Source organism: Eubalaena glacialis, chromosome X, assembly GCF_028564815.1.
Source record: "Eubalaena glacialis isolate mEubGla1 chromosome X, mEubGla1.1.hap2.+ XY, whole genome shotgun sequence".
NCBI classification, from domain to species: Eukaryota; Metazoa; Chordata; class Mammalia; order Artiodactyla; family Balaenidae; genus Eubalaena; species Eubalaena glacialis.
The window spans coordinates 86,883,049-86,955,137 of record NC_083736.1 but is presented as its reverse complement, the minus strand read 5'-3'; the positions used below and the strand labels follow the sequence as shown (position 1 = coordinate 86,955,137).

The window sequence follows — 72,089 nt, the reverse complement described above, 5'->3', positions numbered from 1 at the left end:
TACAAACCAAATGCAGAGACTCTCAAACCACCCAGGTTTTTCTTCTTGTGTGGAGAATAACCTGGATTTTACAAGATCATATTTTAACCATTCATTCTTAGATAGTATTATTGCTAAAAACATTTGATCAAGACTTTTTTGAAAAATAAAGTTCATACAAATATTTGATGATAATATAACCATTTAAAGTGATACAAATGGTTATTTTAATGGTTAATAAGTTAGTTTCTATTTATATTTCATTAGTTTCCATAGAGCTATAGCATTTTGAGTTCTCAGTAAGATAGCAAAATGGGTGATCATTTTTCAGCATATAAAATAATTCTATAAACTTTATTTCAGCTTAAATTCAAGGAAAAAATAAAAGGTTTATTTTCTCCACGTGGGAAACAAGATGTTAAAAATAACTAGCAATAAGATGATTTATCATGGCAATATTATTAATTTTTGTAAACAGCTTCTGAGAAAAGACATCTGAAAATACCATATATAGAGTTCTGAATTATACCAGTCATAGTAGCTTATTGGAGGGAATATTAGCATATCCAAGCTATCCTTAAAACAGTTCTGCTCTTGGCAAGTTTCTGAGCACAAAATCATACTTGTGTTGTGTTAATATTATCAGCCTCCATCATAAAAATTGATCCAATTTCTTCTTATGAATACTTATTTGAACATTTTTACATCTGGAAAATACAATCCCTCAAGTAGCTTGCTGTATAATCAGGATTTTAAAGAAGTGCAAATCAGCACTATTCACAATAGCCAAGACATGGAAACAACCTAAATGTCCATCGACAGAAGAATGGATAAAGATGTGGTACATATATACATGGAATATTGCTCAGCCATAAAAAAAGAATGAAATAATGCCATTTGCAGCAACATGGATGGACCTGGAGATTATCACACCAAGTGAAGTAAGTCAGAAAGAGAAAGGCACATATCATATGATATCACTTATATGTGGAATCTAAAATATGATACAAACGAACCCATCTATGAAACAGAAACAGAATCACAGACATAGAGAACAGACTTGTGGTTGCCAAGGGGGAGGGGGCTGGGGGAGAGATGGAATGGGAGGTTGGAGTTAGCAGATGTAAGCTTTTATATAAAGAATGGATAAACAACAAGGTCCTACTTGATAGCACAGAGAACTATATTCAATATCCTATGATAAGCCATAATGGAAAAGAATAAAAAAAGCAAAAAATAAAGAAGTGCAGGTCAGATTAATGATGCCCAGCATATCTATGTATGGAAAGTGGCGTTTCTTCTGGTTCTAGCAGAAATTTGGTAAGATGCACTAGATTTTCTTTCATTTTATCTTGGTATAAATGTCCTTGATACATATTACAAAACACATGAACCTTGAAAGTATTATGCTAAGTTAAAGAAGTCGGCCACAAAAGACCACATATTGTATAATTCCGTTTATATAAAATCTATAGAGACAGAAAGTATGTGGAGGCTGGGGGGTGGTGGGGAGGATAAGATATGGAATTTCTTTTTTGAGGTGATTAAAATGTCCTAACATTGATTGTGGTTACACTTGCATATATCTGTGAGTATACTAAAAAAAACGAACCACATATTTTTAAAATGTGAATTGTATGGCATGTGAATTATATCTCAATAAACTGTTTTAAAAGTGAGTCAGGGAGCTTATACATAGCATTGGTACATTGGATTTATTCAGATTCTCCTTTTTCCAAGGGCCTGACCAACTAATTCAATTTAATGAAAATCACAAGGCACCTATCATGTGCAAAATGCTGTGTACCATCATTGCAAGAGATAAAAGATGAAACCGCCTTTACCTTTCAAGAGGTTACAGTGCAGAAAGGGAAATGATGATATAATAATAATGGTGATGATGATGATGATGATGATAGGAAGAGGAGGGAAAAGAAGAGATAGCATTCACTGAGTATTTGCTATGTTCCAAGAACTGTGTTAAATGCTTTAAATGTTATTTTGTTTTATTCTCATAGCAACCATAGAGATAGATACTGTTATTTTTCTGATTTTTATCTGAGGAAACAGACACATAAAAGGTGAATTAACTTACATAGGGTCACACATCAAGAAATGGCAGGGTGAGAATTTTAACGTAGTGCTTAGCCAAGAGCCAGCGGTCTTAACAACTTGAGTCCATAGATACACAAAATACATAATACAAGGTAGATTGAGGTGTGTAACGAAAGAGTCAAATAAAAGTGATAGAGTCACCTGAAGAAAGAACACGTCTTATTTGCGGCTCAGGAAGGACTAGAAATAACACATCTTATTTGCAGCTCTAAAGTACATGGGTATGTTTGAATATTTGACTACAATTTTCACGAGTCATGAAGTAGCTTCGAACCTACATCACAAATTAAATACTTCTTTTTTTGGTAAAATAAATATGGTCAAACAGAAAATGACTACAGAATCACAATGTCAAAGGTGAAACTTTCTCAAAATAAATTTATAATAGACAAAGAAACTATCACGATATAAAACCAGAACCCCCAATTCTATTCATTCTCCTTATCTCCAATCTAATCCTTTATTTTCAGCCTGAGATCTTTCAAACTCTTCTTTTTGTGCTTGCAATTACATTCCTAATCTAGATTGTACTGATTTTCCCCCTCTCCTGTCTACTTTCTTATTGACTTTCCCACTGCTTCCCTTCCCACAGTTAGTTGAATATTATGGCTAAAGCTATTCTTATGAATCACATAAAGCACATCACTAATAAGAACTTTAGTGCTTTTCACATAAAGGATAAGTTATTTTGCTTTCAGTCTGGAGGCTACATATTAAATGTTCACCTATATCTACTTAGTCTATTGTCCTTTACATATTTCCATATCACTTTTCTCTACCATCGTCTATACTTACATCTAAAAAATAGCATCCCTGTTCTTTATTGAGTTCCCATGAGTGCTTTTAAAATTGCCTTCCTAAAACCTTTACTGGAAGATTGTTTTGGCCATAATCAGAGGAATAATGAAGTAATTTTACTTCCTAGACAGTCAGCATTGCTGATAAGTATGAAATATGCTAGACCACCCTCTTCTTCAGTCATTACATAAAAACCAATGTTATTTTATTAAATAACATTTACTTCTGCTATGGCATAAATGATCACCTCTGAATCATTCTGCTGACTACACAAAGATGTGATAGAAAATACGTGAATTATTTTATGTAAATAATGAAACAGACATTCTAGAGTTCTATGTTACTATTTAGAGTAGGATAGGTGATTGCTGTGGTAATAAAAAAGACCCCAAATCTCAGTAGCTTAACACATAGCAATTTATTTCTCACACTCAGAACATTCACTGTAAGTCCATCAGCTCTCCAGGGCAGGCCCCTTACAAATAGCAACTTAGAGATACAGGTTGCATCCATCTTGTAGGTACACTACTTGGAGGACACTGCTTTCAGGTCCTCATGGCAGGTAAAGAGAGCTGGAGGGTCACGCAGGACTTTTTACTGCTCCGGTATTGAAACGACACATCACTTCTGTTTACAATCTCTCTGTAATCCCTCTGCTAGAAGTAATAAATGTCATTGCCTAACTACAAGGGGCTGGGAAGTGAATGGGGGCACATAGATATTTGATAGCTGTTAATGTCTTTGCCACATTCTACAAATAATATAAGCTTTTTTTCCATATTTTAATGAAAAACAATTTTTGAAAAACTCTATATGGATAGAAAATATCTCTTAAATACAATAGTTTTTATCAGCATATAGACATATATTTTAGGAAGCAGCTAAAGTTATGAAGCTTCAGTGTGACCTAAAAAGGCATTACATTTATAATGGTCCAAGAATGTTACTGAGAGATTCTGGGGTATGCACTGCAAAAATTTGGGGACCCAATATGTTATTTATCTACCAGATGTTTTCTATCTTTATAATAATTTTACTTGTGATTCAAGGGAGCTGACATGAAATCAGCTATTTAAAAAAATAGCTATTTATTCTCTCCTCATGCTAAAATACTTTGTACATATGACATTACAATTAGCACATCCTCTGTAACAGGTGTTTTTGTTAGACATCAATTTATAATTCATATTACTCTGATATAAAAAATGTAGAGCAAAAATAAATTTCAACTTATTTCAGCATAGTGGTAAACGTGATTCAGCAACAAACACGAGGCAACAAACTCCAAATGTTAGTAAAATGTGAAACAGAAAGATTATAATCTCCTAAATTTAACTCCTATTTTAATTCAATATTAATGCTTAAGACAAGAAATTTTTAAACAGCATACTTGCTAAGGTTTTGGCAGTAGTTTTATGTAACAAGACATACAGCATACTAGAGGTCTGGCACTCAACTTGCTTACAGTAAACCAGCTTCAATATGAAGGCATTAAATATTTTTTAAAAACCTTCTTTTTACATGCTAAATATTTTGGCAAGTGTGCAATTAAACACAGTCATGACATTAATATAGTAAGATTAAGAAATTACAAACTTGAAACTTGTATCCTAAGCATAAATCATATAAAAAAGGATTACTGGTTATATAGAATATCTCTGGATAATCAAAACTTAATAGTATATAGCATGCAAAATATGTCAGAATCTTTAGTAATCAAAAAATACCAGGGTCTATTTAAAATTATTCCCCTCCAAAGGGTATCAAAGTTAATTCAAATCATGTAACACTCTAACACTAAATATTATTCAGTACTGTCAAAATGGAGGTAAATTTCATAAAACTGGGGCCTTACATATACTGTAAATTGCTGTCTTTCTTGTTCCCGTGAAACAGCATACATTACTAAGTAAGAAAAGAATGGCTGCTGCACTGGCAAAAAGAGGATGTGTAAGGATCAAAGGCACACTATTCAGCTCGCCAAAGTGAGAGCAAACTCTTTTTCCCCCACAAACCCTTTCCCCATGTAAACAAAAGTTCATTAAGGAGAAAAGAAAAATAAAATAAACTTTTAATCTTCAAAAGTAAGTATTTTGAGACAATGTTAAGTCCATGCTTCAAAAATGTCAGCTATTGTTGCCTGGATATTTCTGATTATATTTTAAAGATGTAGCCAAATTAGATACTTTTAACATTAGATCCACTGTTTGGTCAAAATTATTTATCATCTGAAACATTTTACTTTAATTCCAAACATTTTAACCACTAGTATGACAACACGGTTTTAGCTCTCAGAAGAATTAGCCAGTGGAGGGAAAAACATACAAAAAACCCCAAAATCCTACATTTAAGCTGCAGGCAACAATTATGGCCCTTTCTGGCACAGTAGCATTTGACTGGCAACTCAAAGTCCAGGAATAATTCTACTAACACAGGGAAACTCATGCATTTTGGTAAATATGCCCTAACATTCACAGTTGAAGTTTCCTTTACACCTTGCTTTTTTCAATAGGGGAATCTTGCTTTTTTTCTTGATATTATCCGGACTTGTGGTTTGAACCTGACTTCTTTTTCTTCTTCTTACTATGTTTTTTGTGCTGTTTCTTCTTCTTCTTCTTTGCTTTTTCTGTTGCTTTTTCTCGCTCTTCACGTCTTCTCTTCTTTTTTGCTTGCACCTCCTCTTCATAATCTGATTCTGTTGAGGACTCCGATGATAAAGGTTTATCCTCAGGACAAGTCTTCTTTCTTTTTTTGCTGAGACTTCTAATATACTTTTCTTTCTCTGTTTCATCCTTTGACTTCTTTTTCTTTTTTACAGATTCTTTGCTCTCTGATTCAGATTCACATGTAGAGCTTTCTGATGATTTGTATGAACGGTTCTTCTTTTTCTTTCTCTTTTTTCCTTGTTTCTTTTCCTCATCCTCAGAATCTGAAGAACTGCTTGAAGAATCAGAGCTTGATGTAGAAGAAGATGAAGACTGACAAGATTTCTTCTTTTTCTTTTTCTTTCTTTCTCTTTTTTTGGATGAGCTCTCATTTCCACTTAATAATTTCTCTCTGCTTTTTTCTAGTTCCTTCTTCCAATTCTCATTCATTTTTTCTTCAAATTCAGCTAATGCCTTGGAGCCTTTCTTTTTATTTTCTAATTGTTTCTTCACTTCTTCCCAGGTGGGCCTTGGTCGATTCAGATAATCTTGTATTGTTGGGCCTGCAGATTGAGATGGGCCCCTCCATCTGGCCATTGCTATAGGATTCATATAGGCCACCCGATTGTCCCGCTTCCCCATGGTGCCTGATGGTTCCCAGAGCCGACTCTCAGTTGCTAAAGAGAATAAAGATAGACATCCTCCTTAAATTCTTCATCTGCTAGTATACCAAGTGGGCTCCATTCTGTGAGAGAAGCAGATGGAATGATTACAAAACACCTTTAATATAAGACAAAGTAAGCACATAAGTTTAATTGGTCACTGTCTATCACATAGTACAGTAGAAAGATTTCCAAAATCTTAGACCTTGAGAAAAAAGAATATACACACAAGATTTTTGCATGTTTTAGACGTTGTGGTATGAATATAATATAAAGTGTTTTTTATATCTCATGTAAGGTTCTGTTATCTAAATTTTTTAAATAACTATTTCCTTTTATATTGTATGATAATTACTTTTTTTCTTTCTTTCTTTCTGCCTTATATGGTATAAAGAGAGAGAGGAATTTCTATAGCTAAATTCTATACCAGGCAGACCTTCTCCATTTTAGTAGAGTGCAGCACAATCCACTCCACTCTTTGACAGAAACCTAGGAGTCAACCTGAAAAATCCTTCTCCCTCAATTCTCACATCCAGTTCATACTAAATCCTGCTGTTTAAACCCCCACAACAATAGGTCTCATGTCCATTCACTTCTCTCCAAATATACTGTCATCGACATATACAGGTACTGTCATTTTTCATTTGGACTATTAATCTCTAGTATCTATTGTTTATTATCTGCCAGGAACCGCTTAGTGTTGTGCAGTGGGTTATCTCATTCAGTCTCCAGACTAACCCTACGAAGTTGATCCTATTATTATCCCTGTTACACAGATGAAGAAACTGAGGCTTAGAGAATTTGAGTAAAGAGTACTTGCATAAAGTAACATAAAAAATGGCAAATTGCAAAGCCAGGATTTAAATCAAGGCAGCCTGACACCAAACCCTGCACCCCTAACACAACATTATATTGCCTCCTTATATCAACCTCTTATTTATTTATTTATTTATTTATTTATTTATTTATTCATTCATTCATTCATTCATGGCTGTGTTGGGTCTTTGTTGCTGTGCGCGGGCTTTCTCTAGTTGCGGCAAGCGAGGGCTACTCTTCGTTGCAGTGTGCGGGCTTCTCATTGCGGTGGCTTCTCTTCTTGCACAGCACAGGCTCTATGTGTGTGGGCTTCAGTAGTTGTTGCTCGCGGGCTCTAGAGCGCAGGCTCAGTAGTTGTGGCGCATGGGCTTAGTTGCTCTGCGGCATGTGGGATCTTCCCGGACCAGGGATCAAACCTGTGTCCCCTGCATTGGCAGGCGGATTCTTAACCACTGAGCCACCAGGGAAGTCCCTCAAACTCTTAATTGACAGCCCTATATTTACTCTTACTCTCTTCCATTCCAATCCCACACTGAAATCAGAAGGATCTTAAAATACTCCAATGGCTTTACATTTTAATGAGAATTAGATCCACACTCCTATAAAGATCCTGTATGATCTGTCCTGCTTATTGCTCTTACATTTCATTGAGTGTTATTCACTCCTTTTCTCAATTCTATCTTTTCCAATCTTCTCTTGGTTTCTGGAACATGTTAAGCTCCAAGCTTAGCCACCATGGCCAGTTCCACCTCGTCTTCATGCCTCAGTTTAGAGGTCAATTCCTCAGAAAGGAAATTATTAGGTGGAACTATATAAAATCACCAATTATACAGAAAAAAAGTCAAATACCAGCAATTTCACATGGCTCAACCTTATATTATGTTGCCTCCGTATCTATCCCTTATAGTCATTATCCTGTATCACAGTTCCTTGTTTCTTTTATTCGTAGCACTTAGAAAATCGAGGATTATTTTTTTTATTTGACTATTTGGATGCGTGTGTTTGTGTGTGTGCATGCGTGCGTGTGTGTGTGTATGCATGTGTGTATTCATTGCTAAATATAAGGCTAAGAAGGGTAAAGGTCATGTTTGATCTGTCTTATCACCATGGTGTTCCCAGTACCTAACATGGCATCTGGCCCACACTAAGTACTCAATAAATATTTGCTCAATAATAAACAAATGAATGAATGGATTGATGCAGGGGTAACTCTGTGAAAAAGGGGCATTCACAGAAGCCTCCTGGAGTTGGTGATGTCAGTACAGGATTTTGAAGGATAAATAGGAGTTCACCCGGGAAATGAGGAAATGACAGACATTCCAGGCAGAAGAAACAATATGTGAAAAAACAGAGAAATCTGAAAGAGCACCATGTATTTAGTGTTGATGGAGCCTAAAGTGAAAGAGGGTAGCAGCAGGAGGTAAGGCTGCATAGGAAGTAAATAGCCTGATCATAGAGGCTTTCTTAGGTCATTTTAACATCTTGGATTTTGTCCTATACTTGTTAGGAAGCTAGCAAAGTCTGAAGAGAAAGATGATCAGACATATCACAGATTTTTCTGTCAGTCTCCATCTTGACTTTGACCCTTTAAGTCACCCTAACATACCTACCCATCATAAGCTCAATGCCACAGATTTTACAGTGACTCTTTGTAATAGTTTCTTGGGTTTGATTTGTTGTGTTATCTTATTCTCCTTCCTCTTCAGTTCTGCCCAGTTCCTCTTAGGTATTTGTGTCATTTTCATTCTTACTGCTACCCTAAAGGTCTGTCAAATATCATTGTTTCCCAGACTTGATCATCAAAAGCCCTTAATGACTTTATTTCATATTCAACTTGCTGGTTTTTTCTGCTACTGTACACTTAGAATAGCATAATCCATTCTAATTACAGTTCCTTGAGACCTAGTCCTGACATCATCTAGAAAGACAGGCAAAGACCAATTCACAAAGGATTTGGATGCAATGCTGAGGTTGGGATTTATTCTATGGGACTTACAGTGAATCTAATGGGGAGGTGTGGACTATTTTAAGCCAGAGACGGATATGGTCACATTTGAGTGCTTAAGAGACAATTTCTTACCAGCTGAAGACAATGAGATTCATTCAAGTATTCATAGATATAAAATGGGTCTGAACTAAAAATAGTGGTATAATGAATGAAAAGAGGGGGAAATACATGAGACATGTTTAGGAGATGCTACTGAAATTAACGATCAGTGAGAGACAAAGGGTGAGGAAGAGAAAGGAATCTAGGGTAAAGTTCTGGCTTGTGAGACTAGATACAAGGCAATGCCAATGACTGGGTAATACAGGAAACGGCATAGACTTTGAGAGAAGGTCTGGGTTCAGTATTGGATACATAAAGTTTGAAACATGTGAGTGAATCCACATGTAGGAAATTGGATGTATAGGTGTTAGCACTATGGAATGTGACCTGAGTTAGAGATATAGGATCGGCAGTCACTGAGTGATGGCTAAAGTCATGAGAAAAAATTAAATTACCTTGGGGAAGATTTCAAATGAAAAAAGGTTTGAGCACTGGATCCAATTTAACAACAACACACAAGGGGCTGGCAGAGAAAGTAAAGCTTCAGAAAATTAGCCAGAGTGGTAAGAGCTAGACCAGTATCAGAAAATAAAGTAAGAGTCACAGAAACACAGTGGGGAGAGTAAAGTTTCAAGGTGAGGGCAATAATTCTCAAAGGTCTATGTTCACGAATTTCATTTGAGCAATTTTTAAACATTAAAATTTGAGGAAAAAACCTAAATGTCCATCAATAACAAACAGGTTATATCAACTATAGTATACATATACAATGGAATACCACATCCACAACATACTGTTGAGTGAAAAGTTCACCAAATGTAAACACTGGTTATCTCTGCATGTGGAGAGGCATTATTTCCTTTTGTAAGTTTTCCTATACTATTTATAGTTTTTACAATGAGCAGGTATTATCTTTAACTTTAAAAAAATCCAGAAAAAAAGGTGTTATGGACAACAATATTAAATGCAGCAGATAGGTCAAGTAAGATAAAATCTGAAAATGTCTATTATATTTGGCTATGAAGAAATCATTAGTAACCTTTGCTAATGCAATTTCAATTAATTAGGGCAGAAGCCAGATGACAGTGGGTTAAAGACTAAATGGGAGGTGAGAAAGTAGGGACATAGGGTACATAGACTCATTTGAGAAGGAAAGTAAAGTGATAAGAGGGTAACTATAATGAGGGATGAAGAATTAAAGAAAATGATTTTTTACTGTTGTTTGTTTTTATCAAGGAAGAAACCTGAACATGTTCAGAGGGTGACAAGGTTAAACAGAAAGACTTTTAAGAAGACAGGAAAGAGGGAGGAGCTTCAAGACGGCGGAAGAGTAAGACACGGAGATCACCTTCCTCCCCACAAATACATCAGAAACATATCCACATGTGGAACAACTCCTACAGAACACCTACTGAACGCTGGCAGAAGACCTCAGACCTCCCAAAAGGCAAGAAACTCCCCATGTACCTGGGTAGGGCAAAAGAAAAAAGAAAAAACGGAGACAAAAGAATAGGGATGGGACCTGCACAAGTGGGAGAAAGCTGTGTAGGAGGAAAGGTTTCCACACACTAGGAAGCCCCTTCACTTGTAGAGACGGGGGGTGGGCGGGGGGAGAAGCTTTGGAGCCATGGAAGAGACCACAGCAACAGAGGTGCAGAGGGCAAAGCAGAGAGATTCCCGCACAGAGGATCGTTGCCGACCAGCACTCACCAGCCCGAGAGGCTTGTCTGCTCACCCGCCGGGGCGGGTGGGGGCTGGGAGCTGAGGCTCAGGCTTCGGAGGTCAGATCCCAGGGAGAGGACTGGGGTTGGCGGCATGAACACAGCCTGAAGGGGGCTAGTGCGCCACAGCTAGCCGGGAGGGAGTCCGGGAAAAAGTCTGGAGCTGCCGAAGAGGCAAGAGACTTTTTCTTGCCACTTGGTTTCCTGGTGCGTGAGGAGGGGGGATTAAGAGCACCGCTTAAAGGAGCTCCAGAGATGGGCGCGAGCCGCGGCTATCAGCACCGACCCCAGAGACGGGCATGAGACGCTAAGGCTGCTGCTGAGCCACCAAGAAGCCTGTGTGCAAGCACAGGTCACTATCCACACCTCCCCTCCCGGGAGCCTGTGCAGCCCGCCACTGCCAGGGTCCCGTTATCCAGGGACAACTTCCCCGGGAGAACGCACGGCGCGCATCAGGCTGGTGCAACATCATACTGGCCTCTGCCACCGCAGGCTCGCCCCACATCCGTACCCCTCCCACCCCCGGCCTGAGTGAGCCAGAGCCCCCAAATCAGCTGCTCCTTTAACCCCGTCCTGTCTGAGTGAAGAACAGACGCCCTCAGGCGACCTACACGCAGAGGCGGGGCCAAATCCAAAGGTGAACCCTGGGAGCTGTGCGAACAAAGAAAAGAAAGGGAAATCTCTCCCAGCAGCATCAGGAGCAGCGGATTAAACGTCCACAATCAACTTGATGTACCCTGCATCTGTGAAATACCTGAATAGACAACATATCATCCCAAAATGAGGAGGTGGATTTTGGGAGCAATGATATAAATATTTTTTTCCTCTTTTTCTCTATTTATGAGTGTGTATGTGTATGCTGCTGTGTGTGATTTTGTCTGTATAGCTTTGCTTTTACCATTTGTCCTAGGGTTCTGTCTGTCCGTTTTTTTTTTATTACTTAAAATTTTTTTTTTCTTAATAATTATTTTTTATCTTTTATTTTAATAACTTTTTAATTTAATTTTATTTTATTTTATCTTCTCCTTTCTTTCTTTCTTTTTTTCTCCCTTTTATTCTGACCCATGTGGAGGACAGGCTCTTGGGGCTCCAGCCAGGCATCACGGCTGTGCCACTGAGGTGGGAGAGCCAAGTTCAGGACACTGGTCCACAGGAGACCTCCCAGCTCCACGTAATATCAAAAGGCGAAAATCTCCCAGAGATCTCCATCTCAATGGCAAGACCCAGCTCCACTCAACGACCAGCAAGATACAGTGCTGGACACCCTATGCCAAACAACTACCAAGACAGGAACACAACCCCATACATTAGCAGAGAGGCTGCCTGAAATCATAATAAGGCCACAGACACCCCAAAACACACCACCAGACGTGGACCTGCCCACCAGAAAGACAAGATCCAGCCTCATCCACCAGACACAGGCACTAGTCCGCTCCACCAGGAAGCCCACACAACCCACTGAACCAACCTTAGCCACTGGGGACAGATACCAAAAACAACGGGAACTACGAACATGCAGGCTGCAAAAAGGAGACCCCAAACACAGTAAATTAAGCAAAATGAGAAGACAGAGAAACATATAGCAGATGAAGTAGAAAGGCAAAAACCCACCAGACCTAACAAATGAAGAGGACATAGGCAGTGTACCTGAAAAAGAATTCAGAATAATGATAGTAAAGATGATCCAAAATCTTGGAAGTAAAATGGAGAGAATACAAGAAACGTTTAACAAGGACCTAGAAGAACAAAAGAGCAAACAAACAGTGATGAAGAACACAATAAATTAAATTAAAAATTCTCTAGAAGGGATCAATAGCAGAATAACTGAGGCAGAAGAAGGGATAAGTGACCTGGAAGATAAAATAGTGGAAATAACTACTGCAGAGCAGACTAAAGAAAAAAGAATGAAAAGAATTGAGGACAGTCTCAGAGACCTCTGGGACAACATTAAATGCACCAACATTCGAATTATAGGGGTCCCAGAAGAAGAAGAGAAAAAGAAAGGGACTGAGAAAATATTTGAAGAGATTATGGTTGAAAACTTCCCTAATATGGGAAAGGAAATAGTTCATCAAGTCCAGGAAGTGTAGAGAGTCCCATACAGGACAAATCCAAGGAGAGACACGCCAAGACACATATTAATCAAACTATCAAAAATTAAATACAAAGAACAAATATTAAAAGGAGCAAGGGAAAAACAACAAATAACACATAAGGGAATCCCCATAAGGTTAACAGCTAATCTTTCAGCAGAAACTCTGCAAGCCAGAAGGGAGTGACTGGACATACTTAAAGTGATGAAGGAGAAAAACGTACAACCAAGATTACTCTACCCAGCAAGGATCTCATTCAGATTTGACAGAGGAATTAAAACCTTTACAGACAAGCAAAAGCTAAGAGAATTCAGCACCACCAAACCAGCTGTACAACAAATGCTAAAGGAACTTTTCTAGGCAAGAAACACAAGACAAGGAAAAGACCTACAATAAAAAACCCAAAACATTAAGAAAATGGTAATAGGAACATACATATCGATAATTACCTTAAATGTAAATGGATTAAATGCTCCAACCAAAAGACATAGAATGGCTGAATGGATACGAAAACAAGACCCGTATATATGCTGTCTACAACAGACCCACTTCAGAACTAGGGACACATACAGACTGAAAGTGAGGGGATGGAAAAAAAGATATTCCATGCAAATGGAAATCAAAAGAAAGCTGGAGTAGCAATTCTCATATCAGACAAAATAGACTTTAAAACAAAGACTATTACAAGAGACAAAGAAGGACACTACATAAAGATCAAGGGATCAATCCAAGAAGAAGATATAACAATTGTAAATATTTATGCACCCAACATAGGAGCACTTCAATACATAAGGCAAATGCTAACAGCCGTAAAAGGGGAAATCGACAGTAACACAATCATAGTAGGGGACTTTAACACCCTACTTTCACCAATGGACAACTCATCCAAAATGAAAATAAATAAGGAACACAATCTTTAAATGATACATTAAACAAGGTGGACTTAATTGATATTTATAGGACATTCCATCCAAAAACAACAGAATACACATTCTTCTCAAGTGCTCATGTAACATTCTCCAGGATAGATCATATCTTGGGTCACAAATCAAGCCTTGGTAAATTTAAGAAAATTGAAATCTACCAAGTATCTTTTCTGACCACAATGCTATGAGACTAGATATCAATTACATGAAAAAATCTGTAAGAAATACAAACACATGGAGGCTAAACAACACACTACTTAATAACCAAGAGATCACTGAAGAAATCAAAGAGGAAATCAAAAAATACCTAGAAACAAATGACAATGAAAACACAATGACCCAAAACTTATGGGATGCAGCAAAAGCAGTTCTAAGAGGGAAGTTTATAGCAATAAAATCCTACCTTAAGAAACAAGAAACATCTCAAATAAACAACCTAACCTTACACCTAAAGCAATTAGAGAAAGAAGAACAAAAAACCCCAAGGTTAGCAGAAGGAAAGAAATCATAAAGATCAGATCAGAAGTAAATGAAAAAGAAATGAAGGAAACAATAGCAAAGATCAATAAAACTAAAAGCTGGTTCTTTGAGAAGATAATCAAAATTGATAAAACATTAGCCAGACTCATCAAGAACAAAAGGGAGAAGACTCAAATCAATAGAACTAGAAATGAAAAAGGAAAAGTAACAACTGACACTGCAGAAATACAAAGGATCATGAGAAATTACTACAAGCAACTATATGCCAATAAAATGGACAACCTGGAAGAAATGGACAAATTCTTAGAAATGCACAACCTTCCGAGACTGAACCAGGAAGAAATAGAAAATATGAACAGACCAATCACAAGCACTGAAATTGAAACTGTGATTAAAAGTCTTCCAACAAACAAAAGCTCAGGACCAGAGGGCTTCACATGCGAATTCTATCAAACATAGAGAAGAGCTAACACCTATCCTTCTCAAACTCTTCCAAAATATAGCAGAGGGAGGAACACTCCCAAACTCATTCTACAAGGCCACCATCACTCTGATACCAAAACCAGACAAAGATGTCACAAAGGAAGAAAACTACAGGCCAATATCACTGATGAACATAGATGCAAAAATCCTCCACAAAATACTAGCAAACAGTATCCAACAGCACATTAAAAGGTTCATACACTATGAGTAAGTGGGGTTTATCCCAGGAATGCAAGGATTCTTCCATATATGCAAATCAATCAATGTGATACACCACATTAACAAATTGAAGGAGAAAAACCATATGATCATCTCAATAGATGCAGAGAAAGCTTTCGACAAACTCAACACCCATTTATGATAAAAACCCTCCAGAAAGTAGGCATAGAGGGAACTTTCCTCAACATAAAAGGTCATATATGACAAGCCCACAGCCAACATCGTCCTCAATGGTGAAAAACTGAAACCATTTCCACTAAGATCAGGAACAAGACAAGGTTGCCCACTCTCACCAATATTATTCAACATAGTTTTGGAAGTTTTAGCCACAGCAATCAGAGAAGAAGAAGAAATAAAAGGAATCCAAACTGGAAAGAAGAAGTAAAGCTGTTACTGTTTGCAGATGACATGATTCTACACATAGACAATCTTAAAGATGCTACCAGAAAACTACTACAGCTAATCAATGAATTTGGTAAAGTAGCAGGCTACAAAATTAATGCACAGAAATCTCTTGCATTCCTATACACTAATGATGAAAAATCTGAAAGTGAAATTAAGGAAACACTCCCATTTACCATTGCAACAAAAATAATAAAATATCTAGGAATAAACCTTCCTTAGGAGCCAAAAGCCCTGTATGCAGAAAATTATAAGACACTGATGAAAGAAATTAAAGATGATACAAATACATGGAGAGATATACCACGTTCTTGGATTGGGAGAATCAACATTGTGAAAATGACTCTACTACCCAAAGCAATCTACAGATTCAATGCAATCCCTATCAAACTACCACTGGCATTTTTCACAGAACTAGAACAAAAAATTTCACAATTTGTATGGAAACACAAAAGACCCCGAATAGCCAAAGCAATCTTGAGAAAGAAAAACAGAGCTGGAGGAATCAGGCTCCCTGACTTCAGACTATACTACAAAGCTACAGTAATCAACACAGTATGGTACTGACACAAAAACAGAAATATAGATCAATGGAACAGGATAGAAAGCCCAGGGATAAACCCACACACCTATGGTCACCTTATCTTTGATGAAGGAGGCAAGAATATACAGTGGAGAAACGACAGCCGCTTCAATAAGTGGAGCTGGGAAAACTGGACAGGTACATGTAAAAGAATGAAATTAGAACACTCCCTGACACCATACACAAAAATAAACTCAAAATGGATTAAAGACCTAAATGTAAGGCCAGACACTATCAAACTCTTAGAGGAAAACATAGGCAGAACACTCTATGACATAACTCTCAGCAAGATCCTTTTTGACCCACCTCCTAGAGAAACGGAAATAAAAACAAAAATAAACAAATGGGACCTAATGAAACCTAAAAGCTTTTGCACAGCAAAGGAAACCATAAACAAGACCAAAAGACAACCCTCAGAATGGGAGAAAATATTTGCAAATAAAGCAACTGACAAAGGATTAATCTCCAAAACATACAAGCAACTCATGCAGCTCAATATCAAAAAAACAAACAACCCAATGCAAAAATGGGCAGAAGACCTAAACAGACATTTCTCCAAAGAAGATATACAGATTGCCAACAAACACATGAAAGAATGCTCAACATCATTAATCATTAGAGAAATGCAAATGAAAACTACAATGAGATATCATCTCACACCAGTCAGAATGGCCATCATCAAAAAATCTAGAAACAATAAATGCTGGAGAGGGTGTGCAGAAAAGGGAACACTCTTGCACTGTTGGTGGGAATGTAAATTGATACAGCCACTATGGAGAACAGTATGGAGGTTCCTTAAAAAACTAAAAATAGAGCTACCATACGACCCAGCAATCCCACTACTGGGCGTATACCCTGAGAAAACCATAATTCTAAAAGACTCATGTACCAAAATGGTTACTGCAGCTCTATTTACAATAGCCAGGACATGGAAGCAATGAAGTGTCCATCAACAAATGAATGGATAAAGAAGATGTGCCACATATATAGAATGGAATATTAGTCAGCCATTAAAAGGAACGAAACTGAGTTATTTGTAGTGAGGTGGATGGACCTACAGACTGTCATACAGAGTGAAGTAAGTCAGAAAGAGAAAAACAAATACAGTATGCTAACACATATATATGGAATGTAAAAAAAAAATAAATGGTCAGAAGGACCTAGGGGCAAGACGGGAATAAAGATGCAGACCTACTGCAGAATGGACTTGAGGATACGGGGAGGGGGAAGGGTAAGCTGGGACGAAGTGAGAGAGTGGCATGGACATATATACACTACCAAACGTAAAATAGATAGCTAGTGGGAAGCAGCCGCATAGCACAGGGAGATCAGCTCGGTGCTTTGTGACCACCTAGAGGGGTGGGATAGGGAGGGTGGGAGGGAGGGAGATGCAAGAGGGAAGAGATATGTGGACATATGTATATGTATAACTGATTCACTTTGTTATAAAGCAGAAGCTAACACACCATTGTAAAGCAATTATACTCCAATAAAGATGTTAAAAAAAGAAAAAGAAAAAGAAGACAGGAAAGAGAGGGAATAATTCTTTGTGGCAAAACCATAGAAGAAACAGAGAGGAATCAGGGTCATAAGTAGAAGATCTCTCTTGAAGGAGCAGAGGCAAAGAATAAAGGGTATGGGTGTAGGGTTTTGTGTGTGTGTTGGCGGGGGGGGGGGGATGGTGGTGAAAGGGAGAAAGTTGCAATAGTTCTCACATAATAGCCTTCATTTTCACTCAATGGTCGGAGCCAAGGTCATCTGCTAAGATTAAGGCAGGTTGAGGTAGCACAGGAGTTTTAGACAAATGATTAAAATTTGGAATAACTGCAGAGGGGAATGCGAGAGAATGCTGACACCAGACAAGCGTGTGGGAGGCCTTCAGAACTGCAGAATCTGTGTGCTCTTTTTGCAGAAGATAAAGCACACTGAGAAAAAAGAAAAAGTAACACCAGCAAAGTCTCTTGCTCAAATACTCTTTGTTTTAAAAGTGCTGTGGCTTACCTTCTGTTTCTATTTTAGAAGAGAAACTTTATTCTTTTTATCTCTATTTATTTTTATGAAGTATGCTAATTTTGTATAAAGATTAGATACAAATTGTAACAACCCTGCTGGTAATCTGAGTGTTATAACAGTTATTTTTTCATTCATTCTTACAGCTCCCTTTTGATCATCTATTATGCACCAGACACTATGTTATATGCCATGGAGATTATTGTCTAGTAAAGGTAAAAGTCATTACACAAATATCAAACAAATGAGTATATAATTATAATAGTGATTAAAATGATGAAGGAAAAGCACAGGATGCTATGAAAAGTATAATGAGTAACCTAATTTAGAATGGAAGGTCAGCTCTGAGATACTAACATATAATTAACATGTAATCTGAGACCTGATGGATAAATCAGAGCTAGCCAGATGAAGTGATTAAACAGGAAAGGAGTAATCAAAGAGCCAAAGTTGACTGCATGTTCCAAGCACAAGGAATACCAGATGGTAAGGCCCTGAGGTGAAAAGGAAAAGCCAAATACAATGCAAATATTCACATTATTAAACTGTTGTAAACCAGTCATCATATCAGCTTCTCATTCTTAAAAGTGATTGTATCTATACCATTTTTCATTGAACATGCTCAGGTAAAAGTCAATATGAATTTAAATTAATTAAAAGCATATTTTAACGTTTCACAGTCTAATTTCAATTGTAACTATCACCAAGGCTAGTTATTTTTAAGGACCTACTCTATTTTACAAATCATTTCATTCAATTTTTAGTGATATGTCTAACTGTAGGCATCATACTGTCTCATAGACATATGCACTTCAGCTGAAAATTCTTTCCAAATAACTGGCAATAGCTCTGCGACTTAATCTGAAACACCCAACTCTTCTGCAAAGGCCTGGACATTTGGATGAGACCCCTATTAAAAAAAAAACCTTAATGTTCTTTGCTCCCACTAGCTAATGTAAGTTTAAGTACCATGCTACTGAAATAAATGCCTCTTATAAAGCTACTTAAAGGCTTTAAGATAGTAATGAGTCTGCTAAATTATAATATAATAATAATCTGTACATATATACTACTAATACCTTTAATTATCACACTATGTTCTGCCATTTCACATTGATTGATAATATAGAGGGCAGCCACAGAATCATCTAATTCACAGGCTGAATAAGAGACAAAGATGGTTTATGAAGACATTTAATGATACTTGACAATTTCCTGAAAATATCTAGCTCTAGCAAGTGTATATAAAATGATATCATTTCTTCTAAATAAAACTCAAGCAATAACACATTCTATTCTAGTTGTTAACATGACTGTTTTGAGGGAGAAATTATCCCTCTTATTTTGATCAACATGATAGAAAGCTGGGATCAACATGATAGAAAGCTGTGCTGTGTTAAAAGCATTCACCTCTGGTGAATTCCCTCTGGCATAGTTTTGTCATGGAGCATTTCTCATTCTAGGGAAAAGGTGTAGAATTTGAAATACTGCCTCTTCTTCCATCTACAGAATTGTCAAATGACAAGGGATCAGTCTCTAACATCTTAAGGATGATACCAGAAAGTTTATAGCAGCAATAAAATATTGCAGATGCAAGAGATAAAACAGAAAAGAATAGTTATGAGAGGGTAGAAGCTCTAAGTATAAATTTTAGCTAAGTGTTTATTTTAAAGAAATGAGTACTTCACCCTCTTATTTCTCTTAATATAGTAATACATTTTGGATTTTATATTCAGAAAAACAAATCATTGTTATTGTTTAGCTTTTATGATGACGAAGTGAAATTTTTTTAAAAACAAACTTTCTGTTTTAGGATATCTTTAGATTTACAGAAAAGTTGCAAGTATAGTAGAGTATCTTCTGCATTCAGTTTTCTTATTGATAATGTCTTAAATTAACACGTACATTTGCCACAACTAATGAGCCAATACTGACACATTCATATTAACTAAAGTCCATTCTTTATTCAGATTTCCTTAGTTTTTAACCGAATGTCCTTTTTCTATTCCAGGAATCCATCCAGGATACCACATTACATTTAGTCATCATGTCTCCCAGGATCCTCTAGACTGGCAGTTTCTCAGAATCTCCTTGGTTTTGAGGAGTACTGATCAGATATTGATTTTTTAGAATGCTCTTCAATTTGGGTTTGTCTTATGTTTTTCTCATGGTTAGAGTTAAACTACAAGTTCTTGGAAGGAAGAACACAAGTAAAGTACCATTTTCATTACATTACATCCAAGGTACATACTAAGGTGACTTATCATTGATGTTAACCCTGATCACATGACTGAGGTAGTTAGTATTTGCCAGCTGTATCCACTGCAAGAGTACCCTCCGTTTCCATTCTGTATTCTTTGGAAGGATGTCACTATGTGCAATCCACACTTGGAGATTTATGCCCTATCTTCTTGATGGTGGAATATCTACATAAAATATTTGAAATTCCTGTGTATGGGAGATTTGTCCTTTGCATCAGTATGGATCATGAGTATTAATTTTATACTTTGGGCAATATTTCAATACTACTTATTTTGTTGTTGAAATTGTTCCAGAGTTGGCCTTCAGGAGCTCTTTTAGTTGGCTCCTGTATCCTTTTGACATAACCTTATCATTTTGTTTCTTAAGTACTTCCTTACTTTCTGGTTCTATAAGACACTCTAGCATCATCTTGTATATCCTCTGCATTAGCCCTAGAATCATATTGGGGTATTGCTGCTTCTAGACCCTCTCAGCAGACAGCTAGGAAATACAGTAAGTCCCCTACATATGAACCTTCAAGTTGTGAACTTGCAAAGATGTGAAAATGTGTTCACGTGTCCAATCACGTAAGTTAGTTCACGTGTCTGGCATACATTGCCACATGCGTGCACCCTCTCCAAGTGGTTGTGCTTTTGCATACTTTACTGTACATTACTGTATAGAGTACAGTAGTACAGATTCTTAATTTCAAGCCCAGGATGTCTGGAAGCAAGTGTATAAGCAGCAGTGATGTAGCTGGTACTACTATACTTTTCAAGGTACTGTACTGTAAGATTAAAAATGTTTTATTTTTTGTGTTTGCTTTTTTATGTATTATTTGTGTGAAAAGTATTATAAACTTATTACAGTACAGTACTATATAGCCGATTGTGTTAGTTGGGTACCTAGGCTAACTTTGTTGGATGTACGAACACACTGGACTTAATGAACACGCTCTCAGAACGGAACTCTTTCGAATGTAGGAGAGTTACTGTATATGAAATGATTTTAATTCATTCAATCACATATTAATTTTGAACTAAGTACCTGGCACTTGGATGACAAATATAAATTATTTAGAGATGGAATGCAGAACACTGTGTTGACTATAATGTGGCATCTAGGTGACATGACTGACTCATCATCAATAGAGTCCATGTTATGGTTATTTCTCAATTAGTGGGAATGGATCTCTCCTGCATACATTTCTTTTTTTTTTTAATGTTTATTTATTTATTTATTTTCTTATTAGTCATACATTTTATACACATCAGTGTATACATGTCAATCCCAATCTCCCAATTCATCACACCACCACCCCCACCCCCGCCGCTTTCCCCCCTTGGTGTCCATACGTTTTTTTCTCCACTTCTGTGTTTCAATTTCTGCTCTGCAAAAATTGGTTCATCTGTACCATTTTCTAGGTTCCACATATATGCGTTAATATACAATATTTGTTTTTCTCTTTCTGACTTACTTCACTCTGTATGACAGTCTCTGGATGCATCCACATCTCTACAAATGACCCAATTTCGTTCGTTTTTATGGCTGAGTAATATTCCATTGTATATATGTACCACATCTTCTTTATCCATTCGTCTGTCGATGGGCATTTAGGTTGCTTCCATGACCTGGCTACTGTAAATAGTGCTGCAATGAACATTGGGGTGCATGTGTCTTTTTGAACTATGTTTTTTTCTGGGTATATGCCCAGTAGTGGGATTGCTGGGTCATGCGGTAATTCTATTTTTAGTTCTTTAAGGAGCCTCCATACTGTTCTCCACAGTGGCTGTATCAATTGACATTCCCACCAAAAGTGCAAGAGGGTTCCCTTTCCTCTACATCCTCTCCAGAATGTGTTGTTTGTATATTTTCTGATGATGCCCATTCTAACAGGTGTGAGGTGATACCTCATTGTAGTTTTGATTTGCATTTCTCTAATAATTAGTGATGTTGAGCAGCTTTCCATGTGCTTCTTGGCCATCTGTATGTCTTCTTTGGAGAAATGTCTATTTAGGTCTTCTGCCCATTTTTGGATTGGGTTGTTTGTTTTCTTAATATGGAGCTGCATGAGCTGTTTATATATTTTGGAGATTAATGCTTTGTCTGATGATTCATTTGCAAATATTTTCTCCCATTCTGGGGGTTGTCTTTTAGTCTTGTTTATGGTTTCCTTTGCTGTGCAAAAGCTTTGAAGTTTCATTGTCCCATTTGTTTATTTTTGTTTTTATTTCCATTTCTCTAGGAGGTGGATCAAAAAATACCTTGCTGTGATTTATGTAAAAGAGTGTTCTTCCTATGTTCTCCTCTAAGAGTTTTAAAGTGTCCGGTCTTACATTTAGGTCTCTAATCCATTTTGAGTTTATTTTGGTGTATGGTGTTAGGGAGTGTTCTAATTTCATTCTTTTCCATGTAGTTGTCCAGTTTTCCCAGCACCACTTATTGAAGAGACTGTCTTTTCTCCATTGTATATCCTTGCCTCCTTTGTCATAGATTAGTTGACCATAGATGCGTGGGTTTATCTCTGGGCTTTCTATCCTGTTCCATTGATCTATATTTCTGTTTTTGTGCCAGTACCATATTGTCTTGATTACTGTAGCTTTGTAGTATAGTCTGAAGTCAGGTAGTCTGATTCCTCCAGCTCTGCTTTTGCCCTCAAGACTGCTTTGGCTATTCGGGGTCTTTTATGTCTCCATACAAATTTTAAGATTCTTTTGTTCTAGTTCCATAAAAAATGCCATTGGTAATTTGATAGGGATTGCATTGAATCTGTAGATTGCTTTGGGTAGTATAGTCGTTTTCACAATATTGATTCTTCCAATCCAAGAACATGGTATATCTCTCCATCTGTTGGTATCATCTTTAATTTCCTTCATCAGTGTCTTATAGTTTTCTGCATACAGGTCATTTGTCTCCTTAGGTAGGTTTATTCCTAGGTATTTTATTCTTTTTGTTGCAATGGTAAATGGGAGTATTTCCTTAATTTCTCTTTCCGATTTTTCATCATTAGTGTATAGGAATGCAAGAGATTTCTGTGCATTAATTTTGTATCCTGCAACTTTACCAAATTCATTGATTAGCTCTAGTAGTTTTCTGGTGGCATCCTTAGGATTCTCTATGTATAGTATCATGTCATCTGCAAACAGTGACAGTTTTACTTCTTCTTTTCCAATTTGTATTCCTTTATTTATTTTTCTTCTCTGATTGCCGTGGCTAGGACTTCCAAAACTATGTTGAATAATAGTGGTGAGAGTGGATATCCTTGTCTTGTTCCTGATCTTGCAGGAAATGTTTTCAGTTTTTCACCATTGAGAATGATGTTTGCTGTGGGTTTGCTGTATATGGCCTTTATTATGTTAAAGTAGGTTCCCTCTACGCCCACTTTCTGGAGAGTTTTTATCATAAATCGGTGTTGAATTTTGTCAAAAGCTTTTTCTGCATCTATTGAGATGATCCTATTGTTTTTATCCTTCAATTTGTTAATATGGTGTATCACATTGATTGATTTGCATATACTGAAGAATCCTTGCATCTCTCGGATAAATCCCACCTGATCATGGTGTATGATACTTTTAATGTGTTGTTGGATTCTGTTTGCCAGTATTTTGTTGAGGATTTTTGCATCTATATTCATCAGTGATGTTGGTCTGTAATTTTCTTTTATTGTAGCATCTTTGTCTGGTTTTGGTACCAGGGTGATGGTGGCCTCATAGAATGAGTTTGGAAGTGTTCCTTCCTCTGCAATTTCTGGGAAGAGTTTGAGAAGGATGGGTGTTAGCTCTTCTCTAAATGTTTGATAGGATTCACCTGTGAAGCCATCTGGTCCTGGACTTTTGTTTGTTGGAAGATTTTTAATCACAGTTTCAATTTCATTACTTGTGATTGGTCTGTTCATATTTTCTATTTCTTCCTGGTTCAGTCTCGGCAGCTTGTGCATTTCTAAGAATTTGTCCATTTCTTCCAGGTTGTCCATTTTATTGGCATAGAGGTGCTTGTAGTAATCTCTCATGATCCATTGTATTTCTGTGGTGTCTGTTTTAACTTTTCCTTTTTCATTTCTAAGTTTATTGATTTGAGTCCTCTCCCTCTTTTTCTTGATGAGTCTGGCTAATGGTTTATCAATTTAGTTTATCTTCTCAAAGAACCAGCTTTTAGTTTTATTGATCTTTGCTATTGTTTTCTTTGTTTCTATTTCATTTATTTCTGCTCTGACCTTTATGATTTCTTTCCTTCTGCTAACTTTGGGTTTTGTTTGTTCTTCTTTCTCTAGTTCCTTTAGGTGTAACGTTAGACTGTTTATTTGAGATTTTTCTTGTTTCTTGAGGTAGGCTTGTATAGCTATAAACTTCCCTCTTAGAACTGCTTTTGCTGCATCCCATAGGTTTTGGATCGTCGTGTTTTCATTGTCATTTGTCTCTAGGTATTTTTTGATTTCCTCTTTGATTTCTTCAGTGATCTCTTGGTTACTTAGTAACGTATTGTTTAGCCTCCCTGTGTCTGTGTTTTTTAAGTTTTTTTCCATGTAATTGATTTCTAATCTCATAGCATTGTTGTCAGAAAAGACGCTTGATATGATTTCAATTTTCTTAAATTTACTGAGGTTTGATTTGTGATCTAAAATGTGATCTATCCTGGAGAATGTTCCATTCACACTTGAGAAGAAAGTGTAATCTGCTGTTTTTGGATGGAATGTCCTATAAATATCAATTAAATCTATCTGGTCTATTGTGTCATTTAAAGCTTGTGTTTCCTTTCTAATTTTCTGTTTGGATGATTTGTCCTTTGGTGTAAGTGAGGTGTTAAAGTCCCCCACTCTTACTGTGTTACTGTTGATTTCCTCTTTTAGAGCTGTTAGCAGTTGCCTTATGTATTGAGGTGCTCCTATGTTGGGTGCATATATATTTACAATTGTTATATCTTCTTCTTGGATTGATCCCTTGATCATTATGTAGTGTCCTTCCTTGTCTCTTGTAACATTCTTTATTTTAAAGTCTATTTTATCTGATATGAATATTGCTACCCCAGCTTTCTTTTGATTTCCATTTGCATGGAATATCTTTTTCCATCCCCTCACTTTCAGTCTGTATGTGTCCCTAGGTCTGAAGTGGGTCTCTTGTAGACAGCATATAGATGGGTCTTGTTTTTGTATCCATTCAGCAAGCCTGTGTCTTTTGGTTGGAGCATTTAATCCATTCACGTTTAAGGTAATTATCGATATGTATGTTCCTATGACCATTTTCTTAATTGTTTTGGGTTTGTTTTTGTAGGTCCTTTTCTTCTCTTGTGTTTCCCACTTAGAGAAGTTCCTTTAGCATCTGTTGTACAGCTGGTTTGGTGGTGCTGAATTCTCTTAGCTTTTGCTTGTCTGTAAAGCTTTTGATTTCTCCATCGAATCTGAATGAGATCCTTGCTGGGTAGAGTAGTCTTGGTTGTAGGCTCTTCCCTTTCATCACTTTAAGTATTTCATGCCACTCCCTTCTGGCTTGTAGAGTTTCTGCTGAGAAATCAGCTGTTAACCTTATGGGAGTTCCCTTGTATGTTATTTGTCGTTTTTCCCTTGCTGCTTTCAATAATTTTTCTTTGTCTTTAATTTTTACCAGTTTGATTACTATGTGTCTCAGCGTGTTTCTCCTTGGGTTTATCCTGTATGGGACTCTCTGTGCTTCCTGGACGTGGGTGGCTATTTCCTTTCCCACGTTAGGGAAGTTTTCGACTATAATCTCTTCAACTATTTTCTCGGGTCCTTTCTCTCTCTCTTCTCCTTCTGGGACCCCTATAATGCAAATGTTGTTACTTTTAATGTTATCCCAGGGGTCTGTTAGGCTGTCTTCATTTCTTTTCATTCTTTTTTCTTTATTCTGTTCCGTAGCAGTGAATTCCACCATTTTGTCTTCCAGGTCACTTATCCGTTCTTATGCCTCAGTTATTCTGCTATTGATTCCTTCTAGTGTATTTTTCATTTCAGTTATTGTATTGTTCATCTCTGTTTGTTTGTTCTTTAATTTTTCTAGGTCTTTGTTAAACATTTCTTGCATCTTCTCAATCTTTGCCTCCATTCTTTTTCCGAGGTCCTGGATCATCTTCACTATCATTATTCTGAATTCTTTTTCTGGAAGATCGCCTATCATCTCCATTTCATTTAGTTGTTTTTCTGGGGTTTTATCTTGTTCCTTCATCTGGTACATAGCCCTCTGCCTTTTCATCTTGTCTATCTTTCTGTGAATGTGGTTTTTGTTCCATAGCCTGCAGGATTGTGGTTCTTCTTGCTTCTGCTGTCTTCCCTCTGGTGGATGAGGCTATCTAAGAGGTTTGTGTAAGTTTCCTGATGGGAGGGACTGGTGTCGGGTAGAGCTGGCTATTTCTCTGGTGGGCAGAGCTCAGTAAAACTTTAATCTGCTTGTCTGCTGTTGGGTGGGGCTGGGTTCCCTCCCTGTTGGTTGTTTGGCCTGAGGCGACCCAACACTGGAGCCTACTCGGGCTCTTTGGTGGGGCTAATGGCAGACTCTGGGAGGGCTCACGCCAAGGAGTACGTCCTAGAACTTCTGCTGCCAGTGTCCTTGTCCCTTGGTGGTCCACAGCTGCCCCCCGCCTCTGCAGGAGGACCTCCAACACTAGCAGGTAGGTCTGGTTCAGTCTCCTATGGGGTCACTTCTCCTTCCCCTGGGTCCTGATGCGCACACTACTTTGTGTTTGCCCTCCAAGAGTGGAGTCTCTGTTTCCCGCAGTCCTGCCAAAGTCCTGCAATCAAATCCTGCTAGCCTTCAAAGTCTGATTTTCTAGAAATTCCTCCTCCTGTTGCCAGACCCCCAGGTTGGGAAGCCTGACGTGTGGCTCAGAACCTTCACTCCAGTGGGTGGACTTCTGTGGTATAAGTGTTCTCCAGTTTGTGAGTCACCCACCCAGCAGTTATGGGATTTGATTTTATTGTGATAGCGCCCCTCCTACCATCTCATTGTGGCTTCTCCTTTGTCTTTGCATGTGGGGTATCTTTTTTGGTGAGTTCCAGTGTCTTCCTGTCAGTGATTGTTCAGCAGTTAGTTGTGATTCCGGTGTTCTCGAAAGAGGGAGTGAGAGCATGTCCTTCTACTCCGCCGTCTTGAACCAATCTCCCCTCCTGCATACATTTCTGAAACTGTTTGAAAAGTCTAAGAGTATAGTCTAAAGAAAAGAGCAAAGGCCCCCAGAAGAACTAGCTTTGCCCCTTTAGCACTTTGCCCTAGTCAAGAAGCCATGAACAAAACAGTATTGTTTATAGTGTCAGTGTCAATGTTTTAAGAAACGCTCTGTAGAAAACCATTATATACATGAGTACCAAATTCAACTAAGCAGTTCCCAAGGAGGTACTTATTTTGTCAGTTCATTTGATAAGTTTTAGATACTCACTAGCAACTTTCTTGAGTCTTCCTTGACAACAGATTTTGCCCTACTATGTGTGTTTAGATGTGGTAAGTCATGGCTATATAGGATGTAATTAAAATGTTCTAGGAACACTGAAAATTCCAGTTCCTCTATTCAAGGGGTCACCTTACATGAACCAATGCTAACTGAATACTAGTTTCTTTCCATCTGTGTGACATGACTTCTATGAAAATACACCCCCCATTGTCCCAACTTCTATTTCACAAATGAATTTTGTATAAATCCCTGACAAGATCCCTCAAGTCACAAAGCTTGTTTGTGTTTTTTAGCACTGAACATCTAAAATCAATTTCATTCACATTTGACCAGGGTGCAAATGTAATATCATTCATACATTAGACTTTCAAGGGGAGACAGAACCGTACCTTCCATTTATTCTTTGTAATTTTATCTACATTTTGTGGTAAAAAGTGATATATTTTATATAAGAGAATCACGAGATGCTTCTTGAGGCAATGCACCGTGAATCCAAACTGATTTGTAGACTAAAATCTGTCAACTTTTCCCTGGATCTAGTTGTGCCAGGATATACTTGTCACCTCTTCCAGCAACTTATAAAAGATAAGGCCCTAAGCATAGGAAGCAAACCAGGGGAACTCTTTATTATTTTGCCAGGGAACACAGTTCAAAGCACATCTATTTATGCATGGCTTTAAACAGCCTTACTTGGTTTCTCATGTATCAACACTTCAATGACTACCTTCTGTACCCTGCCACCCTGACATGAATTTTTTAAAGTGTATTTCTAAAAACAGAACAGAGAATTTGATGTAATGTGTATATACGAATATACTGGCTATGAAATAACTGAAAGCATCACAGCTATTTATTGAAGCTAGGTACACTTACATGAGTCACCTCTCTTCTCACAAATGACTACGTATGAAAATTTCCTAAAAATTCAAAGGCCAGATCATATAGACTTATTTGTTATAATAACTAACATATAGATGCTTATTGGAAACAATAATAAGGTACACTGAGAAGCATCAGAAAGTGTGAAAATTTGTATTAATATTACTTTAGTATGCTGGAATCAAAGGGGACTACCTTTCCATGACTTGCCTGTTTTGAAAAACCATATGGAAGAGATAACTCAGTATTCATCCGCAGGGGGAGAAAAATTAGTTTTAAATTCCAGGAAGGGCACTGAGGAAGAGTTGGCTTAATGAAGGCAGATAAAGTATCTTAGGTAAATTCACTAGGCAGACTGTTTAGCTTCACCCACCAATGCAGCAATCATCATTAGAATTCATTATCATTATAGACGTGAAGGACCACTTCCCCTTTTTATTTGCTGAGTGCTCTCAGACAAATCATATAACCTCTCTTTGTCTCAGTTTTCAATCCCATCCCCTGCCCTCAGGTTCAAATGAAATATTCTTTGGCCATAGTCTGAAAACTGTTTAAGTCTATATAAATGTAAAGACTTGATATTCCTATGATTATTTTCATCAATCATGTAATAATGATTACAATTATTCAGTATTCACCATGAATAGGTACTGTTCCAAGTGGTTTACATGGATAATCTCATTTAATTCTCACTACTTCATGAAGTAGGTATTATTATTTTCCCCATTTGACAGATGAGCAAACAGTCTCAGGACGCTTAAGTAATTTTTCCAAGGTCTCGTAGTAGTAGAGCCAAGATTGGACCCCTAGCAGCCTGATTTAAAGCCTGCATTATTAAAGAACATTATAGCATGAAAAGTGGCTGCAAATTCTAGCAGAGGACTCTAATGAAAATATGATGGTTATTTGTAGCTCTACATCTATCCCTTAAGTTCAGAAGGTCACAGGACAAACGCTCCCCTGAAAGGGCAGAAAAGTGTCTAATGTTAACAAAATTTAAATTGGTTGATAATATCAGCTTCTACAAGTTGGGACAACCTGAAGCAGGTGTTCTATTAATTTATCACATCAGTCTAGAATTTTCAGACACATGAAGCATAAATCTCTCTTGGGTGTGGGAGTGGAGAAGAGAGTCTAGCTTAAACTAGTCAATATATTTTTCTGCATAACCATGTGGCTGGATACAACTAACTTTTATGATAATGAAGATAACTTGGGAAAATGGAAGCGTACAGAAAACCCAAAAACACCATTTAACTTATTATTTTCAGTTTCTTTCCTTACCCAACCTGATTACCAGAGCTGATAAAATGGACTGATTCAAGTTTTCCCTTCTCTCTTCACATCTGCAAATATGGGGATGCTTAAGGAACAGTGTTAACTAGAATCAGCGAAAAGCAAATGGAAACCATTCAAATCAGCCTGGATAATCTATAAACTACTAAGAGTTTCTTCCCTTTATATTCCAGATTACTTACTACCTATCTCTGTTCCTTCACATGGCTGTATATGTTCCTGCCATTTATATATGTAGAGTGTCACTTGTAATTTCCTTTTCCCTCACTGGATTGCAAATCCCTAAAGGGTAAAGACTATAGCATTGCCCAGACTACCATGCTCTCTGTCCACTGCTTTGGCAGATATTCCGAGTCACAGAATTTGCTAACCTGACACTTAACGTGTCACAGCAGTTATTTTTACCTATTTGTTATATCATTGCCAGCAGCAGTTGTCATGCAGTAGTCAGGAATACAGGAAAATTCCACACTAGGAAGTCAGCTATTTTTACCCAGATTCCCCTGAATCTTTTTCACCCTTTGAATGACACTGAAATAATCTGCCTATATTATTGCCTGAATAAGGAACCTGAAGATCCCAGTACATTTTCTTGATTTACTCCCAACTCAGTATAACTCTAGATAACTGTTTTTCTCTATGGAAGAAGGCAATTCTAACCCCAAATCCCTCAACAGCCCTGAATGTGAGCATACAGATTACTTATGCAATCCATTAAATCTTCTGATAAGCAGCCATATCAAAACTTTGTAATCTATTTAGCTTATCTATTCCAAAATGTTTGTGCATGAAATTCCTCATCTTGAAAATAAATTTGATATCCTAAAAATTAGAGAAACACCTAAAATGTTTATGGCATGCTGAAATGGAAGAAAACTTGCTTTTCATCAGCCTGAATTACTACTGGCTTAGAAAACAAATCATAACTTATTTTGACCATAATACAATTTAAAATGGAAAAATATCTTAAAATAAGATGGAATCTGTATGGTGAAAACATATAATCTGAATGTAGGTGTTTCACTTATTCACTCAAAATATGTTTACTGAGAACCTACTATGAGCCAGGCACTAGTGTTAAACAAGACAGATAAAGTCCATGACTTCATGGGGTTTACATGTTAGAGGAGAGAGACAATTAACAAATTTGGGCTTTATTCCAAATATTTCAGAATGAAACTAATCAAGACTTTAACAGAAAATACTGGGTGGTGGTTGGGGGATGGGGGAAACAGAGGAACAAGTTAAATGATGTAATAAGTAAACACAGATAAATTCAGAATATGGGACATTCTATAAAAACAAACATCTGGTCTTTTCTAAAAATTACATGAGAAAAAATGAAGACTGCTCTAGAAAAAAAGAAGATTTAAAGAGACATAATTAAATGCCATGCATGAACCTTGATTTTATCCCAGTTCAGTAAAAAACAGGTATATGAGGTTTCTTTTTGGAGTGATGGAAATGTTCCAAAATTACATGGTGGTGATGGCTGCACAACTTTTGTAAATTTGCAGTAAGTCATTGAATATTACATTTAAAATGAATAATTTTCACAGTGTGAAAACTATACATAAATAAAGCTGTTAAAAATGATTTTGAGGGGACACCTAGAGATATCTAATATTGATAGGTATTAGATGACATCAGGGAATTATTTTTAATTACCTTAAATATTATAATATTAAGAGTATGGAAGAGAATTCCCTTATTTTTAGGAGATGCAAGCTGAAGAAATTGCATATGAAGCATCATGAGTTCTGTAACTTACTTTCAAATTGTACAGCAAAACAAAGAAAGCAAATACAGCAAAATGATAAAAGTTTTTGGTTCTAGGTTATGAGTGTATAGGTGTTCACTGCAAAAGTCTTTCAAGTTTTCTATGTGCCTGAAAATTTCATAATAAAAAGTTGGAAAATACATTAATTTTTAAGAGAGAGAAAAAGAGAGCCATTGGAAGATATGAAGTAAGGAATGATAATGATCTGTTGTTTTTGGCCATCTTAACAAACAAATTGGACCTGCTTACTGTATGATTTGATCAGTTAGACAGAAATCTCTCAATTGCTGAAGGCTGAATAAATTGACTGCATTGGAAAATAACTGATTATGAAATCACAAATAGACTTGGCCTAATGTCCTGTCTGTAGCAGTATAAACAATGGTTATGCAACTCACCTTTCCATTCTACTTCCTATCTGTTCCACCTTTTACATTTCAATTTTGGCTGGTTTACTTTTGTTGTGGCCAACACATAAAGTCAAGGATCCCTATACTCTTGGCATAAAAACCAAAGATCCTAAATGAGTCTATGGGCTCCAACCTAAATAATCCTGGTCACTGCTTATTTCCTCAACCTTATCTTCTGCCCCACTCATCCTCCTCCCTCTCTGCGCTTCAAACTCAATGGCCTTCTTTCAGTATCTCTGATGTGCCATATTCACTCTACCCAGGGCCTCTGCAAGTACTATTCTCCCTCCCTAAGTGCAACTTGAATAACATTTATTTAGCGAAGTCTTTTCTGATGTCCTTGAAAAAGTTCAGTCTGACGATTATGCTCTTATAGAACTTTGTGCTTTTTCTTTTAATATTCATTGCAATGAATATTATCTAATTATTTGTGTAATCATTTGTTTAATACCATTTCTGCTCACTAGATTATGGGTTCTATAAGGAAAAGATCTATGTGTATTGTGTTCACTACTGAAGCTCTTAAAAAAAAACATTAGCATAGAAACCTGCTACTGTTTCATTTGAACCAATAAAAACCACCTGTCTTAACCCTATTTCCCCTTTTATCTACTGCTCCATTTCTCTGTTGTTCTTTTTTATTACATCTCCCGGAAAGAGCTGTTTACAGTAAGTCCCCTACCTATGAACGAGTTCCATTCTGAGAGCGCGTTCGTAAGTCCAACAAAGTCAGTCCTAGGTACCCAACTAACACAATCGGCTATATAGTACCGTACTGTAATAGGTTTATAATACTTTTCACATAAATAGTACATAAAAAACAAACACAAAAAATAAAGAAAACATTTTTAATCTTATAGTATAGTACCTTGAAAAGTATAGTGGCTTGAAATAAAAATACTGTACTACTGTACTCTATACAGTATTATACAGTAAAGTACACAAAAGCACAACCACTTGGAGAGGGTGCACGCATGTGACAATTGTACGCCAGACACGTGAACTTATGTGATTGTACATGTGAACGCATTTTCGCATCTTTGAAAGTTTGCAAATTGAAGTTTCATATGTAGGGGACTTACTGTATACAGTTTTCAACTCTTCTCTTCCCATTCTCTCTTGAACCCACACCCATGGGACTTTCACCTCAACCACTCCATCAGAAATTTTGTTGTCCAGGTCACTAATCACCTCCATGCCACTAAGTCTAATGATCAATTCTCATTTTTATCTTAACTTCATCAATCAGCATCAATTGACAGACTGGATCACTCACTCCTTCCTCCTGGAAACACTTACCTCAAATGGCTTCCAAGATTACAAACATTCAGTTTTCCTCTCACTTTTCCAGCTGCTTCTTTCCAATCTGCTTTCTAGGTTCTTCCACTTTGACCAAAGATAAGAAATGAGATAATATTTATTAAAGTCCTTGCATAAGTTTGCAGTATGTTTTAGGTTATAGAACTAAAACTTAAAGTACAAAAAAAATGTAACCAAATTTGAAGAGGTATGCTGACCAGAAGAAAAGGTTCTTTTATTCAGGCAAAGTAATAATCCTCCTTAAAAGGTTATGATTAGCACTTTCTCACCATTACAGTTATTTATTCAATTGCAAATATCTACTATAAGTAACTACAGATTATTCCCTGCTTTTATACTTTTCCTTTTCCTGCCTATAATTGGTCACCTAATGTATTCCTTCCTCATTGCCAATTGACACTCCTCTACCCTCAAAGGAATCTTTGTTCTGAAACCCAATTTCTTCAAACAAAATTCTTCCCCAACACCTGGACTCCTATTTTATATTTCTATAGTGCTTTCAAATTTACAAAGTAAGTTAATAAAAGAGCAATATTGGGGTAAATTTTATGAAATAATTTAACAACCCAAAACAGTCTAAGGAATAAATTAATTTTCTACTTTCTTTGGTGTCCCTAAACTTTGATGACCAACACAGACTGACCAACATAACCCTTTCTGAGAGCAATAATAGATATTACTCTAAGACACTAACTCAAAGTGTGGTCCCAGGACCCATGGGAGTCTCCAACAACTTTTCAAGTTGTCTGCAGGGTTCTCTTTTTTCCAACTATGTTATTTGTGTGAGGCCTAATTTTTTTTCATATACTTCAACCAAAGCATCATATCACAACAAATTGTAGAAACAGATATGAGAATAATTAAGTCAGCATTAAAGAGATTTAAAAACGTAAACTAATACATGTCTGTTCATTAAATATTTTTAATTTTGAAAATATAATTACTTTTCACAAAACGTTATCTAGTTAAAATTTAATGGTCTTATTATTGGTATTTTAAAATGGATTAATAAATATTTTTAAAATTTCTCAGTTTTAGTTTTTAATACCATAAATATAAATAACTATTATTTATCAGATATTCTTGACCACATAAACAAACACTCCTTGGGGTCTTCAGTAATTTCTAATAGTGTAAAGGAATCCTTAAACCAAATGGTTTGACAACTACTCCTCTGAGAAAAAATGTTTCTTGACGTATGTCCACTGACCATCTGCATCAGAGCTATCTGGGATACTTGATAAAAATATAGATTTCTGGACTCCATATAAGACCTACTAAATCATAATTTCTGGGGTCATGAACTTACATTTTTACCACGGCCTTCAGGTGATTCTTACGCACACTAATGTTAGAAAAATCTAATAAAGAAGTATATAGACTTTGGAGTCTGATGGATTCAAACTCTAATTCTGCCACTTCCTGTTTGTCACCCTAGCCTATACCACTCTCTACCAACCGATTTCCTGCTCTTACTTTCCCCTCACCCCATCTCCTGAATCCTCTTCCAACTGCATATCCTCTGTTAAATAGTTCCTGATTTCCAGAGTAAGCTGGAAAATTTCTATGTAAGAGGTGTTTAGGGGCAGCAATCTGGTTCTTAGAGAAAGTTAGGGACTCAAAAGTTGCACTTCCATAGGAAGCACATTGCTTTTACTTAGATTGTTTCATTTGGGGCAGCTATGTGGAGACGATAAGATTTTGGAGGGGGTACTATCACCTAGGCTACACCTTGGCATTACCACTTACCTATTTGCTTCTGCTGTTGAACAGGGAAGACCTCAGAGGATTTTATTTTCTATTCTTCACCTTGGAGCACATAGCACAGTGATGATGGCAGCCATTTGGTCTTTCCTTAGCCCTGCCTCAAGTCGGTTATCCTTACAAAGCTGTCGTCCACTTCCTCAATGCTCGCTGTGATTTGCATACACAGTTCTGACCAATCAGAGGTCTGAAACTGGTTTCAGATGTCACTGGTTTATCCAGTTAACAGAAACCTAACAGAAATCTGTGAAATTTTGCCCAGCAGTGAACAATCGTTTTAAGAACCACAGGCTTATTTAAATATAGCAAAATTTTCTGCAGAACAGTGCTATTCAAGGTATAGTCCACTAATGCACAAGCTCAGAATCATATAGGTCATTTTAAAAAAAATGCAGAGTCCTATGCTTCATCCCAGACCAAGTATTATCACAGTCTCTGGGAGTAAGACCTCCGAATTTGTAATTTTAATAATTTCCTCAGGTTCTTATGGTAGAAAGTCCAAAAACCATTGCCATGAGGAAATTTCAACAAGAAACAATAAAAATAAGAGGAAACATAAGCATATTCTGTATCACCACCTAGTTCTTTAATTGATAGCAAATGGATAAATGATGTCACCCACCTGCTTTTCCATATAGACATAATATTTGCTTCAATCTATGTAAGACTTTATACTATTCTATCAGTGTGCCAGTAGTACCAGGATGAGGGAGGCTAATTCACACTAACTAAAGTCACACTATATCAATGTATAAATCAGATGCCCATCCATTAGTTTATAATTGGAAATATTGTAAGCACAGGAATGTTCAGTTTGATAACCAGCATATCCTGAATCTATTAGATAATACATGTACAAAACAAAATTATAATCATAAATTACCATGGTGAACCTGGAATCATTAAAAAATGGGTCAGTAGATATTCTTAATGATTACTGCCTCAAGATTTAATTTGATCTACCTACCAATCTCCACCATTGGGCTGGGGACTAGAGTATTCCAATCTGATAATCAGGGCACTCTCTTTCCTAGCCATTTCTGTAAACTCACAGCTAGTTCTATGATTTTCCCTAATGTAGTAATTTTCTTTCTGATAATTCAGTCTTAACTGAGCAGCCATTAACTGATTAGATTTTACCTTTTCAATTTATGATCACATTCTATTCATGCCTCCCTGAAGCTCAACCAAAACTTTGAGTGTTTCCAAATTGAATTATCTACTCACAAGCAGGCTCTTGGGTTAATTTTGCAGGTGGCTTATCTTTTATGGCTTTTAATTTTTCTCAACTTCACCTTGAATTTTTGACCCCGTTGCACAGAAAAAAGGCAAAACTATGGAGACAATAAAAAAAAAAATCAGTGGTTGCCAGGGATGGGGCTGTGGGGGAGGGAGATGAATAGGCAGAGCACAGAGGATTTTTAGGGCAGTGAAAATACTCTGTATGAAACTATAACGGTGCATACATGTCATTATACATTTATCCAAACCCAGAGAATATACAACACCAAGAGTGAACCCTAAGGTAGACTTTGGGTGATTATGATGTGTCAGTGTAGGTTCATCTTTGGTTAAAAAAAATACCATTCTGGTGAGTGATGTTGATAACGGGGGAAGCTATGCATGTGTGGAGGGCAGAGAGTATATGGGAAATCTCTGTACCTTTCTCTCAATTTTGCTGTAAACCTAAAACTGCTCTAAAAAATAAAGTCTTAAAAAAAGACATTCCAAATGAAATTACTATAAATGATAAGCATGCCATACCATCTTTCCCAAAAGATGTTCAGCCATATTGGCATTTCCATCTTTTTACATTTCTACTCCACTTTGTCTGGTTTTGTTTTTGCTTTTTTTGGTCTTATCTTAACCTTCTAAACAAATGAGATGATTCCTTTCCTGCCAACCCAATGCAATTCTTCTATGTGGGCACTCATTCTTATCCGAAGATTTTTTAAAAGGTCTAAAATACGTTTTTCACTGGCTGATAATCAAAATTTATTTTTTAATGAAGACTGTATTTATAATTCATTTATCTAGGAAATTCTTTTTTCAGTCTTTGTTTAGGCCTTATAGATTGTGGAAGTATTTCAAAAGAGCAACTTGAGGAAAGCTAACCTTGTTGTTACTTCAAAGTTATGGAAGCTCATTATGAAATTTTATTCAAAAGCATTAGTTATAAAAAGCAAAAACAGTAAAATTAGTACTAAAATGCATGGATATGTGGTAAATTGAGAAGGACCTTGGATTTAGAAAAGGGTTCTAATGCTGCATCTTAGCTATACTAGTTATATAACCTTAGGCTGTTCTTTTAGCCTCTGTGAGCCCAGTCTTCACATTGACAAAATAAGAAAAGTTGTCTCTGTCTATTTTATGGGTTTGGGTGAAAATCAAATAAGGTAATATATGTGAACATACTTCAAAAAGGTAAATGTTACAGGCTGATGTAATTTCATATTCTTATAATTGTTAGTATTAAGAATTATCATGATATCATGAGGGCATAAAGGGAGGACCTATGACAAATTTTGAAATTAAAGTATATCTGAGTGACATTACACACACACACACACACATACAATGGTAAGGTTTTAGGAGGGTGCTATAAAAAATACAGATTGCTATGCAAATGTTGTGCATCACGTATACCCCACTTGCATACATATTATTCTTTACTCTTTTTTGTGTCCAGTCCATCTTCCACACTGCTAACTCTAGTCACCTTTCTTTAAAGTTGGTCCCTCCCTAATGTTTATTTAATTAAATTTGAATTCCTTAGTTTGGCAGAATGACCCTGATCTTGAGCTTCTCCAAACTCATCTCTCCTTAACTTTCTTCCTCTTATTCTCTCTTCTTCCTCCATGTATCACTGAAATCCCTATGCTTTAGTCACAGAAAATACCTCACTATTCCTCAAATATTCCAGTATCTTTCCTAACTCTTTGACTTTGTACAAACATGTTGTTTCCTTTGCCTAAAATACCTTTCTTTTAATCCCCAACTTTCCAGATCCTCCTAGCAGGAAACAATTTCTTTCTCCTTTATGTTGCCATGGCATGTTCACTAATTCATTCAGCCAATATTTATTGAGTGCTAACTATGTGCCCAGCACTGTGCTAGAAAATGCTGGTGACATTACAATACAATCACAGTCCCTAAACTCATAGATTTTAGGACCACTCATATTAAATAAATAACCTACAAATAACTATATAATTAAAACTGTGATAGTGCTATGAAGAAAATGCATAGGGCTTGATAACAGCACATAGCTAGTACTTAGTAAATGGGATCAGGGAAGACCTCTCTTTGAAAGAGGGATTTAAAATAAGACCTGAAAGATGAATAGTCATGAGCTAGGTAAAGAGGATGAGGGCCAATTCAAAGCAGAAGGAAAAACATATATGAAGGTACTGAGACAGGAATGAGCTTGGCTCCATCAAGAAACAATAGGCTAATATGACTGGAGGGTAATGATTAATGGTGATGGTGGCATGGGATAATGCTGAGGAAATGGGCAGGAGCATGATCATGAAGGACCTTGTTGACAATATTAAAGATTTTGAACTTTGTCCAAAAACTCATGGGAAAAGTTCTGAATAGAGGAGAAATAGAGACATGCTCATATTTGTATTTTAGAAAAATCATTCTCTCTACTATGTGGAAAAGAGACAGGAGATAAGATTGGATACAGAAGGAACATTAGTCTAGGTGAGATATGACGGTTAGTTGGACTAGGTTGGGGCTAGAATGCTATGGCTCTTGAATAACATACTTAACTGGGCAACATATTGTACATCAAATGTGGAACCACTGAAAATTTTAAGCAGGGAAGTGACGTTATCATATATTCATTTTTAAAAGATCACTTTGCCCCATGTATGAAGAAATGATATTTTGGTTTAAGAAGGAATGCAGAACAGTAGTCCAGGTATGATAATTTGGATGGGGTGGTGGCAGTCGATGAAGATGGTCTAGACTAGGATGTTGGCACTAGAGTAGGAGACAAATGAGCAGATATGAGATACTATTTTGGAGGTAGAAGCAAGAGGACTTGGTGACTGATTGGATATGGGGTAAGGGAGAAAAAGAAATCAAGGATAACTACCAAGTGTCTGGAACTCGTTAGACAGAGGTGCCATTTATTGAGATGGGGTCACTAAAGAAGATTAGTAGTAAAAGGTGGGTGAGCAAATTCATTTCTGTACATGTTAATTTTGAGATGTCTGCTAGACATCCAAATAGAGATTTTGAATAGGCAGTTGATTATGAGTCTGGGGCTCCAAGGATGCACACTTGGCTGTCTACCTGATATTGATACTTCAGACTCTTAAGACTTGTAGACTTGAAGCATACTTGCAGACTCTGACACTACATGGAGAATTTCTTTAGGGCAGCAATAATGATTAATTCATCTATTGTTTCCTGTGGTATCAAACACATAAGAAATGCTCGATATATCTGTTTATTTGAATTAAATTATGTAGTCAGTTTCAGTCACTGTTTCATCACAACTCTAAACACATAATCAATGCTATACAAAAAAAATTATTCAGTAACCCATATGTTTTGTCTTTACATGACAAGTGGTAGTTTAACATGTTTTTTGAATGAATTGGCATAACTCAACAGATATTCTATCAATCACTGGGCTTTTGGAATTAGAAGTGCTTGGAACACAAATTCTCATAAAAATACACACATGTTAGAACTTCCGGCTATGGCTAGGTGAGGAGGTTAGGAAATCTTTCCCAAAAGCACTATAAACCTGGACAAAATTAAAAAAGCAACCATTTCAGCACTCTGGAAATTGACCAAAACTATATATCCACCTGAGGAGTGTTTATTCCTGAAACATCGCTGACCTTGGAGTACAAAGAGTGGGAATCTGTGGCATTAGGACCTGAAGCTGCTCCCATACCCTCCACCCTCCAGTTCATTCAGCACAGAGGTTCTGTCAGGACTTATACACTAAAAACCACAAAACATTGCTGAGAGAAATTAAAGAATATCTAAATAAATAGATATTTCATGCTCTTAGATAGGAAGACTCAATGTTATCAAGATAGTAATTCATCCTAAATTGATGGATAGACTAAATGCAACCCCTATCAAAGTCCCAGCCGGCTTCTTTGCAGAAACTGATATTGATGAGCTGATCTTAAATTTCAGATGGAAATACAAGGGACCAGAATAGCCAAAACAAACTTGAAAATGTGGAACAAAATTGGAGGACTCACACTTCCCAATTTCAAAACTTAAGATAAAGCCACAGTTAATCAGACAGTGTAGTATTGGCCCAAAGATAGGCATATAGATAAGTGGAACAGAATTCAAAGTTCAGAAATAAATTCTAACATTTATGGTCAGTAGATTTCCAACAAAGGTACCAAGACAATTCAATGGGGGAAAGGATAGTTTTTTCAACAAAGGAGTTGAGACAACTGGATACCCACATTTAAAAAAAAAGAGAGAGGGAATTCCTTGGCGATCCAGTGGTTAGGACTCGGTGCTTTCACTGCTGAGGGCACAGGTTCAATCCCTGGTTGGAGAACTAAGATCCCGCAAGCTGCATGGTGCGGCCAAAAAAAAAAAAAAATTTAGAGAAAGAAATTAGACCCTTAATTCGTACCATATACAAAAAATTAACTCAAAATGGATCACAGACCCAAATTTAAGAGCTAAAATATATAACTTCTAGTAGAAAGTATTCGTGACCTTGAGTAGGGCAGAGAGTTCTTAGATACAATAGTGAAAGCATGATACATAGAAGAAAAAATTGATCAATTTTAATGTATCAACTTTCGCTCCTCAAAAGTCACCAATAAGAAAATAAAAGTACAAGCCACAGACTAAAAGAAAGCATTTGCAAATGACAGATCTAATAAAAAGCTTGTAGATCCACAGCCATGGCCAGTCCAGGGGCTGCTTTCTGCTGCCTGGGTGCCTTGTCCGGAGTGGGGGCCTTAGGCTTGGTCTCCTATGGGGCACACTTATCCCAGTTCCTGGATGCCTACAGGAAGGAGCTCTTTCACAAGACCAACAAACACCACTTTTTACACAGCCTGGCCCTGCTAGGGGTGCTCCTGTGCAGAAAGTCCCTCTGGGCAGGGTTACTGCTAGCTTCTGGAACTACCTTTTTCTGCACCAGCTTTAACTACCAGGCTCTGAGTGGACACCCCAGTGCCCATACTTTGGCCCCTGTGGGAAGGAGTCTGCTACATTTGGGCTGGCTTGCCTTGGCTCTTTGAGCTTCCTTGTGTTTAATTTCTGGGGACTTTTTTAGAATTGGAGCAGGGATGGGATTAAAAGAGAAAGGCAAATTAAAAATAATAATAATAATAAAATAAGAAGCTTGTATACAGAATATTTGAATAACTCTTACAACTCAATAATTATTAGGAAGACAAAAACCTAATTAAAAATAGGCAAATGATTTGATTAGACATTTCATCAAACAAGTTATGAATAGCTGAAAAGCATATGAAAAGATATGCAACATCATTAGTCATTAGGGAAATGTAAATCAAAATCCCAATTAGAAACTACTACATATCCACTAGAATGGCTATAATAAAAAATACAAATGGTACTAAGTGTTGGGGATGCAGAGAAAGCAGACCACCTGTGCATTGTTGGTGGGAACATAATATGGTACAGACACTTTGGAAAATATTTTGCAGTTTCTTAACAAGTTAAACATAAATTTATCATATAATAGCCATTTTACTTTTAGGAATCTAACCGTAAGAGATAAAAATATATGTCCAAAAAAATATGTCCACACAGAGGCATGTTGTAACTATTCATAGTAGCATTATCCATAATAAGAAAAAACTGGAAAAAATCCAAATGTCCATCACCTAGTAAATGGATGAACAAAATGTGATATATTTACACAATGGAATACTATTAATCACTTAAAAGGAACAAGCTATTGATACATGCTACAACATGAATACACCTTAAAAACATGCTCAGTGAAAGAAGCTACACACAATGGACCACATATTATATGATTCCATTTATATGAAATGTATAGAAAAGGCAAATTTACAGAGAAAGAAAACAGAAGAGTATTTGCTTAAGCCTGGGCATGGGAGAAGAGATTAACTGCTAATGAGTATCACAGAATTTTTAGATGATGGAAAAATTTTTAAATTGAATTGCGGTGATTGTTGCACGATTCTATTAATTTACCAAAATCATTGAATTATACACTAATAAGAGTGAATTTTATAGTATGTATACTACATTTCAATAGATCTGTTTTAAAAAACACAGAGATATTTTAAATGGAATAATTTGGTGGACTTCCTTTACAGCACCTACATGGCTTTCCTCAGGCTTACCATATTTTCATAATTTCTTCATTTACACTAACACTCCTTACATAACAATGAGTCACAAGCCTATATTTCCAGCCCTGACTGCGAAGCTTTTTCCCAGTTCTAACTTCATATATCCAGTTAGTTACTGCTAACTAACTACTCCACCTCAATAAACTTTCCTTCTCAATTTTCCCATAACTATTAGTTATTCCTGCTTTTTACATCTTCTCATACCCTTAGTACCGATATAAAACATTTTCACATGATATGTTTTACTTATTAATATAACTGCTCCTGGGATACTGCATGCTTTTATTTTTTTCTCTCCCAAATTAGACTGTGAGCTACATCAAAGGCAACTTTCATAGTTTTTTTTTCTGTACCTTCAAAACAATCAACACCGTGCTGAGTATACAGAAGGTGATCATTAAATGAATGTTGATTTAAATTAATAATTCGCAATTCTTGCATTTGTTTATCATAAGTTTATGAGTGCCTACTATGTGTAAAACACTGGATTCAGTGCCATCAAGGAAGCAAAGAAATATATGATACATGATCTCTCTTCTGAAGGAGTTTATAATCAAGCTGGGCACATAAAGAGTTAGCAAATACAAGACTACCATTCAAAAAGTATGTCAAGAAGCAATCCATGATTAAGAAAAAAGGGGGAAACAAAACCAGTGATTCCAGGATCAGAAAAAGAGCTAAACTGAGCCTTAGAAGAGATAAGTTGGATATTAAAAAGTGAGAGAGGTTGAGAAGATTTCAGGCAGGGAAAATGGACTGAGAAGGGCAGAGATGAGAATTCAGGGTTTATGTAGAGGATTTGGGAGAAAATTAAGTTAGAAAAGTGGATTGAGGTCAGAAATTGAATGGCCATGAAGGCCTGATTAAGTTGTCCAGACTTTATTCTGTTAAAATAGTCATTTACTGAGCATTTACTATGTGATTTGTGGTTTATATGCATAGTGGGCATTTGTTGTATGTTGGATATTGGGTATCCATTCCCTCAGTCTCATAGCACTGATTTTCTTTTGGGAAGAATCCAGTGGGACTGTAACTAGAGGCCTTACCCTATCGTAGTTAAGGGGCAAGCAATTAAATTGAAAGTGACTGAAGTTTCAGTTTATCTCATCCTCAACATCATGATTAGACTATTCTGGTTATGAGGCCCTTGTGTTTTCTGCTTCCTAGGTATTCAGAGCTACTTCAGTTCCTGCGTGTTTCCAGACCTGACTCACCAGCTTTCCACAGATTCTGTGATACCTTCTTATTTTCCAATGAATTAAACTTTGAATAAAATAGCCAGAGTTGATTTATGGTGCTTGCAACTGAAAAGTCCTAATTGATATAGTTATATATTATTTTCCACATTCCACTGATAAAGAGACTGTGGGTTAGTGAGATTAAGTAACTTCTCAATGCCAGACAGCTAGCAAGTGGCAAATGTGGGTATGTTTGATTCTGGAATCTAATTTCTATAAAATTATTTACCAGAGGCTGCATGGCATGACCAAGACTCAAACTCTAGTTTGTCTGACTTCGAAACTGGTATTTTTTTTCCCTACACCACTCTGCCTTTCAATGAGAATTCACTGTAGATTTTCAAGAAGGGTATGATATGATGAAAACGGCATTTTAGAAAGGTTAATTTCACAATAGAATATAGGCTGGAAGGGAAGCAAGAGAGCTTGAGGTAGGGAGATAGATGACGAGGATGAGGTAAATAATCCAGGTGGAAAATGACAGTGGTCTGAAATAGTGAAATGACAGTTAGAATGCAAGAGAGTATAGACGGGAACAGTAACTAGAATACTTTATCAGTTGTCATAGCTATCTCTCTGAAATGTGCATCCCATTAATTTTTACTATTTTATAATAACTTCGGTTCAGTGATTTCAAATTTCAGTCCAGTAAGCATATGTCTTTTACTGAGTTAAACAGAATCTCTTAGTAAGCGTATTATAAATGTACATCATTTGCAGCTAAATTATATGTACATCATTTGCAGAAAAATGCAATTTGCCTAGTGATTTTATGATCAAGCAATATTTTATGGCTTTAAATTTCTTCAAATCATCACAAAACCACAGGAAAGAAAGGATATCACAAAATCCAAATAGTTATTTGTAAGAATTGGCCTAAGTTTTCCCCACAAAGCTAAAAATAAACTTCTCAGAAGAATGGTTAATCTACTCATGACCTTCATTTTCCAGATAACCTGAGCCTGTAGAAGCAAGAGTCATTTTCTCCATTAAAAATGGCTGTACAAGTCAATAGGAAAAATGATGTGAGTTTTGAAATAAGAGGAAAGGAAACAATTTGAATGAAAGAAATGTATACATATCAGGCTATATAAGTGCTGCTCAAGCAAAAGATACTTCCTACTTTGCAAAAGCAATAATTGGGACAGTACTCAAGTTCTCCATATAAACCTTGCTTGACTAAACAACAACCCAAACTTTGCGCAAACAGCGTTATTCATTGTTGCCTTAACTTTTTCCTTTTTAGTTACAAAAATAATATATGCTCATAATTTTAAAATTCAAAAAGTACTTCAGAATAGAAAATAAAAGTTTAAAGCTTTTTCTTCTACCTAATTACATCAGTTTGGTGTGTATATTTTCAGACATTTTGCTATGAGTATGAAAACACACACACACACACTCCGTATACGTACCTTTTTATATGTATTTTTTACATAGATGAGCTCATACTGCAGATATTGCTTTGCAACTTGGCTTTTTCATTGACACTCTACTGTGGGCATCTTTTGCACATATTGAGAACCAGTTCTTTTGTTCTGTTACCAAGGCAGATGTGTTCTCAAGCCCTAGTTTCTGGCATTTTCCCAATCATTTAAATGCTTCAATAACTGCTTTTTGTGTTAAGAAAAACTTGACTTCCCAAGGAAAAGTACATTTTAAATAATAAAGAAATTGGGGAATTTGTTTCTTAATATGCTACAAGAAAGGAAAATTCAATGTGACATGTAGATGCTTAATTCAAACAGCAAGGCTCTGGTAACAAACAAAATCTGGTTCTCAGAGTAGCCTTTTCAAAAAATTATTTTATTGTGATAAGAACTCTTAACACGAGATCTATCCTCTTAACAAATTTTAAGTGTACAATACATTATTGTTGACTATATGTATGATATTATACAACAGATCTCTAGAGCTTATTCATCTTACTTAGCTGAAACTTAATTTGTGGCTATTTTTATGATATCCAGAGTACAATTTATTAAAAGGAGATGCCTTGATATTTTGACATATATTTTCCTTTAAATGCCGATTATTTGTAAAGAAATTTTCAGATAATTATTTTCTAGAAATCTTGTCTTATGAAAGAAAATACTAATGAAACAGAGGGTTAAGTAAAGACACATTTTAATTTAATATTATAGATCCTCATTAAATTCCAGAATTTTTCTTCTAAAGACTCTGCATAGTCTCCTAGCTATTAATAAAGTATGTGAGGTGCTCTTATTTAGAAGTTGGTTGCTAAAAACTAATTCTTTAAATACTGAAAATGTACTAAACTAATGTGATTTGCTGCATGGTAGGTATACACCAGTAAATTTGGCATATTTAGGAGATGGGACAATTGTTAAATAAAAGTAGGATGTAATTAAAAGCTAAAAATGTTTTTTACTTCAACAGCAAGTAAAAACACTCCTGCTCTCAGGAATCCAGTTCATTAGTTTAAGAAGTTGGTTTTTTAGTACTAAGTTTGTTCTTGTGCAGAGCAATACTCTGTGTGAGGATGGAGAGTTACATACAAGAAAATATCTCAGTCCCTGTCCTAGGGAAATTTAAAATATACTTGGGGAAAGAACGTGTGTTTGTAAAAGAAATGTGGCTATGTGGTTCTGTTATAATGTTTATCAAAAAGTATACAAAACTTTAATGTAGCTTCAGTAAATAAGCCCTGAAATAAATGAAGAGTTGAAGAACTACATCCCACTGGGCAAGCATTCCTGGAAAAGATAAGTTTAGTAAGGAAGTTAGAATTCACTGATAGAGCACTCACCATGTTCAAAGCATTTTACATGTATTATGTTATTTAAAGCTCACCATGGTTCTATGAGGAAGGTACTATTAGTACCCTCATTTCACAGACGAGGATACTGGGGCAAAGGGAGTTGAAAAATTTGCCCAAGGTCACCAGATACAGCTTATGCTTATATGCACAGATCTGATTCCAGACAGTGGAGTATCACCAAAACTTTGGGATTAGAACAGGGATAGGATAAGTATTTTCAGGAAGATTTTTCAAAACACTATGTATAGCATATATTAGAAGCTAAGGAGCAGCATGGAGAGCACTGTAAGCAGACTGGTCATGTAGTCTAATAATTCATGTAATTCTGTATTTGTGCCATTTTTAACCTTTCTTCCAAAGAAGGCTAGACACATTCTCATGATGCCAGATAATGAAATTGCGTTAATTAGAGCATTTCGTTACCTCTAAACAAACGATGCTTAGTTAGTCTTTTAGACAGACAAACATTGGTTATAAAACAAGACAGACAAAACTGGTCAATATCATAATTTTGAAATTTTGGTTACAACTGTTTTAAAAGAGTCACTAAAACACAATTATGAATCCGGAGAGTTTATGGTTGCATTTCTTGTTTCTTTCTCTGTATTAAATAGATTTTTTGATAACTAAAACAATGAGTTCATTAGCCATTCTGTTCATTTACTCTCTTGTAGTCAGTCATGATGTCATTTCCTCGCCTCTTCTCTTTCATTGATGAGTTACAGAAGAGTGAAGAGTTAGCTATCTTCACCTTGAAAGTATTAATACTAACTAGATTTGCTGAAGCATTAGTCTTTACTACATGATAAGCATGTAATTTAACTGAAAAGCCTGCCACAGTGGACAATAAACCAAGGATATTAGTTTTCACTTTAACAACAAAATGTGACTTTGGGTCACAAGGCAAATTTAACTTATCTTCTAAGTTGAAAGGTATGGTGCGCATATAAAACACAGCAACTCAAGCTGATTAAACTTATTAGCCTTGGCCCTGGATCATACTTACTTAACTGGGATAGGAATCCCTATGCGGCCCTGTGAATGGTATAATAACAGACAGCACTTATAGAACCTTTATGCATATGAATAAATAATTTACACAGATTAGCCCCTTAATGCTTATGTAACAACCCAATAGGGCTATTCCTATCATCATCCTCTTTTTAAAAGAAAACTGAGAGTTGGAGATGTGTGACTTGTCTCGGGTTATACAGACAGTAAGTGGAAGGATTTAAATCCAGGCAGTCTGACCCCAGAGCCTGTGCTGTTGCCTGAAACACAGGAAAATGGAGCGGATCATCATAGTGCATCATCCTGGGTGTCAGTTTTATTCAGGGACCAGGAATCTTATATAAAAACTATGTCAATAAATTATGGAACACAAGTCAAATATTGAAAGGAAACATAGATAAAATATAGATTTCAAGGGAGTTTCCTGCTTTCAATGGGTAGCTTCAGGTCATATCTTCAGGCTCCTCGAAGTACAGGTTCCTTTGCTGCTGGGGATACTAAATGGAAAAATTCCTAGGATATTTTTCATTTAACTGTGGATTGAATACATTGGCATTTACTTTAAGCTCTGACCTCCCAGTGTTTGGCTGTTAACCAAATGAAGTCATTAGGCATGTTGAATTTAATGAAAACCATCTTTTTCATTAAACTAGCTTGTTCTAGTATACCTTGTCAGTTCAAGCTAAGTCTCTTGTAAGTCAGAGGAACTTGAGTACTGATGCCCCTATAGGTGCTAATACCATGAGGACATAACTATTACCAGAGGAATGGAAAACTGGCCAGGGCTGTCACTTAACTCCAGTTCTAGTACCTCTGTCCAAGAGTTCAGTCACTTCTGTTCATTAAAGATGATATAGTAGAGTGGTTAAGAACTCAACTTCTGGAATCAAACCATCTGGTTTCACATCTGGGCTCTTTTGACTATAAACTGTGTGACCTTGGACAAGTTATTCACTTAGTCTCAGTATCCTCATTGAGGATATAATACTAAGGATGAGATGAAGATGTCATAAAAGGATAGTATAAGGATGATAATGAACCCCTCAATGGGTTCATTAAAATACTAAAAATAAAGCACTTAGTCCAGTGTCTGATACATGAAAGTGATAAATAAAGTTAGTTATTATTATTCAGTGACAACTATGTATACTTACTACATAATGCTTATGCTTAGGGTAATCATCCATTATTAGAGGACCTGAACAATCTTTATTTACTCCTTAATTTGCCCCTAAACCAAAAACATTAACATTTGTGAAAATGACTTTTTGCATACATAATAATATATGTAAAAGTGTGTTAACTGCAGAATTGTTTGTAGTGACGAATACATGGAAAGTCCTAGAATGTCCATCTAATAAGGAAGGCCTCAGTTTTCCCAGTCTGTATAAGGAGATTGGACTAGATCATTTCTAAAATCCCTTCCACCTCCAACAGGGACAATATTTTCACCAGTTGTTAGTTAGGCTTGACACCAATACTCTAAGCAATAGAAATGAGACAGGAAAATCTAAGGTATTAGGTGGGTATTTAAAATTAAGTCACAGTGCACAGTACTCTACAATTAACCAACACATAAAAAGTTTAAAAAAATATGTTATTAATATCAAGAACAGAAATCATTATTTAACACATTGGGAGTTATTTTATTATATTTTAAGATGTATGTAATTAATTGTATGCAAATTTTATACTCTTAACCTTTATAATGGAATAAAAAATAAAAGGTATCAAAAATAAACATGAGATATGAGTTTGAGGTTTAGATAATGAAGATGTATAATTTAGGACTATCAGGAAGTTTGAAAGCTCTCAAGAAAGAAAGGGGGCTGTGTGTGCTGTAAAACACTAAAACAATACTTGGTTTGAATTTTATTTAAAATTGTGTTGATTTTTTTTTCTTTGAAATAACAGGAGACATTCTGTAGGCAGACAATGCCAAGCAGGATGAGTGGCTATTTGACTTTAGAACTATCAGGACCTAATATTATTATTAATATCAAGGAGTTGCCAACATCCATGAAATTTCCACCCTCATGCATATTTGAGTTGGAAAATCTCTATTTGTAGAGTCCCATGCTGCTTCCAAAATAGAATTCACAGTATAGTCACAAAGAAATGCTATGAGTGGCTTGAGACTATATAATAAGAAAGGTTCCTTTACACATAATCTTGATCAATAATATTATGAAAAATAGTAAACAATGTTGAATTTGAGGTCTATGTGCCATTTTTAGCCCCATTTTATTTATTTATTTTAAATTAATTTTTAATTAATTTATTTTTAATTTTTATTTTTGGCTGCATTGGGTCTTCACTGCTGTGTGCGGGCTTCCCCTAGTTGTGGCGAGCGGGGCCTACTCTTCGTTGTGGTGCACAGGCTCTTCATTGTGGTGGCTTCTCCTTGTTGTGGAGCACGGGCTCTAGGTGTTTGGGCTTCAGCAGTTGCTCAGTAGTTGCAGCACGTGGGCCATAGAGCGCATGGCTTCAGTAGTTGCGGCCCGTGGATTCAGTTGTTGCAGAGCTCGGGCTCTAGGGCGTGCGGGCCTCAGTAGTTGTGGCGCACGGGCTCAGTAGTTGTGGCTCACGGGCTCTAGAGCGCAGGCTCAGTAGTTGTGGCACACGGGCTTAGATGCTCCACGGCATGTGGGATCTCCTCGGACCAGGGATCAAACCCGTGTCCCCTGAATTGGCAGGTGGATTCTTAGCTACTGTGCTACCAGGAAAGTCCATAGCCCCATTTTAGAGAGGAAGAATAGAGGTAATAAAAGTGAGTTAGCTTGCCCAATATCTAATACAACTAGTAAGAGGAAAAATCAGGATTCAAGCCCAGCAATTCTGACTCCAGAACCTGTACTAAAATCACTTAGGTCATAAAGTCTCACTAAGGAAATCAAATGCTGAAACTTGATTATTATTGAGATTCTACTCTTTTAAACTCTAAGAAAGGGTTTTTAACATTATGTGTATGTTGTTTGATACAAAAATGACCATCACCTCTGAAGAGCTGTGGAATAGGTATTTGTTCCCACCAGCAGGAATATTTGCAATTCCGTAAGACTTACTTTTTCTCAGAGGACGCACTTATCAAATTAATTAAATATATTTGGGTATTCTGGATGAAAAATGGCAGAAAATATCATTTGGGCTTGTTCTACATTGTCCAAATATAATACAAAATTTAGAAATAGTTATTGTAGTCATACATACATGCATGGACATTGCTCACCATTCAAATCCTTTGAATTTTTCCTCCCTTTTTAGTCGAATGAAATAAAATGCTTCCAAACTTGCAATTAAAAAGGTTTGCTTTATTTGAGTTTTTATGTGAGAATTCTTCAAATGAGTACTGTGGGCAAAAGATTCTTGAGTGTCCTTGTAAAAGTGTTTCTCTGTGATGTGGATTTATATTTTTGAACAATGTATGTTATTTTTAAGTTGAAAACTAGCATTAGAACAAATATCCAAATTAGTAACTAATTTACCTTTTCTGCTATTGCATTAATTGTAACTGTTCTCTTAAATTCCATACAGTTAAGGTTATAATGCCAGAAATGTAATTCACAAGTATTTCCTTTTAAAAATCAAATGTTATGGGGGAATATTCCATTTGTCTTAAAAAAGATTATGCATGTTCATTGGTACAAAGTTTGATATGTTTATTAAATCAAGTTTCTTAAAAATAAAAAAAATAAAATGTTATAGCTACATACCATATTCTATTCATTTGTGTGTACCCTTATTTTAGGAATGAGTATGGAATGATATAATTTTGATTTGAAAAACAGTAGTGTGAAATACTAACCAATTTTTATTACTATTCCTTTTTAAACCACAATTTATTAACAGCTTGAAAAAGCTGTCTATTTAATTTTACCAAAGAGGTCTCTCTTAATCAAGGTGAGAAAAACAGAGGCATTATTTGTGCTCCTGAATAATTCTAGCTACCATTCCTGTGGCTGGACTATAGACAGCGACACACTGGCAACTCCAGAAACTAGAAGAGCATTTGATGTTTCTTGTGTTGACTGGTTTTCTAGGTTATTACTGTTGTTATTTGCCTCTTTCTCTCAGATATTTGAGAGCAGAAATGAAAGACCAAGGATGAAGATCCACCTTCTGTAACTGTCTCCACTGCAATGAAATTCTGTTATCCTACAATTTGGTTCTATTTTCCTCTCAAATAGACCTAACAAATATTTACCAAATAGGTGATTAAATCAGTACACAAGGGAACAGAATAGAGAGTACAACATATACCCACACATATATGGACAACAAATTTTTGATGAAGGTGCAAAAGTAGTTCAGATAAGAAGGAGTTTTTGTAACAAATGATGCTGGAACAGTTGGTTATGCATTTGCAAAAAAGAAAAAAAAAGAATTTCAATCCACATCTCCTACCACATACAAAAATAGATCAGATTGAAATATAAAACCTAAAAGTATAAAACTTTAAAAAAAGATAGAAGAATATCCTTGTGACCTTGGGCCAGGCAAAGATGATACCAAAAGCATGGGAACCTAGGGGCAGGACAGGAATAAAGACGCAGACATAGAGAATGGACTTGAGGACACGGGGAGGGGGAAGGGTAAGCTGGGATGAAGTGAGAGAGTAGCATTGACATATATACACTACCAAATGTAAAATAGATAGCTAGTCGGAAGCAGCTGCATTGCACAGGGAGATCAGCTCGGTGCTTTGTGACCACCTAGAGGGGTGGGATAGGGAGGGTGGGAGGGAGACGCAAGAGGGAGGGGATATGGGGATACATAAATACATTTAGCTGATCCACTTTGTTATACAGCAGAAAGTAACACAACATTATAAAGCAATTATACTCCGATAAAGATGTTAAAAAAAAAGCATGGCTCATAAAATGAAAAAAAAAGATGATATATTGGACTTCATCAAAATTACAAATTTTTCCTCTTTGAAAAACTGTGAAAGGCACTTTTTCAGTTTTTCCTTTTTTTTTAAGAGGATGAAAAAAAATTCATGGATTGGGAGAAAATATTTGCAGAGCTTATACCTGATAAAGGACTTGTATCCAGAGCAGAAAATGAATTCTCAAAACTCAATAGTAAGACAACAACCTAATAGAAAAATGGGTAAAATATGAATAGATACTTCAACAAAGAAGATAAGTAGATGGTAAATCAGTACACAAAAAGATGTTCAACATCATTAGTCATTAGGGAAATGCAAAGTAAAACCACAATGAGATACTCTTACATACCTATTAGAATGGTTAAATTTAAAAAGACTGACCATACCAAGTGTTGGCACTCCTAGTGGGAATGCAAAATTGTACAATCACTTTGGAAAATAGCTAATTCCTTAAAATTTAAACATATGCATACCATGTGATCCAGTCATTCCACATCTAGGTATTTTTCTAAAGGAAATGAAACTATATGTCCATACAAAGACTTATACACAAATGAACATAGCAGCTTTATTCATAATAGCCCAAAACTCAAAACACAAATGCCCATCAACAAATTGTGATATATCCAAGCAATGGGTAACTACTCAGTAACAAAATAGGAAAATGACTCCTTATGCACATAACAGTACGGAAAAAATCTAAAAATAATTATGCTAAGTGAAAGAAGATAAGCAAAAAGAGGGATATATTGCATGATTCCGTTTATATAACATTCTAGAAAATGCAAGCCAATCTATAGAAACAGAGATGATCAGTGGTTGCCTAGGGATGAGGTAGGACATGATGAAACTTTTGGGGGTGATGAAAATGTTCATTATATTGACTGTGGTGATGACTTCACAGGTGTATAGATTTATCAAAACTTAGCAAATTGTACACTTTATGTACGATTATATCTACTGCACAGTTGACCCTTGAACAACTCGGGGGTTAGGGGAACCCATCCTCTGCACAGTCGAAAATCTTGTGTATAACTTTATAGCCTGCCACAGTATCCATGGTTTTGCATTCAGAGATTTAAGTAACTGCAGCTTGTGTAGTACTGTAGTATTTACTGAAAAAATTTCGTGTATAAGTGGGTCCATGCACTTCAAACCTGTGTTGTTCAAGGGTCAACTGTACTTCAATAAAATTGTTTTAAAAAAGAATTAACTTGTTTATTCAGATAAAATCTGTCTAGATGAACCAAAAAAAAAAGAACAACAAACAGTAAATCTAAAAATAAATGAATTTGCAATGCTTGGCTTCTTAAACATCTACAACAAAAGATAATGCTACAGCAGTTTTCATTGTGTATTATGTATGTGTGTTTGTGTGGCAGGGGTGGTGGGTGGGATTGTGTATATGTTCATAACAGGGAAGGTGTAAACAGATGTCCAAGAGCCATGTTCAGCTTGGAATATACCAATAGATTCTGTGTTAAGCACCATCTCACGTAGAACTATGAACATTTAACCCTCTAAAAAGAATATTATAAAATAATGGAACAGAGATCATATTACTATGCAAGTAATTTATAGGTAGCCTTATGAAGAAAAATAGCATATTATATGCTAGCACTAATACTTATAAAAATAGAAAAAATATGGTATTATACATAAATTATATTCATTATATGAATATAAAATTTATTTTCTTTTAGGGACCTGCCATTATAAAATTAAGTTAACTAATAGACCAAAAAAGCTACAAAAATAAAAGTGTGTTATGAGATACCTAAAGTATCACATACACATCAAAAGTAGACCGTTGTTAGAAAAAGGCACCTAAAATCTATGGCTTGGGACAACAGACTTCCAATCAAAAATCAGAATAGCTCATTAATATATTATCTTTGTATGAGGTTTTTTTACAAGCTTTTTTTCTCTTTTTATTCTCCCTGTTCCATTCCAAACTTTTCTGTATCGGTGTGAATGATTAAGTATTAATTCTTGAAAAGCATCTAAACAAGCCTCTAAGTAGATAATTTTAGAATGAAAGTTGTAGTTGAGTCACATTTGTCCAATATCATAAATCAGAAGAGAGGTATTTTCTAAAGGAGTCACAGTTGTCTTAAATCAAGGTCAAAATTATTTTACCCTTAGGATTTCACCACTGATTAGTTTCTTTCTCAATTCAGTAGAAAAACAAGCAAAGGATATGAATAAGCAATTCCCAAGTGGACAATAAACATATGAAAAGACATTCAATCTTACCACTAATCTAAGAAATAGAAATGCATAATAATAAGAAATTAATTTGGAGATGTTTATTAAAATGTGAATAGTGATTATCTCAGCGTATTTTGAGTTATTTTAAATTTCTTATTTGGATTTCAATGTACTGACTTTTTTCAACCTATATTATTTTCAGAAAAGATAAAGTTATTAAAAAACTGCCTCAGTTATTTGCAGATAAATTATGGACAATGCATCAGAAATCAGAACTCAGAAACAGAACCAAACAATTTAGTTAATACAGTAAAGGTGGTATTTCAAATAAGTGTGAGACAGAAAGATTATCAAATAAGTGGTACTAAGAAAATTAACTAGCTAATAAAAATACATTAAAAAAGTCTGAATCCCTAACTCATTGCTAACTCCAAAATACTAATTCTTGTTGGTACAAAGTTTAACATGTATATGAAACCATTAAGGTACTATAAAATATAAGTGCATTCATTACCAAAATACGTCCATCATTTTAAAGGAAAATAATAATCTGTAGAACAATATTTACAGCATAACTTCATTGATTTAAATCATTGTTTCCATAGTATATGTTTTAATTAAAATTATAAAATGAAAGGATATGCACCCAGTAAGTTATATTCAGCATTATATCATCATCCTCTACCACATGTGCCTGGCACATGGCAGGCACAAAAATATATTAGTTGAATGACTAAATAAATGAACTCATGCATTGTTGGTGGGACTGTAAATTGTGATAATTTTTCTGGAGAGAAGTTTGGCAATATGTATCAAAGAGTAAAATGAGCATGCAACTTATTCCAGCACTCCCATTTCTAGGAATTCATCATATGACTAATTTTTACAAGTGCATATAGTAGGTATACAGGGGTAACTTTTTTATAACAGGAGAAAATATGAATGTTAGTGGAGAGATGGTTTGGGAAGTAGCTGCCCTACAATAGGAATCTGGTTAAATAAATTAAGGCAAATATTTCCATGGAATATGCATCTATTTTAAAATAAGATGTTGATCATTTACTATGAAAGTATAGTCACAATTAATTGATAAATGAGCAGATTACAGGACATAATATGATGTCACATAGATAAAACAGTATATATAAACAGGCAGGTGTGAATATGTACAAAGAAAATTCTGGAAGGAAATGCATCAAAACGCTAACAATGGTTATCAAATGATTAAGATTGTGTTTTTATTATCATTGGAATTTTCTATACTGTATTTTTCCTTACAATGCTTACATACTTTGACAACCAGGAATAAACAATAAAAGTAAATTCATTTACAAAATAGAAAATAAAAGAGTTTCCTAACTTTTAAAAAATATGACTAAATGACTAAGCACAAATCCTATAATAAAAAGGTAACATAAGGGTTAATCTAACTTTAATATTTTCCTCACTTGAAATGAATAATTCATCATATTTTATATTTTAATTTGCTACTTGTATTCTATGAGCAGGTTTAGAAAGTGAATGTGATTAATTAGGTTATTTTCTACATTAGCATTCCAAATCACCTCTGTGGATTTTTCCGCTTCCATAGAACTACTAAGATATCTTCCAATTAAGTCTTTAAAAGACTATATCTTGTGAATTTTTATTCAAATACAGATAGGTAATTCTTGTCATTCATAAAAATGGGCTAAATATGTTCCTTACCTTTTAATGAAAAGTAAACACTGGTCTTTTTGGTTGTACCAAGGGAGTTGTTCTGTTGCAGAAAAGAATCCTGTAAATAAAAATAACAGATACCTGTTTTTAAACTTCATTTTGCAAAAGTTTATTCATATATTACTGGACTTGTAAATCATACTTTAGTATGGCTAGAATTTTACAGTGTTAGAAGGAAACTGGTGGAAGATGACAATGTAAAGAACACCCTGACAGAGGATGCAGTTTCATCAGCACAGATTCCCCCTCCCGTCCTGCTATTCGTGGAATTGAAAACTGCTGCACGAAAGTATAGAACAAACCGTCTGCTTTTAAATAACACTACTTAACATTTGAATGCCCTTTTATTTTATCTATAAGGTTGTTACAATCATTGCGAAGGACTACGTGGCAAATCAGCAGCAAGGATGGGGTCTATTATATGCCAGCTTAAAAAGAGAAATATAGTAAAAATGGTGTAACTGACTCACGGCAACATGGGTTCGCAAACCTTGTAGATGGATATAAACCAGGCTTGCCAAACATCACAGACAGCACTTATTAAAACTGCTACGTGGAATGCAATATGCCTGCTTTCTAGCCCCTCCCCCCTTCGCCAATAAACGACTCCCCCTTTTTCCCCCAGTGTAAAAATACATGCTCATAGAACAATTAGATAAAAGAAAAAGAATTTTAAAAATCATCCATAATCACACTACCCAATGATGCCATTTGGAGCATTTTCACCCAATTTTTTTAAAACAGATTTTTGTTACGAGGCCCCTGACAAACCAAGCGGGAATTAAGGATGAGCGGATGGGAGAAGGATATTCCTCTTCCCTTTTTAGGAATCATGACTAGTATTTTTACCTCATATCTAAGCTTTTTTTTTTTGTAATTATAAAACTATAAAGATAGAATTTTGAGGGGGAAAAAACGTCTTCCAGGGGTGTCTGCCTCAGCAACCAAGGAGCGTCTGGGAAGGAGGGCGGAGCCTGGAGGGGGCGGTGCGTTTGGTCACTCATTGGGCTGAGGGATTGTCAATCAAGCTTGCCCAGCAAATGAGGTGCGAGCTGAGGGCACACTGGGAACTAAATGAACTGGAGGTCTGACTGCGAGGGGAGGGGGCTCGAGATGTAAGCAGTGAAGAGATCTCGGGGTCTTGCACTGCGCCATTCAGCTGCGGCACGCCTCAGTCCGCCGCGGCTGCAGCTGGGAGAGGCCTTGCCTTCGCCGCTCTCGCCCAGGTCTCCGCTGCCGCTGCCACCTCCGTTGCGATCTCCTCGGCCCAGCCGCGCCCCGCCCCGCGCTCCTGCTGCCTTCACCGCTGCCAACTCCTCACCCCGAGCCTCCGCTGCCGCCACCCAAGCATCCGTGAGTCATTTTCTGCCCATCTGTGGGCGCGCGGTAGTCACCACCCTAAGAGGTGTGCAGGCTTGCAAAATGGCAGAAGCGGATCCTAACAGGGTCTTGGAACCTGCCGCCCAGGGGGTGGATGAAGAGATGGTGGCTAGCTCGTCTAGCGATTCTGGGGAAGAATCTGACAGCAGCAGCTCTAGCAGCAGCACTAGTTGCAGCAGCAGCAGCAGCAGTAGTAGTGGCAGCAGCAGCAGCAGCAGTAGCTGCAGCCACTTCTATAGAAAGAAGAGGGTACCTGGGCCTTCCAGAAGTGCGCGGCGGGCTCCGTCGGGTAGAAGTTTCGTGGATCAGCTGCCTCGGGCAGTTAGAAATCGTGTGCAGGCGCTCAGAAATATTCAAGATGAATGTGACAAGGTAGACGCCCTGTTCTTAAAGGCAATTCACGATCTCGAACGAAAATATGCCGAACTCAATAGGCCTCTGTACGATCGGCGATTTCGAATCATCAATGCGGAATATGAGCCTACGGAAGAAGAATGTGAATGGAATTCGGAGGATGAGGTGTTCAGCAGTGATGAGGAGGTGCAGGAAGAAGGCCCTAGTGAGATGCCTGCCTTAGAGGGTGAGGAAGAAGAGGATGCCCCGAAAGCAAAACCTGAGGTCAAGGCTGAAGAAAATGCAGCTCCGAAAGAAAATTCCGAGGCAAAGGCTGAAGAAAAAGCAGAGTCTAAAGATGCTCTGGAGGCCAAGACTGAAGCAAAAGAAGATCCGAAAGAATCCCCCCAGGCAAAGGCAGAAGGTAAAGAGCAGCCTAAAGTAACAGAGGCTAAGGCAAGGGCTCCAGGAAAAGAGGCTCCTAAAAGAGTTCCTGAGGTCAGGCCTAAAGAAAGAGCTCTTAAAAGAGCTCGCAAGGGAAAGCCTAAAAGAGAAGATCCTAAAGGCATTCCCGACTATTGGCTGACTGTCTTAAAGAATGTTGACAAGCTGGGGCCCATGATTCAGAAGTATGATGAGCCCATTCTGAAGTTCCTGTCCGATGTCAGCCTGAAGTTCTCAAAACCTGGCCGGCCTATAAGTTACACATTTGAATTTTGCTTTCTACCCAATCCATACTTCAAAAATGAGGTGCTGACCAAGACATATATAATAAAGTCAAAGCCAGATCACAATGATCCCTTCTTCTCTTGGGGCTGGGAAATCCAAGATTGCAAAGGCTGTAAGATAGATTGGAGAAGAGCAAAGGATGTTACAGTGACAACCACCCGGAGTCGCACAACTGCTACTGGAGAAGTTGAAACCCAGCCAAGAGTGGTTCCTAATGCATCATTCTTCAATTTCTTTAGCCCTCCTGAGATTCCTACAATTGGAAAGCTTGAACCACGAGAAGATGCTATCCTTGATGAGGACTTTGAAATTGGTCAAATTTTACATGATAATGTCATCCTGAAATCAATCTATTACTATACAGGAGAAGTCAATGGTACCTATCATGTTGGTAAAGATTATGGAAACAGGAAATATCGAAAATAAAAAAGAGTCTGCATGGAAGAATTTTCAAGAATCTCAAATTTCAAGCAGAAGTGAAGTAGGTTTATATAGTTTTGGAAAAAAAAAAACCAACCTGCCCTGTAACCTCAGCACTAGTATTCCTCACAGTCTTGAGTTTTCGTACTTTCTTGGTAGCCTAAAATATTGTCTTAAAGTGTCTAAGTATCAGTTTATTCTATCTAGCCTGTTGTAGTGTAATATTCTTCAAAATATGTAAACTGTTGTCAATTATCTAAAGCATGTTAGTTTGGTGCTACAAAGTTTTGATTTTTGTGAAGTCCTTTTGTCATGTTCCTATTAGAATGTAGCTGTGAAAACTGTCAGAATTGTTAACTGAGACAAATATTTGCTTGAAAAAAAAAAGTTCCTGAAGCATCAATGCAAATATTTTGTTTTCTTTTTCCAGCCCAGAAGACGAAGGGTTTAAATCTGCTTGTACTAGCTGTGCCTTCATTACTTTGCTATAGAAATACAATATTATACTAACTAGAACAGTGCATTGTGAAATTTGACCGCTTGAAAAAAATTAGCATACATTTAATAATGTCCATCAAGACCATATATGATATGACTGTGAGCTTGTTAATGTGCCATAGTGGTTTATAAATTTAAGCATAATGAAGTTATTGTTTACCACTGAGGTGTTAATATAACATAGTATTTAAAAAAAGTTTACTCATCTTATCCTGTGTAACTGTAAACTAAAGGTACTAACCACATTTTCTTTGTAATATGTTCTACTTTGCCTTTCATTGGAAATGATCACTTTACATCATTGGTATTTTTTTCATGTTCTTCTATTACAACCTAAAATAAATAAATGTCAAAGTGTATCGTGCTATAAAAATCTACCATTTTTGCCTCATTATAAAAAGTGTGGTGCTTATTCTAGAAAAAGCAGAGAATCCTTAGGAAAAGGGACATTTAAAAATATATAATTATCAATATAATTAACATGCTGATGCATTTCACAGATCTTAGCTCTTTTTTTGGTGGATACACATTCCAGTGATTGGAGAGAAATGGGACTGGGGAGAAGGACTAAGATAGGGGAGAGAGGAAGAGAAGGGGAGGAAGGAATGGGGAGGAGGGTTGAAGTAGAGAAAGTGGGGAGGGAGAAGGGAGAGGGAGGGTACCAGAGTGAGGAGGGGGGTGGAAGGAGAAGAGGGTGGGAGGGAGGAGAAAGGAAAGGAGGGGAGAGAAGGAAGGGAGGGGGGAAGAGGGAAGGGAGGAGGGTGGGGAGTGGAAAGGATGGGAGGAGGTAGGGATGGAGAAGAGGGGAGATAGGCAGGAGTGCCTCACCCAGAAAGGACATCCATATAAGTTGTTATCTTCACTTCCAGGAGTAGGATGGGTAAATGACCCAGGCCCACCTTCTACCGTGACTTGGGAAGAGGTCTCATTCCCATGTGTGGTTTATTTTTCCTTATAGGTGACATTATGCTTTCACCAATTCTGCACCATGTGGTTGGTTACAGAATAATTTGATCCTGAGATTTTGGTTTGAATTTATTGTGAGGAGGAAGCCCCTTAAACTCAGTTTACCAAAGAGCTTTGTACTGGGCACAAAGTCACAAGCACAACAAATAATATCTTATTTCACATCTGCCATTCCCCCAACTGCATATACTTTCCTCCAAGACCTTACAGGAAAGAGCTGTGGCAAGAGGAAGACAGGATTTGGGAATTTCTGGGTCTCTAGGTATAAAATTACCTACTAGTCTTCCCAGATCCCACCATATATATAGTTTAGTATCTTGCATTTATCCCTGCTTAACAATAGTCCCCCCCCACGTCTATAAATGTAAAAATATTCCAACCTATGAGATAGATATTTAACCAAACATGCATGTTTGGATATTTAGGTTACAATTTATACAAAATCAGGAAGTAAATTATTGCTTTTAGCAATAGCAGTGATACTCTGAGAGTGACTTTTGTAGTTCTGAGATTTTTGCAACCATCAAGGAGGGGTGTGGCAGCAGATTTACTTATAAGCCTGTGCCGAATCGACGACTATAATAAATAGCATGTACCTGGCTCACTGCTGCAGAGGTTCTCAAATGGGATATATACTGTGCTTGCCAGACATCACAGACAGTAGAGCCCTTAAAACTTCTACATGGAATGCAACATCCTTATTGCATCTTAGAACATTTACCGAGGTAGTTAGCCCCTTCCTGCTCTGTATTTTCCAGTGTTAAAGAAACGCATGTCATTATAGAATATTTGCAAAATAGAAGGAGAAGTGCAGATAATAACAATTATTCAGAAGCATACTACAGGAAGATATGCCCTGTATGTATAATAGATTGGTGTATTTTCTCCCAGTCCATCACTTTGATTAGGTTTTATCACAAGTTCTTGTCTCAAATCAAGTTGGGTGGGTGTAAGAAGCTAATTCGAAAGACAACTTATTTTTTTAACATCTTTATTGGAGTATAATTGCTTTACAATTGTGAGTTAGTTTCTGCTGTATAACAAAGTGAATCAGCTATATATATACATATATCCCCGTATCTCCTCCCTCTTGCGTCTCCCTCCCACCCTCCGTATCCCACCCCTCTAGGTGGTCACAAAGCACCGAGCTGATCTCCCTGTGCTATGCAGCTGCTTCCCACTAGCTATCTATTTTACATTTCGTAGTGTGTATATGTCAATGCCACTCTCTCACTTCGTCCCAGTTTACCCTTCCCCCTCCCTGTATTGGTATCTTTGCCTTTTCAGGTTAAGTCTGGTGGGGGTGGGGGTGGGGAACGGGCAGGTGTCATGGATTTTTGAATCAGTAAAAGCTAGGATTCCGGAAATGCAAACGGTGGGTGGTGGGTGCTTCAGCCACCTAGGCTAAGTCAAAGGTGAAAAGAGCCGGGAAACCCGATAGGCTTGCACGTTCGTTGGGCTGCAGGTTTGTCCATCACACTCGCTCAGCCAATGAATGATGCCAGAAAGAAGAGCTGGGTGGGAACGAAGCTCCTGGGCTGGGTGCGTGGGCGTGAGAAGAGTTTTACGGGGTCTTCCTCGGTGCCTTCTTATCTGCGAGCTGTTTCCTTCGGCTGTGATTCAAGGCTGAGGTCAGCCGTTCCCTTCTCTGACCCGAGCCCGACCGAAGAGGTCGTCACCTCCTCCGCGCTGCAGTCGTCCCCGCCTTCTCCTTTGTGAGTTTTTGCCATCCTGAATTGGGCACTGAGCGTCCAGGGTCTTCACTCTAAAAGTTTGTTCTTTTCCTGTAAGGTGGCAAACTCAGATAAGAAGGGGGTTTCCTAAGCAGCAGCAGAGACTGCTGAAGAGGTCAGGAAAGAAACGAGCTAAGTGAAGAAAGGGACCACACGGATAGTCAAATGATGCCAATGCCCCCATTCTGACGGGGTCTAAGGATACAGGTGTCCTTGCCCTCAAAAGGCTTCAGGGGTCAAGTGATAAGATAGAAGCTGAATTTGAAAAGGAATTGCACGCTCTTGTAAAAAGGATAAATCCTCACTTGATTAGACGTTCGTGCCCACCAGCGTAAGGATTAGGACAACCTGCAATATAATAACTTCAACACACTTATGCATTACTTCAAATTTTATGTTTTGTGTTTTTTGTGGAGTATATCTTTTAAATTTAAAAATGAAATATTTAAGTATTAAAACACATGGCATTTAGAAAAATACTTCTTTTCAAGAGATCTGGAACACAACACATTCTCTAAAGCCTCTGTGTAGTTTAGTCCTTATGATGTCCTTTTATCATATAGCTTTTAGAGAGTAACTGGTAAAATTATCAGAACTCTTCACTGAAGCTAATATTTACTTGGGAAAAAATTACTTTAAAGAGCCAATTCACGTGTGTGTTTTGCCTTACCTCAGAGGTAGGAAGGGTTTAAACCAACCTGGACCAGGTGTACCTTATTGCTGTGCTATAAATTATGTATTATGTTATGGTACATTACAAAATTTTTATCATTTGCATAAAGTAGCATAGAGTTAAGAATTTTTAATAACACATTAATATCAAGTCTCCTAGATTACTTATGTTTTTGAATTTTGCGTGACAGAGGGATTTATAAAAACATAATGGAGCTGTTATTTCCTTCTGTGTTGCTAATAGACATTAGTGTTTGCAAGTGGTTTTCTCATCTTTTACTCATAAGTTATGTAAACTAAGGGGATTAAATATATTTTCTTTGCAGTATGCGTCACTGAAAGTTATCACTTTATTATTATTTTATTACATCTTTTGATTATAAAATATGTTCATTATAGAAAATTTGGAAAATATACTGAAAAGTATAAAAATTATTTTAAACAATTCTACCTTCAAAGATAACCACATTTCATATGAAAAGAAAATATCTATATCTATCTTTATTAACATAACTACTATTCTATTCCTTTCACTTTTCACTTAATATATTTTGGAACCCTTTCTGTATCAGTGCATGTAAACTTCATTCTGTTTAACATAATGTACCATAATGTATTTCATCAGTTTCTTATGGGCATTTAGGTTAGGAGCATCTTTTTCTAACTGATTGGTAATTGTAAGCACTGTCTATGAATTAAGGAAAAATGTTGCGTATAGTGAAATATTTTACCTTTGGATTTTGTTCAGTTGTTTTTTTCTTTTTTTCCTGCAGAAGTGTTTTAATGTTAATAAAGTCACATTTATCTTTTTTTCCCCCATTACAGATATTGGGTATTTAGTTTAGAAAGACCTTTCCACACCAAGATCTTTTTTTTTTTTTTTTTTTTGTAATTGCTCATATTTTCTTAGAGTACTCTTATAGTTTCATTTAAAGTTTTAATCTTTCTGGAATAAGTTTTATGTAAGGATTGAGGTAGCTATACCACTTTTTTTTCTCTCAATACAGCTAATCAATTGTTTTGACACCATTTATTGAATATTGAATATCCAATGTAATTAATTGCTGCCTTTATTATATAATCCATTCCCTTATGTGTTTGGGCCTATTTCTGGACTGTTCTGTTCAGAAGTGTTATTCTTGTGCCAGTATAAATCTTCTAAAACAGAAATTTCTCATATATATTTTATTATCTGATAAGAAAAGTTCCTTATAAAACTTGTTTTTAAGATTTTTTGGGGGGATATTTTCACCTATTCATTTTCCCAGATGAACTGCAGTATCGCTTTTTTTCAGTCTCCCTCCCTAAAGCCTATGGATATTTTGATTAGGGTTTGTTTGATTTTATAGATTCATTTACAGAGAATCAGGAATTTCATATTATTCAGTCTTCTTATCCAAGGACAAACTGTGTCTTTCCACTTAATCAAGTATTTTTAATATTTTTCAGTAGAATTGTAAAGTTTACCTATTAAAATATAAAATAGGCTTTTTAAAAATGTTCAGAACCTGTTCTTCAGTTTCTTCTTCCTTTGTCTACCTTTTGCTTATGCTGTTCTGCTGCTTATTTTTAAATTATCTGTGCTTAGGCGTTGTCCCTTTTTTTCCAGCTTTGAATGGGAGCAACTGTTTGCTGAAGTGTGATGTGTGAAGAGGTAGGAGGAAATGAGCTTGAGCATCTCAGAAGCTTCAGTTCAGGTTTGTCTCATATCATTGTTTCCGAATTGCTATATTTTCTGCTGGAGGCCATTTCGGTCTTCAGTTTATGCTATTCTCTCCTTTCTCAGCCCTCACCAGCACCAGCTTTCGAATGAGCAGGTCAGCATGACTCAGTGAAATGCCTTGAGTTAGAGGTGTTCTGTGGCAATCTTGTAGTTAATTTCTGCTCAATGGACTGGCCAGCATCTGTAGAGTTACTTGTTGCTTGTCTCTCTCCTCATATTGAAGCAGTTTCTAAAGGTTCTCAGAAAATGAAGATGATGTGCTGGTATAATTTCTCCTTAACTCCAGCTCGCCTTTTGTTCTGTGTTATGGAGCTGTTTCCCTAAGGGGTCATTTCTTGCTGCTTTTGACGTCTGCCACAGTCCTAAGTCAGATGTTCAGAGCTTGAACACTTAAGGGAACAGCAAGCATTAGCTCAGAGTCCTGCTTTTTTTGTTGTTGTTGTTCAAATTTCATTGTAAGTGGAAGAAATTCTTTCCAATGTGTGGCTTGGGATTGTGGCTATTTCTTTGACTTGAAGATTATTTCTGCCTTTAATTTTTATTCTGATAATTCTGGTACATGGGCAGGATTGAAAACCACAGAGCGATGTAGAGAGGAATCTCCAAGAGGGGAGGGGGTATGTCGTGTGCTCTGAATGTACTGACCTCAGAAAAACTCTTTCTGCAGCACAGCTATTAACAATTCTCCTAATTTATAGTGTTACTGAAATACCAGTTTGGTGAATTTGGCCTTGGTCAAATAGGGAAATTAGCTTGGCTTTGTCTATTGGTAAAAGCATCCTTAATCAACACGTAAAAAAATTTTATTTTGAGATAAAGTTGCAAAAATAGTACAGAAAGTTGCAAAAATAGTACAGAAAGGTCCTGTGTACCCTCCATCCAGCTGCCCCTAATGGTAACACCTTACATGACTATAGTACAATATCCAAGCCAGGAAATTAACATTGGTATAATCTACAGATGTCATTCAGATTTTGCTAGATTTTACATGCATTCCTGTGTGTGTGTGTGTGTGTGTGTGTGTGTGTGTGTGTGTAGTTCTATATCGTTTTATCATATATACAGATTCATGGAACTACCACTAAAATCAAGATTCAAAACTGTTTCTTCTGTCCCTAAATTCTGGCAACTGTTAATTTGTTCTCAAACTTGAAATGAAAAAATTATACAGATTGCTATATAAATGGATATATATAGCATGTAACCTTTTGAGAATGACCTGTTTTCACTCAGCAAAATAACCTTAACGATCCATCCAAGTTGTACCTGTATCAGTAGGTTGTTCTTTTTATTGCCGAGTAGTATTCCAGTGTATTAGTCACTGATCTATGACTCTTCTATAGAAGAGTAAAAACAGGTGGAAAGGAAACAGGACTGCCAGTGGCCAGAATCTCCCATAGGGACAGAAGAAGGAATTACAAGGTCCTTCTTCCTAAAATCTGAAAGTGAAATAGTATCAATAGAAAATGCTTTTGCAATGCTTACTATGCACTAGGACTATACAAATTATTTTTCATGTAATCCTTATTACCGTATTATTAATTAGGTACAGTTATTATCTCTATTTAACAAATGGTGAGACTGAGGTACAGAGAGGTTAAGTAACTTGTCCAAGCTCACACAACCAGTAAGTGACAAAGCCAGGCTTTAAAGTTGGCAATCTGGCTCTAGTCCATGTGCTTAACTGCTCTATTATTCCACCTCTCTACCATGCTATACCACCTAGAGAAGCACTGTCTTTGTCCATACTCAAGACTAGATAGGGCCCAAGAGAAGCAGCAGAGAAGAAATAAGTACAACCTGGAAGAAAAGCGGATGCCTATCTATAGAGGAAAACTAAGAATCTCCACTTACCTAGCAGTGGTGCCCCCGAATCCACTTTGTAGCTCATGTCTGAGAAACCTTATCAAACTTTATAGCTTACTGATTCCACTGGGTAAGGTTGAGCCCCTAGGTCATATCCATCATACACAGAAGTATCATGAGAACTGGCTTAGTAAATTTCTATTTCAATTAAATATAGGGCGATCCATTACTATTAAAGATTTCTTTTACCTTTCCAACTTCTTATATTTTTATCATTCCCTGTTTTCCTGTAGTTAGCAGCAATAAAGAGCCTTTAAATCAATAGGTGTAACAAGGGAAAAGAAGATGAAAAAGTGGTTTACTCCTAAGCATCCTTGGGCAGAACCCAGAGGAACATTTACAGGAATTGGGCAATATAGAGGATGAAAGCACGGATTTGAAGTCTAATAGTCTTGGTATTGACTCCCACTTCTGTCACTTATTGGCTGTGTGACCTTACGCATGTTGCTTTGCCCCTCTAATCCTCATTTTTCCTATCTTTAAAATGGGGCTGTTACCTGGCTACTTGATAGAATTATTGTAAGGCTTAAATGAGATGTTATTTATCAAGCACTTAGCAGAGTGTTTGGCATGCAATGATAATTCAAATAATAATTTATTGCTATAATTAGGATAACTGAGTTTTACTTGGTAATTCCAGGTAAAGTATCATGATACTAAAGATGTTGAAGTTGGTATTAACTCATCCAGGTTTGTCTGTCTTCAAGAAAGAAAACCCTCTTTCCTTCATGGATTTCATGTAACTGCTCCTGTTCTTTCTTGGATTTTCCCTCCCTAAATCAATAGCTCTGAACTGATTCCTGGTAAACACCTACCTGCCTGCATCCTCCCTATATCTTCAGTCTTTGAAGGTCAATTTGAATTTTTATCCATTCCTTCAAGGAGTCAGTACTCTACCAGTTTGTTGCCTGACCAAAAGTCTGTGACGTAAACTCTTTTCTTTAGTAATGTTGAATACAACTGGACCATTTCCAGACCCCAGACATACATAGTTTGTAAGATAGTGATTTACAAACTATTTCCAGTGTGGAATGCTTTCCTCACAACCTCCTCTAGTTTTGGCCAGGGTATTAACTGGGGACATACAAGTCAGATCAGTGGGGGATTTTTTGCCATGGTTTTTAAAAATGTTCTTTTGGTCAGGAAATTCCTTTATAAGAATTGCTTGCAGAAGTTTAAGAGAACACAAGAGGTGAAAGGCAATGAATGGCATAGCAGATGGCATCTACTTAAAACATTTGCACTGCACCCCATAGGAAATGAAATTTGAGGAAAGTGAAAATCTTTCTTGTAATATTTACCTTAAACTGTCACCACTATTTACAACTTCAGGTAAAATATCCCAATGTTAGAGCTGCTGAAATTGGTATTAACTCGCACCAGCTTGTCTTGCTTTAAGGGAAAATGTCCCTTTAAATACAATAAAAATAAGGATTATGGGAATAAGATGCATTACTTACAATTATTTAGGTGTAATTCAAGTTTTAACAGAGTTTGTCAGTCTCTGGATTGAAAGACAAGTAAAAAATAATGCACCAGAACAAATATATAACTTAAAATTTTTTCATTATTTTCATTATTTTTGGGTAGGTTCAGGGTGCTAGGAAAACATTTTAACAAGTGTAATATACTTTTAAATATTGGAAAAGTTGGATTTTCACAACATAATTACTGTGTCAGCAGGTTGCCAATTAATTGTTGGAAATTCTTTTGCACGAAGACTACATCTGCATTTAATTATGCTGAAGGGCTAGAGAAAGAATGTAGTTATTTAAAAAAATTTGTATAGATGATGAGGCTTTACAGAAATGAATCCTGACTTTTTCCAATTGAATCTATACTAAATGAACAATCTCTAAGCAGCACATGGGAAGGTATCAGGACATTTCTCTAGCTTAGGGATATCCCTGGTTGATTTTCTGAACAACTGTTTTGGAAATAAGTTAGGTCTTTTCAGATGTTGTATTTAGGTTTGTTTAGCTTGTGTTATTAAATATTCCCACTAGTATAATTATTAGTGATTTCATGAGGAAGCAAGAGCTCACAAATGGTATTGGCATACCTCAACTACCATAATATTTATATGTGAAAAGAATATTGTTTTATTTCATGTAGAAACACTGATTTCGTATTAAATATGGCTTAAATCTCTGTATTATCCTAATATTATCATCTTCTTTAGTAAACACAGCGTTTGTGTATAGTAAAGTGCAGTTGAGTCAAAGTTTTGTTACTCAGGGCAGATTAGCAAATTTTCACCCACCAAAGAAGTATTAAGTGATTTAAAGAAATACCAGAATTTGTTGATGTTTAAGATCCTTTTTTTGGCCTCTCTTCTCTATCCAGCAACCTGATTTGTGATAATTTTCCTAAGGGTACCTTGTACCTAAGGAAAGGTGAGAGAGAGAATACTAGGTGACATTTGTCATCCAATTTTAGGATCTGCCTTGATAGTTCCTATTTAAAACCATACTAACACCATTTATAAGACAACGTATAAGAGGAGTGACAAACTTAGGAGAAAACTATTTGTAAAGGAAATGAATAAGCAATTCAGAAAAATACTTTTATATGTATATTAGTCTTTTGGCTAATATATATGAAAAATGCTCACCTACGCTACTAATAAAAAAGATGAAAATTAAAGTAACAAGATACTGCTATTTACCTGTTTTGTTGGCAAAAGTAAAATTTAAAAATTCCCATCATTGTTCTCATAATGTGAAGAAAAGGCCCAACCATGTGCTGCAAGTGGAAAGGTATAATGGTACACATTTTTCAGGAGTGTGATTTGGCAGTACTTAATAAAAGCCTTTAAAATGTGCATACTCTTTGACCTAGCGAATCTTCAAGGAATTTATCTTAAGGAAATAATAGTGAACAAAAACAGTTATAAGAGTGTTCATTTCGGTGTTGCTTACAATACTACTGAAATGTCTGAAACAATTTAAATGTCCAAAAAGAGGGGATTCAATTTATAAACTATTGTTTATTCATACAGCTGAATAATGTAAAGGCATTTAAAGTAATAATGTAGATCTATGCTGACATTGAAACATAGCTAAGATAAATTGTTTAATGAAAAATGTCTCAAAACTATGGAAATGTATGCATATATATGTAAATTATATGTAGTACACGAAAATATTGATACTGGCTATCTATATGTAATGGAGTTTTAGGTAATTTATATTCATGATTTTTAGTATTCTAAATTTTATATAATGATCAGAACTTACTGTTGTGATCAGAAAAGATAGAGCAGGAAAAACAGGAACATTTTAGAATTATAGACAATTACGTGGAGCTGTAGAGTCAGAAAACAAATAAGGAATTGTGAAGGTGCTATATAGGCACATATTTGTGCTATGCAATACTGGAAACTAACTTTTAAAATAATGTATTAAAAGCATATGCACAAGGGTTGTTTCCTTCACAGTGGTCACCTTAAGAGCAAACACTTATTCCAATTATGCTGACACTAACAGAATGTTAAAGATGATATACTTCCTCATTTCATAGGTGAGAAATCTTGGGCTCATTGCATCTAAATACTATCTAAGGTCACACAACAGCTAGGTAATGGGAGGTTCACAAAACCATGATGCTTTCCCTTTCCATTTTTTGGATAATTAACTATTATTATAAAACCAAGTTTTTCCAAACTCTGTGACCTTCAATGGCTGCTTTTCCCTTTAAATACCCAGATAACCTAGCCTCAGCCTTCCTTCTCTCATGTCACCTAACTAACCTAACCAAGTAACCTAGTCTCTGCCCAGTTTCCTTTCCCAAGTATTTCCAAGAAACGCTAGAGAATGCTTGGTTGTATGTTCCAAAAGTATGTCTGCTGGTCACTTATCAGTTCTTTCTTAGGGCAAGTGCTTCAGACTTTTCCACTGGTCAGATTGTGCTGTCTTACAACCGCTTCTCCATGCTGCTGCCTCTTACCCCAATCCACATTACACTAAGAATTAAGACATCACAGTAAAAAGTAAATCCCTAAAACACAGTTCATACCTGACTCTTATGCTTAACAAAACTTTAGTGATGGTTTGGGACTAGCAGAAGAAAATTATCAGACAGAAAAAGGAAATTTTAAAACCAGCCATCAGAGATCCATTTTCCGTGCCTTTGCACAAGGGTCCCTGAATTGCAGTCCTCCCTGACACCATACATGTTGCAAGCGCCAACTTTTTTCCCACACTGGGGCCTCTTCACCCCCTCCTTCTTTACAGGTGACTAGTGTTCCCATTGTTCTTGGAGATTTGAGAAAAAAGGAGTATCTTCCTCTCTCCCAGTCAAAGGACCATTGTTTTCCCAATGGGAAAGTTGAAAAACTCATTTCCTTCCGCAGAAACTCCATCCTTGCCACAACTGGTCTAGCCACCATGTTCCAGATAAAATAATTTTAATAGCACATTTCTCAGTCTGGATTCTTTATATGTATGTGGAGTATGTGAATTTCCTTCCGTGACCCAACAAAGGAGTTTTAATTGCCGGGCCTAAACCATCTTTTCAGCTGCTTCTTTTTCTCTCTGTCTCTTTATTTCAGTTTGTCTCTCACTTTTTCTAGTGTTCTACTTTCTCCATAACTTTGTCTATCTTCACTCCTCCTTCTCTTCTCCTTTCACATGTTCTCTTGCTTTTGGCTTCCTAGACAGATGATTAAGTCCATTTTGGCTTGGCTGCTCCTTTTCTATCCCATTTTTTGATGGTTAATGTATTGAATACTATAATCTGTAAAGGTGAATTGGAAGTCTCAGATGGGGGATTCTTTTTACTTCTAAATTGGGTATGATAAATTTACTAATTAACCTGGTTCTAAAAATCTCGGATGAGGAGATGACTATCCAACAGATATCACTGTCCTCATAAAGATACAAAATAAACTAACAGCAGAACCCTCAGTGGCAGACAGTGCCCGAAAATATTCAAACATCCCCAGTATAGAAATCAAAATAGAGTATATTTTGATTTTGAACATAGTTCATACCTTCTTTTACATTCTTTACTTTAAGACTTCAAGTTCTCTTGTTAGTAATTGATAGGGTATGTTGTCTATAGTTGCTAAATAAGTGAAACAAGTCTATGACTTTTATTTTAAATTATACTAAAGTAAAAGGAACCCAGCTTTTTTTCCTCTCCACTCTCCCTTATTCCACTCTACAAGATCACAGAGGAAAAATCAAGAAAGTCTTTCCCTCCTCTGACCCTCAGAAGTTACTGTTTTCTCTTCTATTCTTTTGAAAATAATAACTTTATTGAGAGATAATTCACAAACATTACAATTTACTTTTACGATATACAACTCAATGGTTTTTGGTATATTTACAGAGTTGTGCACCTGTCACCATAATCAACATTTTTCATCACCACATAAAGAAATCCTGTACCTACCAGTGGTCACTTCTTATTTCCCCCAGTTCTCCCTTCCTCCAGCCCTAGGCAACCGCTAATCTACTACCTGTCTCTATAGGTTTTCCTATTCTGTTCTT

General features: G+C 36.4%; 3 protein-coding genes and 1 long non-coding RNA gene across 4 annotated transcripts; 2 read left to right on the top strand and 2 right to left on the bottom strand.

The window, feature by feature from the left end:
• Window positions 1–5,429: 5,429 nt before the first annotated feature.
• FAM133A (family with sequence similarity 133 member A) lies at window positions 5,430–6,179 on the bottom strand. The gene has a single exon (XM_061179063.1). The coding sequence runs from the start codon at window positions 6,177–6,179 to the stop codon at window positions 5,430–5,432; it is 750 nt and encodes a 249-aa protein (XP_061035046.1).
• Window positions 6,180–36,319: 30,140 nt separating this feature from the next.
• LOC133082145 (uncharacterized) lies at window positions 36,320–56,306 on the bottom strand. Its single transcript, XR_009698915.1, has 3 exons — window positions 56,263–56,306; window positions 40,518–40,630; window positions 36,320–36,398 (listed from the first exon to the last, which is right to left on the bottom strand). It is a non-coding gene; the product is annotated as an uncharacterized LOC133082145 (long non-coding RNA).
• LOC133082575 (transmembrane protein 256-like) lies at window positions 40,971–41,329 on the top strand. The gene has a single exon (XM_061179207.1). The coding sequence runs from the start codon at window positions 40,971–40,973 to the stop codon at window positions 41,310–41,312; it is 342 nt and encodes a 113-aa protein (XP_061035190.1). The 3' UTR covers window positions 41,313–41,329.
• Window positions 56,307–57,361: 1,055 nt separating the features above from the next.
• Window positions 57,362–59,345, top strand: NAP1L3 (nucleosome assembly protein 1 like 3). Its single transcript, XM_061178602.1, has one exon. It carries the CDS (start codon window positions 57,697–57,699, stop codon window positions 59,140–59,142), a length of 1,446 nt encoding a protein of 481 aa, XP_061034585.1. The 5' UTR covers window positions 57,362–57,696; the 3' UTR covers window positions 59,143–59,345.
• Window positions 59,346–72,089: the final 12,744 nt, after the last annotated feature.

Coding starts and splice junctions, on each gene's coding strand:
- LOC133082575 (XM_061179207.1), top strand. CDS start 40,971: ATGGCCAGTCCAGGGGCTGCTTTCTGCTGCCTGGGTGCCTTGTCCGGA.
- FAM133A (XM_061179063.1), bottom strand. CDS start 6,179: ATGGGGAAGCGGGACAATCGGGTGGCCTATATGAATCCTATAGCAATG.
- NAP1L3 (XM_061178602.1), top strand. CDS start 57,697: ATGGCAGAAGCGGATCCTAACAGGGTCTTGGAACCTGCCGCCCAGGGG.